Source organism: Numenius arquata, chromosome 16 (genome assembly GCF_964106895.1).
Source record: "Numenius arquata chromosome 16, bNumArq3.hap1.1, whole genome shotgun sequence".
Lineage (NCBI taxonomy): Eukaryota > Metazoa > Chordata > Aves > Charadriiformes > Scolopacidae > Numenius > Numenius arquata.
Window position 1 is genome coordinate 2,585,866 of NC_133591.1, and position 65,820 is coordinate 2,651,685.

Here is a 65,820-nt window from a genome sequence, read left to right on the forward strand (position 1 = left end):
AATCTGATTATTTCTGGGCTGCTCCTGGCTCCCCAGGGGAGGATATAGTCACACACACAAAAGGCGGTGAGACAATGAGGGAGAGAAAATGGCTCCCCAAAAGGAGCCCAGTAGCATCTGTCAGGTTAACTCTTTGCAGGGGGAAGGGCTGTGCTGAAGCGCCCTGGTGGGGGGGGAATGCTGGCCCCAGCCCCTTCTCTAACCCCCTACCTAAGATCACCAGGTTTAGGAGAAAATGGTGGTTCAAGACAAAGAAGTAAACCAGCATTTTTGGCTACATTTCCTTCCAGGAGCATTGAAAACCGGGCAAGAATCCATTTACCTGTCTCGAGCCCTATTCTTGATGAGGTTTCTGAAAAAAAGATACAAACAAGTGGTGCATCAGTTAAATCTTAATTTTGGTAGGGGGGCTGCAGACGGTGCCCGACGGTAGCCAGGCTGCCCGGGTGCCACCATCCGGACCGGGCATCGCCCCCCTGGGCCGGGTCTGTGGCCGGGAAGACGCTGCGGATGCGCTGCTGCTCCTGCCCCTAACAAAGGGAGCGGAGCCCAGGCTGCCCCCAGCCTGGTACCCCCTGGGAGAAGATGGTGACTCCTGCCATTGGGTTCGCGGGGGAATTACTGATAACCAGGGAATAAGAATATAAAGCGAGGGGGTGTCTTTTTTTTATGGAGACCAAGCAGACGGAGAAGCAGCCTCCCGGGAGCAATGCCCGCAGGACCAGCCGTATCCCGGGGGCAGCATCTCTCCCTGCTCCTGTCCCTGCATCACACCCCGAGGTGGAGGGCAACCCCCGGGGCTCCACCTGACACCCCTGCGCCCCCCGATTTCCCCCCAGCGCCTGGAGAGGAGCCACCTTTCCATCCGGAAAACAGCAGAGAGTAATGTAAGGGCGGTTTTACCTGATTTCCAGGGGTGGGCTGGGCTCGGGGACCGCCGGGCTCCGCACGCTCCTGGCCGCCGTGCAGCTTCTTTGTGCTGGAGCTTTCCAGAGAGCATCCCTGAGGAAGAGATTGCCATGCAAACTCCTCCTCCTCGCAGCCCCCGCCGGGCCCGCCCGGCCCTACCTACGGCGCAGGAGGATGCTGCAACTCCCATTAAATTTTAATGCTGGAAATGCGGCCGAATCACCTTCCCCCCCCCCCCCCCCCCTACCCCCCGGCCCACCCGCAGCCCCTCACCGCTCCCTGCTGCGGCAGACCCCGGGGACACCCATCCTCTGCAGTCGGGCCACCGGCCCTGCTGCCAAGGCCACTGTCACCCCTTCTGCCAGGACGCCAGCCCGCCATGGTGGCACGGGCTCCCCAAAGCCATTTGGGATGGTGTGGCCATTCCATACACGTGGGGGACATGGGGTGGGGGACACAGGGCAAGGCAAACCACTTGGGGACATGGTATGCAGGATCCATCTGTGCTCGGTGGGGAGGAAGGGATGGCAGAGAGGATAGCCCAGCCTGGGGACACATCCGTGGCTGCCGTGCCAGCACACATGGGGGGCCGGGAGTGCCACAGCCCTGCCCAGCCGTGTCCAGCCGAACAGACCCCCATCCCAGGGGCCAGAGGGCTGGGATGGTCCCTCGGCAGTGCTTTGCAGCTGCTGGGCTCTTGAATTGTGCTCCAGGTCCCTGCCAGCTCCCTGGGGACCCACAGGTCCCGCTGCCAGCTGCCCGCCGTGCCTGGCTGTGTGCTGGCCCCGTTCCCAGTCCCCTGCATCCCCCCAGGGTTCTGAGGCTGGGCAGGGGCAGGGTGGGCTGGCCAGGATGGGGCTTCCCACCAGATGTGGCCATGGAGGGGCCAGGAAACTCTGCTCCTTCAGGTCTCACTGACTGGTGGCCCCAGACTGGTTTGCCCTGGGGCAGCAGGAGGGTTTCACTCAGCCCATCCCCAAACCTTTTGTTTCTTCTTCTATTCTGAACTTTTAATTGTGATTTCCTGTGGAGAGAATCCCTTCCTGGGCAGCATTGTCTCCAGTGGTGGTCCTTCTGCTGCAAATGTCAGGAGCAGGGTATTTTCATCATGTCAAACCTTTTCTCCAGAGCTCTTCTGAAATGAGAAATTTTTCCAAACCAGCCTTTCCCTGCCACATTTTCAACTTCAGTTAACTGCTGCTTTCTCATGAGCTGAAGAAGGTGGTTTAGCAGCAGCCGACGATGTCTTTTTCCTTCCCCAGGTGTCCTGCAGTGACAGCCCAGGGCCATGCCGGGGGGGAGCAAGCGCTGCCTGTGCCCACTGCGCTGCCGGGGCACACATGGAGCCGCCAGCCTATGGTTGTCACCTGGTTGCTCCAGGGCCAGCAAACGGCTTGGCATGGTCCTCTGCACCGCTGAGAGCAGAGAGGCTCGCCTGCCTCTGCCCTGGGCTACCTGCTCTGCCCTGGGCTACCTGCTCTGCGCTGGGCATGGGAGGTGCCACAAGCTGGTGTGGGTGCAGGGGTGCGTGCGTGGGTACTGGGGTGTGCGTGGCTGCAGGGAAGGATGCAGGGGTGCAGGGATGGGTGCAGAGCGTGCAGCTGCAGCTTGCTGGATCCTGCAGCTCCTTCCAGCTCCCGAGCAAGGCTGAGGCTCAGCAGCGGCCGCACGGTGTCCTCCTCAGCCTTTCTGGAGCCGCAGCGCAGCCCCCAGCAGGTACCAGCAGAGCAGATGGGGTCTGCGGGTATGTGGGATCCTGTGGGGATGTGGGGGTCCTGCAGAGCCCCTGAGCCAACAGGACAAGACAGACACGGTCCTCACCAGTGGGAGGTGCAGTGCCCAGCTCCTCACCCCTGCCCTGGGTCTGACCACCGTGCCCTGGACCCTGGCCCCACAGCTCCTCGGGGGGCTGGCAGGGGGGTGAGGGCAGGCCATCGCACCGCATTGCAGCTCCATATGTGAGCCATCAGGGGTTTCACCTTCCTGTGACAGGGACATGTGGATGCCTGCGCTGGCTGCAGGGGCAGAAAAGGATGGGTGTTCCCCTCCACGCCATCCTTGCCCCTGCAGAGCCCCATCTTTGCCTTCGGGCATGGCACGCTCCCGGCCACGCACCCCCATAGCACCCCCTCCCCAACTGCCAGTGTGCCACCTTGGACAACTGAGCTTTTATTGAGCTTTGCCCCCACCACCCCGCAGGAGAGACGGTTCCCAGGGCAGGCAGCTGGTGGCACGGTGGCTCCGGTGCCCGTGGTCACTGCTGGACCCTGCGGATGGACTGGACCTGGCCCGTCTGGGCATGGGAGCCCCACTCCCGCACGTGCTTGTACTCGCCCGCATGGCTGTCACTCTCCAGGAGGTACTGGAAGCCCCGGTACCCCGGGTACTGGGAGCAGACCCACCTGTAACAGAGCAGAGAGCGGCGGTGGATGGGAGCTGGCAGCACCACCAAGCACCCTGCGCTGCGGGCGGTGGGCAGCGGGGTGCTGGCAGCTGCCAGAGCATCCTCGGCTCCGGTGCTGGGTCCTGGCAGGGTGCAAGCCCCTGGGGGTACTCACGCGCCGGAGTGGACGAGGAAGGAGCCCACAGCGTTGCTGCCCCAGCCCAGGGCAGGCAGCGAGGGGCAATCGTCGCTCAGTTCCGCCCGCTTGCCCTGGAAGTTCTCCTGCTCAAAGAGCATCAGCCTGCTGCGCCCGTGGTCCTGCCACCAAGAGGGGCATGGCATTGGCACGGCTGCCCTGCCCAGCCCCCGGCCAGTGGCTGGCGATGGGCTCCGGGGACTAGCCCAGTGGTGGGTTCTGGTGGCCAGCCCCATGGAGGGGAGCTGGGACAGGGGGGGGGCACTCACAGCGCAGGCGATGGGGCGGAAGGAGCACATCCTTTCCACGTGGTAGGCGTTGCTGCCGCTCCACGCCTCCCAGCACGGGTACTCGCCACGCTCCAGCACAAACTGCTGCCCCTGGAAGCCACAGTGCTCGAAGCCTGCCCACCTGCCGGGGGCGGGAGGGGGGTGAGACCCCCACGGCACCCACCACCCCGCTAACACCTGGGGCAGAGCCCGCTGTACCCCACGGGGACGAGGCTGTTCCCCGGAGGAGGCAGCCCCACGGCTCAGGTGGCAAAAGGTACTGGAGACCTCCATCCTCCAACCCCCCTCCATCCGTGGGGTCCCACAGCACCGTGGGGTGGCAGCCCCCTGTGACCCTCCACTCACGCCCCGCTCTCGATCTTGCAGGAGCGGACGGTGCTGAAGCCGTGCTCCGGGGTGCTGTAGCAGTCGGTGGTGAACTCGTGCTTCTTGCCCTGGAAGAAAGCCTCATCCCACACCACGATCTGGGGAGGATGGAGCAGGTCAGGGGGCTCCGAGGGTTCAGAAGCCCCAAGCAGACACTGCACCCCCATGCCCCGGCATTCACGGGGCTCAAGCTGTGTCACTGGTCCTTCCCAGGCTCCTGTACCTTCCAGAGACTGGAGGATCTCCTGCAGCGGTGGGTCATGGTGGCTCTGCCAGGGCACAGGGGAAAAGGACCGTTAAAACCTGCCCCAGGGCTGGTGAATCACCAGTCCCCACAAGCCTGGCCGCTGTACCCTGGCCAGACCCACCAAGCACTGCGCTGGGGACTTGGCTCCTTCCCTGGGGCTCCCACGTCCCGGGACTGGGCTTCAGGCCATGGGTTGCGTGGGCAGAGCAGGCAAATGGAGGCAGGAGCCCGCAGCCGCCTGCTCCACTCTGCGGGGCTCGCTCCAGCCTCTGCCCGGGTGACTCGGGAGCCTGTGCGTGTCCCTTCCCCGGCAGCGTGGGAGGCAGCGATGGGGTGGCTCCTCGTCGGAGCAGGCGCAGAGCACGGACCAGGGCTGTCCCAGCCCATCCAGGGCTGCCATCCAGGCCATGAGGAGGAGCAGCGGGTGCCTGGCAGGGCAGCCGTGGCCCTGGCAGCCATCCTGGCGTGCCCAGCTGGACTCTTCCTCCCACAGGCAGACCCCTGAGCCAAAGCGCCTCTGCAGGGATGCCCCTTGATCTCCCTGCCACCATTCCCCAGCGTGTGACAGCAGATCAGTGCCACAGCCCATCCTGGGAAGCTGCCCTTGGCTCATTCCTCGGCTGCAGAACCCCACAGCCATGCCATGCCACGCCACCCCACGCCAGCAGCCTCGGATTCTCCTCCACGTGTCCCCACGGCAGCTCCGCTCCCAGGACCCAGCCATGGTGGGGCAGGGGCAGCTGCCCCCAAGGCTCTCGTGCTTACCTGGGGTGAGGCGCTGGTGCCCGGGGAGGTGACATGTCCAGCAACCCTCTGGCTGGGTTTTTATAGCCTCCAGATAGAGACAGAGCCCAGGAGAGCATTACTGAAACCCCTAACTCAGCACATGGCAGGGAGGAGGGACCGGGCAGAACAAAGGCGACGCTGCAGAGAAGCTGATGAGCCGGGACGTCGCAGCTCCCGCTCCCCCGGACCCACCGGGCACGGGCTCTGACCCCCGGCACCGCAGCTCTGGAGCTGGGACATCATCCCTGGGGTCTGTCGGGGCACATCTTTTGCAGGTTGAGCACAAAGCAACCACGGAGCACCATCAAAGCGGGTACTGGGGGCACTGGACAGGAAGGGGCAGGTTTGCAAAGGCATTAGAGGGACTAAAGATGCAGATGAAGACGTAGGGGGGGGCTGCAGCCACCTCTGCACACAGGGGCCTGAATATTTAGATATCCACATTTTCGATATCTAAATACCTTCAGGCTTTGTTCACAGTGACCCCCCCCTTACCAAATCATCCCTGGGGTGGTGCTGGGAGGGTGCAGGGCTCCGAGGGCTGGGCACCTTGCGGAGGCACCCCACAGCCTGCCCGTCGGAGCGGGGAGTGGGGGGGGGCAGCAGCCAAAGGAAGCTGTTGGGCTGGGTGACAAAATCCAAATTCCCAGGTAGTGCTGCATTTTGGGACAGCATTTGCCCAGAAACCGCCGGGCGGCTGAGCTGGAGCATCCTCCTTGACGCAGCCCCGGGCACTGCAGGGGAGGCAGAGCAGGGAGGGGGTTCATATCCAAAGGGGCTGCTCCTGGCTGCAGTGGGGCTGACCCCGACATCTGCAGCCCCCGGCAAATATGTGTTTGGCACAAGTTGCCTCTCGCTGTGGCCTGAGCTAAACTCAACGTGCTACCGGCCACCAGCACGGTGACCACAGCTCGTGTCCCAGCACCAGGACATGCTCGCGTGGAGCCCGGGACGTGTCTGGGTGCACCCACGGTGCCACTCGGCGCCGGGCAGGAGACACGGCAGTGGGAGCTCCTTGTGCAGCAGGACTCATCAGGGCAGAACAAACCCCTTGCCCTGGGTTTGTGCCCTGCCTGTGCCTGCCAGGGCCGAGCTGGGTCGGCTCCAGCCATCTGCACCGGGGGTGAGGCTTGGGCAGCTCTTGGCTGTGTTTGAGCTCAGCATCACGTGTCCTTCCGTGCCAGGGTGAGATGGTGCCGTGAGGGGACAGTGCAGGACAGGACAGTACAGCGCGGGGCTTTCCAAAGCGCCTGTGCAGGGATGCTCAGTGGGGAGGGCAGAGATTTTGTGTCCGAGGGGGCTCAAGAACTACTGAGAACAGATCCCTGCTGTCAGCCTTTCCGCAGCATCATCTTAGGGAAAATCACTCAGCTGCTGAGTCCTCAGAGTAATGGCCAAAGCAACGGGGAAAAGCCGTCGGTCCCTCCGAGCCCAGTTTTCCAGTGCCCAAGTCCAAAGGTGCTGGGAGTTGGGAGGGAAAGCAGAGGCAGGAGCAGGGAGGGGTGAGACCTGCTGATTAACAGATGAGGCAGAGCAATTAAAAAACCCACCCTGGCTCCGAGAGGAAGAGAATGCAGCTTAAAATAGAAATCTGTCTAACAAACGTGAAAATGAATGCAAATTAAAAGCCATAAAAGCTGCCCAGTGTCAAGGTGAGAGACCAGTCTGGGGGGAGCACCCAGGGGAAACGGGGCAGCAGCACCCACACCCAGCCGTGCCTGTGGGCACCCCACAGCCTGCCATAAAACTGTGAGAAAAGAAGGAGGAATCAATAAATCCTTTTTGTTTGGGATTTTGGGCAACAGCCCAGAGGGTGCAGCCGGATCCCGCCGCTGCCAGTTCACATTGGAGGGGAAGGAAAGAAGACTAAAACTGAGGGGCTCTGAGCTTTCTGAAGGTGCAGCCTTGGGTGGTCTACTGCTGCCAGGGATGAAGAGCCAGCCCTGGTGCTGGATGCTGCAGGAGGCTGGGAGTACTGGAAAGACTGGGAGGAAACAAGTATGTAGGTATCTCCACAATGAACAGGATCACAGCAGGGAAACAGGGAGAGAAGTGGATCAAAGGCTCGGTGGGAGTCAGGGGAAGGTCCCCCCAGTGCTCCCTGGTGCGGAGAGTGGATGTGGGGTGTGGGAAATGCAGCTCCACATGGTGAGCCCAGCATGTCCACGGCCCCCTCTGCCTGCTGTCAGTCAGGGACAGCACTGATGCACTAAAAACCCCACGTGGGATTTGGTACCGTGATGGAAAAGCTAGGGATGGTAGAGAATGAGCACAGCAGAGGTTAAATGGGCTAAAAACCAGCTTAACGTCCGTGCCAGTGGACGCAGTGAGCAGGGACATCCTCAAAAGAGAGCACCATTTTCAGGGATTGAGCTCATAGAATCATAGAATGGTTTGGGTTGCAAGGGACATTAAAGACCATCCAGTTCCAACTCCCCCACCCTGGGCAGGGACACCTCCCACCAGACCAGGTTGCTCCAAGCCCCCTCCAACCTGGCCTTGAACCCCTCCAGGGATGGGGCAGCCACAGCTTCTCTGGGCAACCTGGGCCAGGCTCTCACCACCCTCACAGCAAAGAATTTCTTCCCGAGATCTCACCTAAATCTCCCCTCTTTCAGTTTAAAACCATTCCCCCTGGTCCTGTCACTGCACTCCCTCTCAAAGAGCCCCTCCCCGGCTTTCCTGGAGCCCCTTTAGGTACTGGAAGGATGTTTTGGAAAGTGTTGGGTTCAGTTACACATCATTTGGAAAAAACACCCCGACTCTTGAAGCATTTCAAAACACTTAAGTCTTGCATCCTGGAATCTTCAGGGCAGCGCACACAGGCGTTTTCAGGTATGGAGTGATGTTTAAAGCAAGAGATTTAGCGTTCAGAGGGGAGAAATGAGCAGAGCGGGATGCTGGGGCTGGGCACCAGGTAGCCATAGGGCTGGGCACGATGGAGCCATGGGGCATGGAGCTGGTGCACCCTCCCCGGCTGCGGTGGCACCGGAGCTGGGTGCTCATGCTGGTCCAGGCAGCGGGGGCGGTGGGTAAGGGTGTGCTGGCACCGGCCGGGTGGCACGAGGGCTATATATGCCCTGTCGGGGTGGCCACACGGGAGGCAGCGGGTGCCGCCGCACGCTGCAAAGTGGCACGGTCAGGTCTTTCTGTTGTGCCGCGGGCACAAAGGAAAGTGCTGGGTTCAGCGGCTGGGCACGGGGCTGGGGAGAGGCTTCCAGCTCGCCCAGCGCTTTGCAGGATGTGATGACTGGGCGGCCGCGCAGACACTGATGAGCTGGCAGTTCCTTTGTGCGCCCGCCCGGGGGTCTGCCCTTGCCAGGCTATAAAGCAGGGGCCTCGCTGCGCCCCGAAACACAAGCCCGCTCACTCCAACAAGAAGCAGCAGCTGCCCAGGTAAGAGGACAAAGTCCCCGGGCACCGGGCTGCAGCCAGACCCGATGGGGGGAGAGGGTAACGCAGGGTCTCAGCCGTGGCCACCGCTGTGGTCATTGCGTCTGGGAGCATCCCAGTGCTCAGCATCCCACCGCCCTCCGCTCCCCCGGCAGCCACTGGTGACACTCGTCTGTGGGGCCACCAGCAGGGTGCCCGCTGGAGGGCCTCGGCAAACCGGGGCTGTCCTCTTCCCACCCCCAACTGGTCCCCAGCTGGGATCCCAGGTACATCTCATGTGGGACATCCCCAGCACCCGGTGCAGTATCAGGTCCCAGCCTGGCTGGGAGAGCAGGGAGCAAGTGGGCACCGGGGCTCAGGGCTGCCCTGGGCACCCCTGCAGCAGTGGGACCATGTTCAGGGCTCTCCTGACCACAGAAGGAGAGTGTGGACACCTAGGACCTGCGTGGTGAAGGCAGGACCCCGCTGCCTGTGCCTGCCTGGAGAAACTCCCAGCAGCTCCTCTCCAGACGCCCACCCCGTTGATGAGCCACCCCTTCCCAATGTGACCATCCCCAGGGCAGGGTAAGGGCTGGGGAGGGTGGTGGGTGCCCACCTCCATGCCGCCCCTCTAATCTGCTGCTGGCATCTCTGCCTGGTGCCCTGTCCCAGACTTTAGCCCAACACCACGATGTCTGAGACCACGAAACTCGCTGCTCCCGGCCAGGCTATGGAGGAGAAGGAGAAGGCAGCCCCAGCACCAACTCCATCCCTCGACCCTGCTCCCGTCGCAAACAGCAAGGGCGAGGAGCCCTCCACAGAAGCCTTCAGGGTAAGCCCTGCTGCTCCCCACGCGCAGGGATGCGGTCCGGGGCTTAGGGACAGTGGCAGCATCTCTGGGGCAGCTGGCAGCAGGAGATGGCAGGGATCCCAGGGGGAAGGACCCTCCTCCAAGAGCAGGAGGGCCCAGACGATGCCATCCCTCCCTGTTCTGTCTCTCCTGCACAGCAGCTCTCTAGGGGCAGGATTTGGGCAGCCTCTTCCAGGGATGCTGGAGGAGGGATGCTCTGGGTACCCCTCGGCTGGGACAGCTTGTTGGGGGACCACGGGCTCTCTTCCCGGGTCATGGCATCAGGGCTGGCTCCCTCTGCAGGTGGGGGTCCTGTGGTGCTGCTGGGGGATGGAGGAGGAGGCTGGGGATGACAGGGCCATCACTGAAATGCCACGGTGACAGCAGGGCAGCATACCACTAAGGGGCTAGGGACAAGGGGTGAGAGATGTGAGGGCTCTGGTGACAGTTCCGCACATGCCAGGCAGCGAGGGCCATGGCGCGGGTGCAGCTCCTGGAAAAGCAGCTCCTTCCCAGCCCTGTTGGAGCCCGATGTGGGCACTGGCACAGGGAGACATGGCTTTGCGGCGGCAAAACTGGAGGCATGATGAAGCCATCTCAGAGCAGCGATGGCCATCAGGAGGGGACTGTCCCGTGCTCATCCCATGTTGGGATGGGGCTCATGCACAGAGCCCGGCTCAGCTTGCCCAGGAAGCAGATCTGAAAAGCTGCAGGAAGCCTTGGAGAGCCAAGGGGGACATGTGGGGCAGTGGGTTCATGAGTGCAGGGTCCATGCAGGGACATGCAGCAGCCCCCTGCCCTCCCTGAGCCTGCCTGTCCCCATCCGACCCTTTCCCTCTGCCCCCAGATCATTGTCTTCGACCAGGAGAACTTCCAGGGCAGGCAGATGGAGTTCACCACCGAGTGCCTGAACCTGGGGGACCGCGGCTTCGACCGGGTGCGCAGTGTCATCGTCACCTCTGGACCGTAAGTGACCCCAGCCATGGAGGGGATCGTGTCCCTGGGGATGCGGTGCACAGCGTGATGAGTGGGGACATTTCCCTGCAGCCCTGGCAGAGAGCAGAGCAGGGTCAGCACAGGAGCAGAGCTGGGGACCCTGGGTCTCCTTCGAGGAGGACAGGTTGGCCTGGGCAGGTGGGAAGGATGCCAGGGCCATTTTTAAAGCAAAGGGCACTAGAGGCAAAGTCAAAACCCAAGGTAAGGTGTCCATCAGACACCTGAAGCTGTCCACGAAACGCAAGAGACCTGTAGATTTTAGAAAAGCCAAGGTGAGATGAGGCAGGTGCCTTGGACCGGGCTGGTGGCCAGGGCCACCACAGAGACAAGGCTGGAGAGGGCAGGGGAGGGCAGGCAGGGAGCCCCCCACCCCTGCCTGCAGCCAGGCGCTGGGAAGGTCCGAAAGCCATGGGAACAGTTGACACAGGCAGGGACAAAAATGATTGCCAAACTAGATGATAACTGCACAGACAGATGATCCTCGTGTTGAAAGAGCGTCTCACTGCGGCTGTGACCAGCTGGTGACTGCCTGGTGGCAGTGGGACAGCCGGGGGGGTGGCAGTGCTGCAGGGAGGATACGCGGGACACTGCTTGCCCTGAGGGACTGGGCAAAGTGACCTGTGCCCACCTTGAAGGACACCACGTAGCAGCGATGACAACTTTTTTATTAGGAACCCAGAATATCCAACTCTTCTTGAAAGGAAACAGGGATGGAGCAGCCCCAAAGGAGCCCAGGTGTGACACCTGGGAAGCAGCACTGAATATAGAAAGGGTGAAACTTGGAGAACAGATTATTTAAGTGTCATCGGGGTCCTAAATCCTCAGGACCTTCTTCACTCTCTGGTGAGATTCTGTGCCTAAAAATTTACTCAGGGAAAGAGAAAAAGCAAAATCAACCAAGCGGAGCCTGAGAAGTCAGTGCAAGGTCATGCTGCCTGTGGTGCTCGAACCCCTCTCCTGTTTGAGGAGGAGGAGGAGGAAATAGGAAAATACCTGTTGGCATCTACAGAAATAGCCCTTTTTCGCAGCGAAATGGGAAGCCAGCAAATGCAGCGCTGTTTGGTGTCCAGGGCTTTGGGAGTCCCGAGCCTGTGACATTCACAGCGCAGCAGTGCCTTGTGGCATCACTAAAGAGGTGACATTGCGGCTGAAAAAGCCCCGAGCGCCCGTACCCCGGTAACGGGATGGAAGCTGAAGCGTGCAGCCGTGCCAGGATTAGGCAGCCTGGGCAGCCCCGGCCGGGGCTCGGTGGCGCAAGAGGGAAAATAGTCAAAGTCCTGAGATAACGCAAGGACGAGTCTTCGGAGTGCAGCCTGCAGGGCTCGCCAGCTGCCTGGGGGTCCCCCCCACTTTCCAGGCTGAGGAAGGGGAGCACTGGGTGTCTTCTGCTGGTCTTGGACCTGTCCACCGGTGAGCACTCAGCTGAGAAGCTGTGGGCTCGGCGCTTTGTGCCAGCTCTGTGCGTGCCCATGCTCTGAGAAAGGTCTGGGAGCAGGGTGGTGGGACCAGTCCTGATGCCTGCAGCCTTTTTGGGGTGCTGGGAGCCCACCTCTGTCACCCCACAGGCTGGTAGAGCAGGAGAGGAGGTGCTGGGTGGCATCTGACCCCTTGTCTTCTACTCCTCTCCCCAGCTGGGTGGCCTATGAGCAGGCCAACATGCGCGGGGAGATGTTCATCCTGGAGAAGGGGGAGTACCCTCGCTGGGACACCTGGTCTAGCAGCTACCGGAGCGACTGCTTCATGTCCATGCGTCCCATCAAAATGGTGAGTGATCCGGGAGCAGAAAGCACCCAGCCGGGTCTGGGCAGGGCCGGATCCGTGCTGCTCGATGCCTCATGGGCAGAGAGCTCCGGGATTTTGGCGGCAGGAGCCAGCGCCTTCCCTCTGTCTTCCCCAGGAGGCCGAGGACCACAAAATCTCCCTCTACGAGTCCGCTGACTTCAAGGGCAACAAGATGGAAATCCAGGAGGACGACGTGCCCAGCCTCTGGGCTTACGGCTTCTGCGACCGCGTGGGCAGCGTGCAGGTGCCCAGTGGAACGTAAGCCAGGCTGCGGCAGGGGGCTGCCTCCTGCCAGGCTCCCCGTCCTCCCCCCTGCCCCAGCTCAGGGGGCAACTCGTGCCCCAACTCCAGCTCGCTGCCCGCTGGTCCTGAGCACCCACACGGGGCTCTCGGGTGGCCAGAAAGTGCCACATGGCTGTTTTCGGTGGTGTAGCCCACCACCCAGGGGCACGGGAGGCAAGGGGGGGGGAGTTTCTCGAGAGCGTGCCAGCTGTGTCACTGCTGCCTGGAGCCACCAACGCCACTCAGGTCCCTTCTCTTTGCTTTCCCCGCAGCTGGGTCGGGTACCAGTACCCGGGCTACAGAGGCTACCAGTACCTCTTTGAGACCGGAGACTTCCGACACTGGAACGAGTGGTCTGCCTTCCAGCCCCAGATCCAGTCCATCCGTCGCATCCGGGACATGCAGTGGGACCAGAAGGGCACCTTCGTCACCCCCGACGCGCCCTCCGACTGAGCGTTGGCCCCCCCTCCACCCCACCGCTAGCTAAGGAGTCCCGGGCCCCGTGGGGCTACCCCGCCTCCCCTCGCGCTCGCCCGCTCAGCACTTTCCTTGTACATTGCACATTCCCTGGATGTACTCGACCTTGTGAGGCAAATTAAAAAAAAAAACAGAAGCCCAGAGCTGCTGGGGACTCGGTGGCGCTCGAGCGTGGCCGGGGCGGGGGGGGGGGACGGGGACGGGGACACGGCTCTGCTTTGCCATCCTGCTCAAGGCGGGTGGGAAGGTGGTGGAGGGTGATGGGGAAGGTGGCGGAGGGGGGTGATTTTCCCAGGGGAGGACCCCCCCCCCCGCCATGTTGCGGGGACAAGGGACACCCCGGTGAAAGCCGGAGCATCCATGGGAAGGAGGCGCCTCCAGCCTGCCCACCCCACCCCACCCCACCCCCCCCCGCCGGGGTCTTTCGTCGACGGGGGGGCTCGGGAGCGGTTGGACCATGGCGGGGGGGGGGGGCAGGGGGTGCGCTACTGGGTCCCTCCGTGGCTGCGGGGCTGGCGGGGGGGGCAGTGGGGGCTCACGGAGCCCTGCCCGCCGGTACACGCCGTGAGACGGGGCCGTGAGCAGCGTGCGGCGGGATTCACCCGAGCGGTAAATAATTAACAGCACTAATTGGAGTCAATCAAAGACTAATTCGCTTTTAAGGACGGCTTTTTACACCCATTCCCCCCCCCCCCACCGGGCGCTTCCCCCCTCCCCTTCTTCCCCCCTCCCCTCCCGCTGAGGGACCCTCGGTGGCATTTTCCTGCGCTCCCGCTTTGCTAATTAGCGACTGCAGTGATTGATTGCCGCGCCGCCGGGCACCGTGCGAGCAGCACCCCGGGGCTTGGGGACCGGGGAGGGGGGGGGAAACGGTTGGTGACGCCGGGCATCCCACCCCGGGGCACCCCCCCCAAGTGCCCACGGGGGCCGTATCCCGGCGGTACCGGGCTCCCCCCGTGCTGCCCGTGGAGGGCACGCGTGTCCCGGGCACACGCACACCCCCAGCCCCCCTCGGTGCGGGCACACGTGTGTCATGTGACACCGCCTTCCCCCCCCCCCCCCCCCTCCGTCCCCCCCCCGCATCATCGCCGCCGCCCGCCCGCCCGCGCGCGCGCGCGCGCGCCCCCGGTACCCGGTATCGCCCGCCTGGGGCCGGGCGCATGCGCAGTGGGGGCGGCGGGCGGCGCGGGGATCCCGGCCCCTCGTGCGCGTGACGTCGCCGCGTCTCGCGCCGCTCCGGGCCGGCGGCGGCGGCGGCGGCGGCGGCGGCCCCGGTGAGTGAAGGCGACGGGGAGGGTGCGGGGGTGGGAAACGGCGCGGCGGGGGCTGCCGGCCCCGCTCGGTACCGGCAGTGACACCGTGTCACTCTGCCGCGGCGCCGGGCGGCAGGTGACAGCGGCGGGGCTGGGCGGCGCTCGGTAGCGACGGGAGCGCGGCGGGCAGCGCTCGGCGCTGGGTGGGTGGGTGGCGTGCGGGGCGCTGGGTGCGGAGCGGCGGGGGATGCGCGCTGCTCCCTGCCTGGGGGAGGCGGAGGGTACGGAGCGGTGCGGGGTGCGGGGTGCTCGGTGCGGGGAGCGGTGCGGGGTGCTCGGTGCAGGGTACTCCGTGCATGGAGCAGTGTGGGGTGCGGGGTGCTCGGTGCGGGGAGCGGTGCGGGGTGCTCGGTGCAGGGTACTCCGTGCATGGAGCAGTGTGGGGTGCGGGGTGCTCGGTGCGGGGTGCGGGGAGCGGTGCGGGATGCTCGGCGCAGGGAACGGTGCGGGGTGCTCGATGCGGGATGCTCGGTGCGGGGTGCTCGGTGCAGGGTACTCCGTGCATGGAGCAGTATGGGGTGCGGGGTGCTCGGTGCGGGGTGCGGGGAGTGGTGCGGTATGCTCGATGCGGGGTGCTCGGTGCAGGGTACTCCGTGCATGGAGCAGTGTGGGGTTCAGGGAGCAGTGCGGGGTGCTCGGTGCAGGGAGCGGTGCGGGGTGCTCGGTGCATGGAGCAGTGTGGGGTGCGGGGTGCTCAGTGCGGGGTGCTTGGTACAGGGAGCGGTGTGGGGTGTTCCGTGCATGGAGCAGTGTGGGGCGCAGGGAGCGGTGCGGGGTGCTCGGTGCGGGGTGCTCGGTGCATGGAGCAGTGTGGGGCGCAGCGAGCGGTGCAGGGTGCTCGATGCGGGGTGCAGGGAAGCACTGCGGGGTGCTCCGTGCACGGAGCAGTGCAGGATGCTCAGTGCGGGGTGCAGGGAGCAGTATGGGGGTGCTCAATGCGGGGTGCTCGGTGCAGGGTGCTCCATATACCTCCCCCCCCCCCCTCCTTTCCTGCCTCCCAGCCCGTTCCCATCGTCCCTGGTCTCCCTGGCACCCCCTTGGGAGCCCAGCACCCTGCTGTGCCCTCCATTACCCGTGCGTCCCCGTGCAGGACCGTGGTGTGGAGAGCCGGCTCGGGCACGGCTGTCCGTCTGTCCAGGCACCCGGGGGGTGGGGGCCGCCCTCCTCTGCTGGGGCAAGCGTGGCTGCCTGTGTCACCGTGCCCTGGGCAAGTGGGTGCTTGGGGAGACACTGCTCCCATGGGGCTCGCTCAGCGTTAGCCTCGACTTTTGGGACGAAAGGTGTTGGCAGCAGCTGAGGTCTGGGTGGCCGTGGGGTGCGGGTCCCTTGGTAGGGGGGTTGCGGACAGGCTCCCGAGCGGCTGTGATGATGCCTCACAGCTCCCCCCCCCCCCCAACCACCGATGCTCTCCCTGCTCTCCCCGTCTGTCACCGGGCTGCTGCCCTGCGGTGCTGCACGGTAGGGATGTGAGCTCCACGCGATTTCCGTGGCCGGCTCGAGTTCCTTGGGATGCGTGGGCAGAGTCACAGTCCCTGGCGCTGCCGGCAGCGCGTTCCCACTGAGCAGGGCCGCGGTCTGCCCCGGGAAGGGTATGGTTTGCATCGCCCGGGCCTTTGTTCTGTCCCTCACTGTGTTTGTTTGCATGCATGCTCGGTCCCCGTCCAAAAAAAAAAAAACATCTCACAGCTTGAAACCCCTTCGCAAGGTCTTCCTCTGAGCGAGTCGGAGCCCGGCCCCGCCAGCTGCTTGTGCTTAATGTACGGGGGGGTGCGGGGGGGTGAGTCTCCCCTTCCCTTCGTACAGCTGCTCGGGCACCCAGCGAGGGTGAGCGGAGAGATTAAAATGATTTGTGCCTAACAGGTTTCCAAACTGGAGGTTGCTTTTCTGGGATCGCTGCAGTCGGCGCGCTCGTGGGGAGCTCGTCAAGCGCCAACGCGGGTCCAGGCGTTCCCTGCGAAGCCCGTGCTCGGTGGCTGCCTGCGTGTGGCACCCGGCAGGGACAGGCAGTCCCACCGAGAGAGCCAAGGGTCTGTGGGGTGCTCACGCAGGGCAGGGAGAAGCCCCTGGAATTTGGAGGGGGGGTGTGTGTGTGTGTGATTTCCAGCGCTGACCTTTGTAGCTGCCCTACAGTCTCTGCGTGAACCCTCAGGGGTAGAGTTGGAGGAATTGGAGACAGGGGCTGGTGGATCTTGCTGTGCACCCAGGAGCATCCAGGTGGTTTGATCCAGGGCCTTGAGCTTTATCCATTCCTGCGTGTTCTTTCTGTGCCTGTGTGCGCTCGGGGCGGGGGGACAATGCTGCTTTTTGGGGGTGCAGTGACTGGCTGATGCCTGCAGCTTCGTGTTTCCAAGAAGACTGGAGCATCACTGCTAGGACCCGGCCGTGAGAGCCAGTTTCCACGCCTTGATGTTTGGTGGCACGTCAGCTGAGATGGGACAGCCACCACCGTTCCCCAGGCCCCCTCTGCCGAGCTGAGAGCCCCTCACGTGGGGCGAGCAGCACCATATCCCACGGCAGTGACCGAGCCGGGCACGGTGCCACACGGGTCCTTCCCGGCATCACTCGGAGCCGGTGCTGCACCCGGAGTCAGGGGACATCGCTGCAGGGGGACACGGGCAGAATTCTGCCCTCCACACCGGTGCTGGTGAGATGTCCCAGGCTGGGAGCTGCCGTGGGTCTCCCCAGGACACAGTTCGCCGGTGGGCTCAGCAGAAGGATGGGCAGGCTCGTGCCGCTGCCGTTCTCTGCCTGTAGGTTTTTAAAAACCGTATTAGTAATTCCTGTCGCTATTTTAGGAAAATACTTCCAAAGGCGGTTTGCATTTCAGATACGCTGAGCCTTCAGGGGATGTGCGGGATGGCAGGAGTGCTGCGAAACGCAGTGACTGTCAGGAACATTTTTGGAGAGAGAGAAAACAAACACCCAGCAGGTGGTTTTATTTGGCACCGTACAGATGCGTCTTCTGACGAATTCGTGATGCGTTTGGGAAGCCTCAGCAGAGCGTGTTCCGCTTTGGATTTCGCAGCCCTCCAAGCGCAGGCAGCGAGCCGGCGGGAGAAGCTTGCCCTGTTGTCTGCCCACTTTGTTTCGTACCGTTTTGGAAGATTTACTCTGTGCCGTTCTCCTAAACCTCTGTCCATCTCCGGTATCGCAGGGATTCTCCTCAAAGGAATCCTGTGTAATGGCAAACGATGCTTTTTCCCCCCCCTTTTTCATCCTCGGTCCATCCATGTGCTGGTCTTGCAGTGTGGATGCAGGCAGGAGCGTGGGCTGGCAGCGCTGCCAGGGGCTGGCCATGCTTCTAGGAGCCATGTGGCATGTGACGGGCTCACCGAGGAGCCCTCCCGAGTCCCCTTGGGTCAGTAAACAAGCCCCAGTGACAGCAGCAGAGAGTTGCTCAATCCGCAGCGCTCGGAAGTTGAGCAAGAGGCTGGTTCCCATCGCGCGTTCCCAGGCGAGCGAGGCCAAACCGAGACCAGGGAATCCACAAGTGGCTGCAGCATCGAGGTGCTCCTCCATGGAGGAAGGGTCCGCCGGCTCCTCGAGCTGCTCCTCCATGGAGGAAGGGTCCACCGTCTCCTCGAGGTGCTCCTCCATGGAGGAAGGGTCCGCCGGCTCCTCGAGGTGCTCCTCCATGGAGGAAGGACCGCCGGCTCCTCGAGGTGCTCCTCCATGGAGGAAGGGTCCTCCAGCTCCTCGAGGTGCTCCTCCATGGAGGAAGGACCACCGGCTCCTCGAGGACCCACCCCTCCTGCTCCCCGGGGACAGCTGTGGGCCAGCGTGGCCAGGTCCTGGTGGCATGCAGAGGAAGGACGGCACGCAGAGACAACTTTCAGTAGCCCAGCATTTGCAGCTGTAAATGGCAGCAGAGGACCCTGGGCTCGTAGCCAGGTGTCTGAGGCCAGGAACCGAGCCGTGGAGCACTCGGATGTGCTGTTTGGGGTAATTTGTCTTAAGGGTTCAGCCACGTGCATCTCGGAAGGACCCAATTCCTTTTCTTCCGTCCGCAGTTTCCCGGGAAGAGCACATTGCCGAAGGTGGTGCTGGGCAATGCTCCGTGCCCTCCCCAAAATGACTGGCCTTGGGAAAACACCAAACGCTTGCCCTCGTGGCAACCGAAATGCTGAGCCCCGCTCTGTGCAGGGAGACGGGCCACGGCTACCAGAACGTGGCTGACCATAGCCTTTCTTCCTCGCCCGGCCACCCTTCTGTCCACCTTACCCTCTCCTCAGTCAGTGCCCTCAGCCCTGGGGCCAGCCTGCTGCTGCTGCTGCATGGGGAAATAAAATATTTTGATTTTGCTTCTTAAGCAAATTTGAGGTTTTGGGGTTTCTCTTGCAGAAACAGCCTTTTATTTGCAAATCCTGATCTTCGTGCGTGCAAGAGTGGAGCTTGTTGAGACTTAGGGTTTGGCGTGTGGATTTGGAAAAATATTTTTTTTTGAAGATATTTAGTATTTTTTTTACTAGCAGATCCTCTGACTTGTTTGGTTTGTGTTTGTTTGGTTTTTTTTTTGTTTTTTTTTTTTTTCTTGTTCCCTGTTGTGCAGCGGGCTCTGACCACCCACATCCGCGCGGGGAATCTTTGTTGAGCTTTGGAAGTGTCATGTTTGCGCTGAGCGCAGCGAATTAACACAGAGGCTTAGAATTCTGGCTCCCTCTGCCCCTCTGCGGTGGGGTGGGAGTTGGAGGGACCCTGGTGGGAGGCACTGGGAGGAATGGGAGAAGAGCTCCGTGCTTCCCGAGAGCCCCCTTGCCCAGCTCTAAGGGGAGCAGGACGACAGGACCACGGGTCAGGGTGCAAGGGGAGCGAGCGTGGGAGTGTGTATTTGTCTGTCTGTCACCGTTCGGGCAGTGCCACCCGCGCTGGCTTTGCCTTTGTCCCCCGAGGCAGCGACTGCAGAGTAATTAAGGAAAGGTAAAGCTGTGTGAATTGGAGCTGCGGCTTGATTAAAAGTCAGGAGACTCTCCCTCGCTCCGAAGCGCGGAGCTCCTGTTTCGGCACAAGAGCTTCCAAGGCGAAGACCGAGCCGATCTGCCAGGCGGCTCCATCTGTCACTGGGGTGAGGTGGGGGTGTCACAGACACCCCTCCTGCTGTGGCACCCGTCCCTTGCAGCCCGCAGGGTGGCGGGTGGGTGTCCCTTCCCGGTCTGTACTCCCTCACTCGGTGGCAACTGGACCTCCTAGCCCTGCTCCTCGAGCCAAGAGGGGGACGTGGCGAGCCCCTTCCCTCCTGGCTTTGCCGGGGTGCGGTGGCTACGGAGGCTCGTGCCAGGTCGCTGGGGTGGGTGCCTCCATCACCGCCTCCTGGCAGCAGCTTTCACTTCGGGCGTTTTCATAATTAATAAGCCAGTTTGAGACAAAGGCTGTTGCCCGACGGAGAGGTTGGCAGAAGTGGATGCTGTGGTTTCCATCGCCGGACGATAAAATGCCATCGCTGTGCTTGGAACGAGAGGCGGGGGGAGCGAAGATGCTGTGAACTGGTGGGGGTTTTATTATCTGGGGAACGTTGTAGCACCGAGCGGGATAATAAAATGTTTTTCTAATCATAACAGCCCCGGGGTGATAAACGAACAGTATGTTTGTGCTGCGAAATGTCTGTCTATTCTTTGTTGATGTGATTTAGAGCCTGTTGGAGCAGGCTAGGGCCAGGCTCCCTGGGGATGCTGTGCCGGGGGTGGGGGGGGCGGTTCGGCTGGGAACGTGCTGTGTGGCTCAGGGCTCCCACCTTTTCTGAGTGAGAAAACTGGTATTTGAAGCCGGTGTGCGCTGCCTTAATCCTCGGGGCATCAGATTCTTGCTAGTTTATTTTTCTAGGTGCTCAGCAGTGAGAATAAATCCCCCCGTGTCCCCCTCTGGAGGAGGAATTTGTGCTTTGGGAGAGGAATGGTCTTTCATGAGACCCCCTCGCCCCTGCAGGTCCAAGCCAGCGACCTCCGGGCTGCGGGAAAGTGGGAACTGTGGTGGTGCTGGGGAGCAGGAGCTGCACCGAGGCGGCGGGCTCTGCCCCCGGACCCTCGCACGCAGCCTTTTGGGGTGGCTTTAGTTGCCAGAGCCACGGCGAGCACTTTTTCGCAGCGGAGGGTGAAGAGGGGATGCTCAGGAGCCGGTGTCGTTGCAGGGATTCCGGCGGGTGCGTGGCGTTGAGGGCGTCAGCGTGTCCCGCGGCTGCTGCAGGGGGGGAGCTGAGCCGGCCGGGCGCTAAAATGCGCGCTTAAACATCCTCCCTGCGGTTTGGGCGCCAAGCTGTGGGCTCAACCACTCCTCCTTGCAGTCCTCTGACTATTTCTTCCAGTTTTACTTGGGACGATGTCGGCAGCGCAAATTGCAAACCCAGGGCGCTGTTTGTATCTGGGGGTTTTCAAAGGGACACGTTACCCTGCAGAGCTCTAAAAATCCAGGTATTTTTACTGGGATTGGCTTCCGGTTCCTGTAGATAGGCCCGGGTTTGTGACCTGCGGTGCACTTTTAGCTTTAATAAGCAAAAAATTGTTCTGCTGGTGACGTGTCTGCTCTCACCACTTGGTGGCCTGGAAGCAGCTTCTGGGTTTTTTTGGTTTTGGTTGGTTTTTTTTTTTTTTTTTTTTTTTGAGTGCTGCAGGTGCCGTTGTTCAACAGCTTCATTTCATGCAGATAAAAGTGGGGGCTCTTTTCTCACCTCCCGGAGCTCGGGGCCGTTTCTCGCCTCCAGCAGAGGTTTGTACCACGTCCCCGTTCCGCTGCGAGGGGCTGCGGCATCCATCGATCGGAGCGGGCAGCAAACGGCCGGGAAGGTTGGACCCTGCTCCCGTGGTCTGGCTGTCCCCGCGGGGATCGATCCTGGCCACGGACGGGCAACAACCCCGGGGTTGTGCAACGGGGCTGACGCCACGTTCGGGTGAGCCTCCGCTGCCCCCGCGGGCACGTAGCAGGGAGCAGAGATCCCTGCCTCCTCCCTGCTTTCCAGGGCTGCTCCTCCACCTCTCGGGGAATGTTTTAAACTTTATTCTTCAGCTTTCGCCCGGGCTGCTTTGAAATTGCCGCCCATCCCTTCCCGCTCCCCACCGTTCTTCCCAGCTTTCCTCTCCCAGGGCTTGTTGGATCCCTCTCTCCCTTTTGCTCAGGATGGGAGCGTCTCTGTCCCGCTGAAGGGAGATGCTTTGGAGTCACCGGGTGCTTTGGAAGGTGCGTTGGAAAATGCCACCGGGAGAATCCCGCCTGCCTTTGGCGGTGACAGCGCTTCTGGGCTCAGGTTGGGGTGGCGGCGGCCACCCCCAGGCAAAGCTGTGTTTATTTTTGTGTTGCGTGCCGCGTGTGAATCAACTGCAGACTATCAATTAAGTGATTACGTTTTGCTGATTTGTAAAGATGCGAGCTTAGATATACCAAGATGTTTCTTGCTGACCACAGCTTCTGCTGCCGTTCCACCACAAAGCCGCCTGCAGTTCCTCATCCTCCTATGAAGCCCCAACGATTTGAGCTAAAATTTTCCATGCCCCACCTAACGTCTTTTGGGGAAGCTGCAGTTAATAGCGATCATTTCTGGGAATGGTTTAAAGAGAAAATGCCTTTTTTTTTTTTTTTTTAATTTTTTTTTTTGGATGGTGTCGAGCTTCTCGTAGAAACTTGGGTTGGGTTGTTGGGTTGTAACGCTTCGCTGCTTTAAAAAAAAAAAAAAAAAAAAAAAAAAAGCATGGGAGTTGAGACGTTGCTTCGTCACCACAGATGGTGCAGGGCTGCTCCCCGGCAGCGATGGCGGTGGTTGGCCCCTTTCACAACCGCAGGTGGAGGAGGACGCGGAGGCTGCGGGTGGGTCGGTGCTCGCTCGGCCGCAGCGTCCACCCGTCCGGCACGGCCCCGCGCTGCGCTGGGAGGCGTCAGGAAGGAAGCGTGTGTGTGTGTATGTGTGTTTCTGTCTGTCTGTGTGTGCTGGGGTGACAGCTTGGAGCTGTTTCCGGAGCTGGGTGTCTCGGAGTTGCGGGGGGGGGAGGCTGTTAAACCGCCGCCGCTCTCCGTGCCGCATCCTTCGTGGCGTTCGCAGAAGCGCATCCGGGGATGCAGATGCTGCTCTGCAGACCTGCAGCCTCATCCGCACCCCGAGCCCCGTGGTGGACGGGGGGCAGCGGAAAACCTTGCAAGGAACGGAGGGGCGATGCGTGAGACGGCGGGTAAATTCTTGCAAAGTTCGTGCTGGGTGGAGTTTCCCTCTGTTTTTTAATTAGCGCTAAAGCGGAGGGGGCCGCGTGACGTTTTGATGGCAGCTGGGCAGGGGAGGAGGAGACTCTTGGGTGGCTGGAATAACAATTAGTGTCTGTACTTGAAATGTTCTCAAAAACATCCTCCCAAGGCCGGGACACCGTCGTGCATCGAGGAGGAAGGGCCTGGCTGCGGCGTCCCCATGACGAGCCCCTGGTCCCCTGCGGATGCTGTGAGCCTCGGAGCGGGGTGCCATCCTGCCTCCTCCTTGGGTCCTGGCCCCTCGGGTGGCTTTGCTGGGAAACCTGCAGCCCTGCTGGGACGAGTCCCCCCCTGCTGCTGCCCTCCCGTGCCTGGAGGAGGGTGTTCTGCAGGGACAGGGCTGCTGCACCACCAGGGCCCCTGCACCGGCGTGGTGTCACCAGGATGCTCTGCGCTTGCAGGACAGCTTCAGCCAAGGCAGGTGCTGAGCTCCCCAGGACGGGTGCAGTCCTCTTGGGCGCAGGCATCGTGTCCTTGTGGGAAATCTGGCGTTTGGGCCAATGTGCAGGTTTTGGTGTCCTCCCCGGTGGGGTTTGCTTGCCCCGAGGGGCCGGTGCTGGCACCTCGGTGGGCGGTGAGGCTGGAGAGAGATCTGTTCCTTGGGCTGGAGCCGGGGCGATGCCGGCAGCGTGGGCAGCTCGTGGTACTGAGGTTGGCACCCCTGAGACCGCTCCTGCAGGCACGAGCGTGACCTGCCAGACCTGGGGAGCCCTCTGGGACCCGTCTCCTTTTGCTCTTACTGGTTTGGGGACTGACCGTAGTCTGATTTGTGCCTGATTTCAGCATTTGTACCAAAGCCTGCGACGGGCGAGTCTGGAGCTGCTTCCTCTGGGACGGGCTGTTGCTCCGGTCGCTTGTGCGTGATGGAAGCGTGCCACATTTGGACTGTTGTCCCCCGGGTTTTAAACATCCCAGCTGTTCCTTGTTCCCCCTCCCTGAGGCTTCTCCCTTCCAGGAGGCTTCATTTCTTAAAAGAGCAGTCACCTTCCTGCTTCCCTCGGTTTCCCCTTCTGGCTCAGCCCTGTGAACGCCGCCGTGATGGAGCGGTGCCGGTGCCTCGGGATGGGTGGCCGAGTCACAGCCGTGTCACATCTGGCTACCAGCGCTGGCCGTGAGCTGGGACCACCTTTCCCCTGGGCTCGGAGGGAGGCTGTGGGCAGGAGGGGTGCATTTGGCAGGGGATGTTGCCAAGGAGGAGAGCATCGCTCGTCAACTCGTGTGCAAGATGCCTGTGATAAATAAATAAACAAATTGACATTGTGGCTTTTCTCTCCCATCAGGTATCTTCGCGGCCAGCTGTGTTTCAGCATGAAGCTGGGTTAGCAGCAAAATGAACTTACCAGGGGAAGGTGAGTACGTACGGATGGCAGCCCCAGAGGGCTTGATTCCCCCTGTGATGCTGGGCACGGGCTGGTGAATATTTCCTACGTCTGCGAGCACCGCCACTGGTGCCCTGATGGTTTTGAATTGCCTTCACGAGCTGATAAGAAACAGTTTAAGCCTTGTTTATACTAACGTCCGATCAGCATGCAAAATAAGGAAGTCTTTCTGCCCGTAGCACTTCTTGTGTCCTTGTCACTGCTCTGCTGTCACTTCCCCACCAGCTCCCATCCTCCCCCACGCTCTCTGCTCTCGGTGCCAGCCTTGCCCTGGTGGCAGCTGGGGACAGAGCCCCTGGCTGTGGGTCACAGCAGCGTCCGAGCTGCACTTGGGGGCTTCCGATCGGGATCGGCTGCTGGCACTTTGATTTCTGCTCCCCGTCACCAGCTGCAGTGGTTTTCAGCCCCTGCCGTGATGTGCCAGAGAAGCCCCCGAGAGCTTCCTAATTCCTGCTGGAATGAAAAGCTCTCGGAGCCATAGAAGGACTAGAAGGTCATTTGATCAGACAGCCATGCCGCCTAATTAAGCCGTGATATTTTCCACCGGTTATCTGCTGCGGAGGAAAGTACCCATCCCTGCTCTCTCGTAGACTAATAAGCCCCATAAATTTGGGGGAATTCTTAGCAGAGGGCAGCACAAAAGAGTTGAAAATAAGCCAGGACTGGTTGTGGTTGCTCAGCAGAAGCACACTCATGGATGCTTCTTCATCCCGCCGGGTTACACTGGGATAGTCCCGGAGGAGAAGTTCTTCTTCAGCCCTCCCAGTGCCTGGGGTGGTTCTGGAAGCAGTGGTGGCGCTGGAGCAGCAGGGAGAGTCCAGCGGGATGGGAGAAACCGTCGGAACCTGCCTCTCTGCCTTCCCCCTTGTCCCCACAGTGGAATGAGAGCTTCCCCGTGCTGCCGGCCTTGGATGGGCAGCGGTGGGGGCTGTGTGCCCTGGACAGGGTGGCAGGATGATCCCAGGGATACGGTGCTTTGTCCCATCGGAGCCAGGGCCGGTACCGTGGGCTCCCCGCCAGCCTCCCGCTCCCTGTGGCAAAATGAGTGAGTCCCTTTGTTCCTCTCCGGCAGCACTGGGACTGGAGCTGCTGGGAGCATCTCGGTGGGAAACGCTCCCTCTAAGCCGTTTTTGCAAAGAACAGAGCACTTCTGTGCTCCCAGCCTCCTTTTTAAACTGCGGATCTTTCCTGCTAATTAGCCCGTCTTGGTCTGCATAGCCGTAATTATTCCAGTTGGCCTTAAATCCTGACTGCTCCAGCTACCACGCATTGAAATGGGTCCTGTGGCATTTGCAATTATTTTCAGGGTGAACATTTGAATATATTTACATGACTGAAACGGATCAAGATAGCAGGAAGGAGCAGATGAGCGCTTGTCTTTTTAATGGCTCTGACTCTGCCTGGTGTTGCACAAACAGCCAGAGCTGTTTGTTGTCCCCTCTGATTTACATCTAAGCAAATGGGGCAGCATTTGACTTCTTGACTTTTATAGTATGCGGGGATGCATTTCAAACTCTTTGACCTTGGTATGTTAAGCGAGCAGTTGGCCAGGAAGTTAACCCCGGTGCTAAAGAGCCACAAAAAATAATGGTGGTGGCGATTTGACTTTGCTGCTGGGGCGGGAAAAAAACGCGTACCTGGGTGGGCAGAGAGGCGCTGCCTCTCCGTGCGGTGGTTTGAGGAGAATAAAAGATAAAAGCAGAGCGGGTGGATGGTGAGCAGCCCATCGCTTCCTCGGTCCGGGTAGGTGGAGAGAGATGTCAGAGGTTGGAAGGGGAATGGAGCGAGTCCTCGAGTGGCCGGCTGGTTCTGGAGCCGCCTCTGCTGGCTCCGGGGGGGGGCTCTCCTGCCTGCTCCCCGCTGCAAAGGGGCTCTGGAGGGGCTGCTGCTAAATGTGCTCTTTCACGAAGAGAGTCGAGAGGAGAAAAACCTTTTTCTGAAGCGGTTCCTTGGATTTTCAGCAAAACAAAACGCGTGGACGTCCCGTTCCTTCCACCCCATTCAGCGCCCGCCCCAGCCACATAATCACAAAGAACTTGAAATCCCTGGGTGAGCCCAGGGGAGGATTGCAAAACCTGCGCTCGCAAACGGAGCAGAAAAGGGGGGAGGAGGGTGTGGGGAACCGTGCCAGGGCTCGCAGGAGTCCTTCCCGGGTAGGCGGCAGAGCAGGGGACTTGCAGAAACTGCCAGGCTTCCTGCTGGAGATCCTCCCAACGCGCAGAAAAACCCCCAAAAGCCTTAATGCCAGATGAAGCCTTCAAGGATTTTTACGTAAGGTCAGTCCCCGGAGGAAGGGCATTTAACGCTGACTCTGTGTGTTGCTCTTAGCCTTATTAATTTGATTTCTCAAAGTGTTTCGTTCTAATGGGTAACTGCTTTTCCTGACTCAGACCCTTAAAAGTTGCATGAGATGCTTTTGGTGGTTTTTTTTTTTTTTTTCCTCTCTTATTTCAGCTTTCTCCCCTCCCTTGTGGCAGCACAAAAGAAAATGTAGGAAGGAGGCAGGTGGCTGAGGGAAATGAGAAGCTGGTGGTGCGCTGAGCTCAGTTTTGGGAGGAAGGAGAACTGCGGGGAGGGTCTGGGCTTCATCTGGGGTGGAACAGACTCTCTCTAAAGATTTTTTTTTTTTTTTTTTTTTAAGGGCTGACAGGCCCCTCCTCTCCAAAACACTCCTGGAGCTTTGCTTCAGCTGTAAGCTTGTGATTCTGGGTACGCAAACAGTCCAGAAGTAATCTCTTTGGGTGTGCTCTGAGGCAGATTTTAATCACCTTGCTGGGTAGAAGGCACCTAGCGTGGAAGTTGCTGATAAGTGAAAGAGATGACGAAAGCCTGGGATGGTGTCAGCATCCTGAAGGAGCCAGGCTGGATGCTGAGGTGCCGGTGGGGCTGGGCTGGATTGTGGATCCTGCTCCTCTCACCATGCTGTGTTTCTCTTGCAGATGCCCGTTGGGTTGAACACCTGTTAGCCGAAAGCTGAAGCGTGGTCACCAGCCTATGCGGAGGAGAACAGGATGCGGGTCACCATGAGGAGGGTGTTGCTGGTGGTGGGCTCGGTGGTGGCCCTGATGGTGACTCTGCACCTCGGCCAGCAGGTCCTGGAGTGCCAGCAGGTCCTGAGCGAGAGGAGGCACAGGCTGATGAGACCTGAGAACGAGGAGCTGGTCATGATGGACTCCAACCACGTCGAGTACCGTTACAGCAAGGAGATGCCCCTGATATTCATTGGCGGGGTCCCACGGAGCGGCACGACGCTGATGAGGGCCATGCTTGATGCCCACCCTGAGGTGCGCTGCGGAGAGGAGACCCGCATCATCCCCCGGGTGCTGGCGATGAGACAGGCCTGGTCCAAATCTGGGCGAGAGAAGATGCGCCTGGATGAAGCGGGGGTGACGGACCAAGTTTTGGACGCCGCCATGCAGGCCTTTATACTGGAAGTGATCGCCAAGCATGGTGAGCCAGCCAGGTATTTGTGCAACAAGGACCCCTTCACGCTGAAGTCCTCTGTCTACCTGTCCAGGCTGTTCCCCAACTCCAAATTCCTCCTGATGGTTCGAGACGGCCGGGCTTCCGTCCACTCCATGATTACACGGAAAGTGACGATCGCGGGCTTCGACCTCAACAGCTACCGAGACTGCCTGACCAAGTGGAACAAAGCCATCGAGGTGATGTACTCCCAGTGCCTGGAGATCGGGCGCTCCCGCTGCCTGCCCGTCTACTACGAGCAGCTGGTGCTGCACCCCGAGCAGTCCATGCACGCCATCATGAAGTTCCTGGACATCTCCTGGAGCGACACGGTGCTGCACCACGAGGAGCTGATAGGAAAGCCCGGCAGGGTGTCGCTTTCCAAGTGAGTGTCTCGGCTCCTGCCTTGGCTTTTTGAGGAGTATTTTCATTACCCAGAGCGGGTCAAGGCTGAAACTGGGGGCGAAGAGGCGTTGCTTGTGTTTTCCACCTGCTTTTTCAGGGGCAGAAGTGGCAGCACGTCTGATTTTTGCTGAATAGGTTTTGTGTTGCCGAGCAGAAGCCGGTATGAATACTAGCAATCTTGTCAGGCGAGGATTTTAGGGGCAGGTGACTGTTTTATTCATCTCTCTTGACAATGCAGAAAGGATTTCGGTCTCTAATTTGAAAAGAGCTGCTTGCTCTGAAACGTGAGTTCTTCAATGCCTCTTTTCTCCACCCATCCTCCAAATACCTCCTTGCCGCGATGAGTTTTGCTGCTAATGAATGGCTTTCAGTGGGGAGCAGCAGTTTCTGCCAAGTTTGGTGCTGGTATTGCAGAATAAAAGAAATACCTGCTCCGTGGGGACACACCCCAGCACTTCCTCCTCGCTGGCTGCCAGGGGCGTGCTTGCCTTCTCCCACCTCCTCTTCTTTTAATGCTCTTTTATTTCCTGGATGGAGGCTTAAGTCTAACTTCACAAAATTGAAGTTTTAAGCCCTCTCGCGAGGCTCAGGATCCGCAGCCTCTGTGCAGATTCATCCCTCTTAGGACGCCGTGTGGCCTGTGCCGCGTGGGATGTGGTTTCCCTTGGCTGGAGGAGTCGAGCGGACGGCTGCTCATCCCGGGCCAGCATCCCGCCAAGCACAGGGTGCAGAGTCGGGGGGCTGTACCTACGAGGGGCTCCCTCCTCGGGGGGCTTGGAGGGCAGGGACACAGCTGGCGGGGAGCATGTCCCAGCACCCTGTCCCCAGGAAGGCAGCTGTGTAGGATAGAGAGACACAGGCACCTTTGATGGCAGAAGCGATGATTTCTCCAGGGCTTTGAGCACTATTTGCCCAGAGTCAATTTTGCCGAGGTTGCCTGAACAGATAAGTTTTGGGATTTTAAGTGGTGTTATCTGCACTACAGGCCACACGTCTTTCATTATTTTCCTGCAATAAGCAGAGGTGTCCTGGTAACACCCCGACCCTGGTGCAGGATGGATCCCCCCCCCAACCAGGGGGACCCGACCTCTGGGGCTGTCGAAACCCCTGCCAGGATCTGCTCCCTCAGAGAGGGCTGTGGGTGGGATGGGGCTGCTCTGGGGCTGCCCCACTGTCCCTGGCACCGGCTCTGCCCTGGGTGGGCCCCGGTGGGTGCTGAGCGTTCGCCCTGCACCCGTGTCTCGGGCATTGGAAGCAAACTGTTGAGCTGGCATTGAACCTGGCTGAGGGCTGTTCTGTCTGCACCCAGTACCTGTGTGAAATCCAACTTTAGTCTCTTGTTTTGTTTTTGTTTTGTTGTTTGTTTTTTTTTTTCTTTATTATTATTTTTCCCCAGGATAGAAAGATCCACAGACCAGGTTATCAAGCCGGTGAACATGGAGGCGTTATCTAAATGGATCGGGCACATCCCGGGGGATGTGCTGCAGGACATGGCCCACATCGCACCGATGCTCGCCAGGCTGGGCTACGACCCCTACGCCAACCCCCCCAACTACGGCCACCCCGACCCCTTAGTTGTCAACAACACGCACAGAGTGAGTGGCACCGGAGGGAGGGCTGATGTGGGGCGGGTTGCGGGGGGGGCTGCACCCACAAAGCCCCCTGAAGCGGAGGCGGCGGCTGAACCGCATCAAGAAAAGAGCAGGGGAGAAAACAAAGGATTTCTCCTTTTTTTTTTTTTTTTTTTTTTTTTTTTTTTTTTTTTTTTTGGGGGGTGGGGGGAGGCTGGGAAGGCCAGACACCCGGATGATTTCAAAACAGATGCGTGTGGTAGATCTGAGCCTTGGCGTGGCTCGAGCTGGTGACGTTCCCTATGATTTTGTGGTGCTGTTCGTTTTCTTCTGTTGTGGCAGATAGTGACCTGTCCCTCCCCGACCCGGCCCCGCTCTCAGACTCGGGGGGGGGGGGGGGGTGATGGGAGTTACTGGTGTGCGCTGATGGGTATCGAGGTGGCAGGGCTACAGGCACCAGTCCCGCCGGTCTGGCCCCAGGAGGAGGCTCAGACTGGGCTGTGGCTGCCTGTTGCTCACCAGCCACTCCCGACGTCCCGCGGGGAATGCGAGTGGAGGCTCGTCATGCATTTGGGCAAAACCAGAAGATTATATATATATATATATATATTTTTTTTTTTTACCTAATTTTCTTTTTTAGAATATTGACTCATATCCCTGGAGCAGGACTGGAAGGAAGAAGCTGCAGAGCCACAGACAGCAGTTACTAAAGAGAGAGGGAGTTTCTCATGCTTTGGGGTGGACTGGTTCCTCCCTGGCCTGAGGCTGGGCTCTGCAGCCGCCCCAGCTTTGCACGTGCTCCCCGTAACGATGGCCTTGGACGAGGTGTCCTTTGCCACACTGGGGGGAACAGGGGAACGTCTGTGCGTGGGACCAGGTCCCTCTGGTACTATGTGTAGATCGTGGCCAGGCAGGGAAATAGCAGCACTGACCTGGAAGGTTGGAAGAGCTTCCCTGGAGCTGGTCTGTGCCTCTCTTCCAGCTCCTCCTTGCTCTCTCTGCTTATGAGTTGTTCTAGACACAGTGGTTTAGGTGAACATCTGCCCTGGGCAGGGCACTCTTTGGCACTCAGGGACTCTTTGGGTCTCTGACATGGACCTTTCAGTACTTCTCGGGATGAATTTGGAGAAGTGGCACGATGGTAAAGACCAAAATACTCTCCCTTCCCAGGCTAAGGGGGAGACCAGAGAAGTGCTTGTGTTGGTTCCCTGCTCCGGTGGGATGCTGTGTCCTGTCTTTGCTTAGAGTCAAAAAGGAGAAAACCTCCCACTTTTGCCCCAGTATAGCACCACGATGTAGAACAAACGCCCATCAGGGTATTTCAGCTGGTTCAGGTTTACTGGGATGTAGGATGCAATTAATGAGGTGGACTTACCGATGATCATAGAGCCGCTACCCCAGAAGGGTCACTCCAATTTTCTCTTTTCCGTAGGTTTTAAAGGGGGATTATAAAACGCCAGCCAATTTGAAAGGTCATCCACAGGTAAGAGTCTGATGTCCCTTTCAGGTCTTTGCCCTCTTTGGTGAATCCTGGGTCCCTTGCTCCCTCTTATGGGCATTTGCAGGCTGGGCAGTGGGAAATCTCCCTGCTCCCTTGCCTCCATCCATGGGGAGGATGTGCCTCTCCTTCCTGCTGTGCTCCGCTCCCACCCTCCACGTGTTCCTTGTGGATTCTGTGCTCCTCGGACCCTGCTCATTCATCTCTGCCCACCTCCTTCCCTGGTCTGCGTGTTTGGTTCCGTGCTGTGGGGTTCTGTGTTCACTCGTCAGAAACTTGTGCTCTTCATTCTCTTACTTTAAGACATTTCCTACCTCGCTCATTCCAGAATTCTTAAAGTTGCTGTTGCCGTGGGTCCTGCCTGCCTTAGGGAAGGGGGGATTGGCCAATTTACGGGTTATAGATAGGTCTTGTTCTTGGGTGACTGTGTCAAAAAACCACTATGGGGCTCCTTCCGTAAAGAACCGTGCTCGAAAACAATTAATAACCATCTCTTCTAATGCAAAGCAGTCCAACAACCATTGCATGTACAGAATTAAAATAGAAAAAAAAAAAAAAAAAAGACAACTTGAGACTGCAGAAAGCGCTCCCTACACAGTAGGGAGATGCAATAGATTGGTTTCGATCAAAGGTGCCAGGTTTTACCTGCTCAACATGTGGCAGGGGGATTGAGCAGCATCGCCAGCGTCAGGCCGGAGGACGCAGAGCCCAGTCCCGGCTGGAGGATGGATGCCAAGTCTCCTGGCTGCTGGTTCTCTGCCCTCGTGCTGCTTTCCCTGTCCCAAACATTTCCTTTCCTTGCTGCTGGGAACGCAGTGAGGATGTTGTGGGTTACAGATGGCGGCTTAAAGCTGACCCCTTCTGTTTCCGGGTTGTTCTAGGTGACTCAGAACACATCATCTTCTCACTAAGAAAATTAATGATTTCCAGGTAAGACCTTGTACTTCGTTTTGGGACTCGGGCAAATCTGCCTGCGTCGCTCCGGGGGTAGCATTTGCCTTGTGTCATTTCTTGTGCCTGTGGATTAGCCAGCCTGCTCCAGGCACCCTCGTTATGCAAATTATCTCCTTCACAGTTGTGTTAAGTTTCCAGAACAATACTGTTACGTGAGAGGATTTGTCAGAAATTCTTTTTTTCCCCCAGTGCTGGAAACAGGCTGACTTCAGCAAAATCCAAATCAGCCCCTTGGGAGAGTTTTTACTGACTGTCCCCACGGGGAGCATTGAAACGGGATGTGGGAATGTGTAGACGAGCTGAGCTGCCCCCCAGCTGTCTTCTAAGGGCCTACTGTGGACCCGTGGAAGGGAAGATAAAGGAAGATAAAGCAGTTAACATCTGGTGTCAGTTTGGAAAAACAAAGCTGCTCCCTTGGCTTTCTGCTCCAGATACAACTGTTGGTGTGTGGGGTGTTTTTCTGTCTCTCTTTTCGGCTAGCCTCTCCCCTAAAACATAAAGTATCATTTTTCTTACTAAAAATGCCCCAGAAGCACTGAGTGAGAATAGAAGTCGAGTGCCGGTCATCCTGGGGCTGGGACTTGGGTTTCTTTCTAACCGTTTAAAAGCATTAACGCTGCCGCCGCTGTGTCGGGATCCTGCTCCTGAGCCCCTTGTGTTTCTCTCTTCCAGAACGCTGCCAACGGCCTTTCGTTGCCCAACAAAGAAGAGTTTGCAATGGCACCAGTGGAAATCGGTTATCCAAGCATATTGCTTGCTAATACTATTGCCAAAATGACTGCCATACGAGGAATGTATTTGCATTTATTTGCAAAAGGCCAATAAAAAGCCTTTGGACAGGCCCCATCCTCCCTCCTCCGCCTTTTCCCGCTGCTCCTGGTGGAAGCATCCATGGAAATCCACGCTCGAGGGGGGAGCCGGCAGGCAGCGGGAAGGGGTTTCGTAGGCCGTGGCCGGAGGACTCGTTAAATTGCGTTTTAAGTGTCTCGTAACGCTGTTCTCTCATTGACGGGTCAGAAACAGCCCTCCTGACCTTGTAGAGCCTTTGTGGTGCGAGTGACCCCCCTCTCCCCCCACCCCTCCCTTCACTGTGACTTACAGAGGCTATTGCAGAGTTAATATATGAGCCCGCCCTCCCCCCTGCCTCCTCCCTTTGTTGCACACCATTAAAGTATTGTTTTAATAAAAAAAAACAACAAAACAAACCAACCCTCCCTCTCTGCTACCGTGCAGGCCGCGCCCGGGCCTCCAAACCATAGAGAAGCGGCTGCCCCCGCGGCCGCTCCCTCCAACTCTATGGTTGTGGGCGGGGCTCGAGCGGTGCGTCACCGGAAGGGGACTGTTTACTTCCGGGAAGAAGCGGTCGGCGGGCCGGGGGTCGGCGGGGTGTCGGTTTTGTGGGCCGGGCCGGGGGTGTCCCCGCTGTCGCCATGTCGATGTCGCACCTGTACGGCACGGACGGGGACGATGGGGTGGAGATGGAGAACTTCGAGGTGTCGGACTGGGACCTGCAGAACGAGTTCAACCCCCACCGGCAGCGCCACCGGCAGACCAAGGAGGAGGCCACCTACGGCGTGTGGGCCGAGCGGGACTCGGATGAGGAGCGGCCCAGCTTCGGTGGCAAGCGGTACGGGCGGGGGACGGGGGGAAATGGGACCCCCGGGCCGAGCCGTCCCCTCTCCCCCAGTGGCGGGCCGCTGGCGGACCCCGGTTGTGGGTCTGCGGAGCCGCGGGGGCAGGGTTCGGGCTGCTGCCCGCCTTCGTGGTGGTTTTCAGGCTGTAACGCGCTCCTGAACAGCCCGGCTTGGGACAGGGACTGCCCTCAGGGCGGCCGTGGGGTGTACAGAGCTGCCTGTGGGCACTTAGGGTCACGAAGATGCTCTGAGGGCTGGAGCCCCTCTGCTGTGAGGACAAGCTGAGAGATCTGGGGAGGTTCCACCTGGAGAAGAGAAGTCTCCAGGGAGACCTTAGAACCCCTTCCAGTCCCTAAAGTGGCTCCGGGAAAGCTGGGGAGGGACTCTTGATCAGGGAGTGGAGTGATAGGACGAGGGGTAACGGTTTTAAACTGAAAGAGAGGAGATTTAGATTAGATATTAGGAAGAAGTTTTTTCCTCTGAGGGTGGTGAAAGCCTGGCCCAGGTTGCCCAGAGAAGCTGTGGCTGCCCCATCCCTGGAGGGGTTCAAGGCCAGGTTGGATGGGGCTTTGAGCGACCTGGTCTGGTGGGAGGTGTCCCTGCCCAGGGCAGGAGGGTTGGAACTTGGAACTAGATGATCTTTAAGGTTCCTTCCAACCCAAACAATTTTGTGATTCCATGACTGTCTGTGCAAGCGTGTCCCAGCTGCATGGGTGGAAAGAACAGTTGTTTCCTGGCAAAAACAGTGCTAAACTGCTCATTAGTTTTTAATATTTCATTTTAAGGGGGGTGTGTGCCTAAAGCATAGTAGTCCCCATGCTTGTGTAGGAGTGCCCACTGATCCACTGGAACAGAATTCACTCACAGGTCTTGTTTTGCTGTAGCTCTAGGGATTACTCGGCCCCTGTGAACTTCATCAGCGCCGGGCTGAAAAAGTCAGCGGCTGAGGATATGTCAGAAGAAGACTCTGATGAAGATGAAAAGCCAGTGAAGCAGGAAGAAATCCCGAAAGAGTTTGTGCCAAAGAAGTTAAAAACAGTGAGTTATCTGGGAAGTTTTCAATTCTGCATAATGTATTTATGAAAAGTAGCGCACTAAAGAAAGGGGAGAAGTAATTGAAAGCAGAGAACCACGTGTGAGCGCAGGCCGTTAAGGGAGGTGTTTTCTTTGTCTTTTGGAGCTGTTCTGATGTATTGTTGTGTGTCCTTGGGAACATCAGTCCTTTTAGGCCCTTTTATCTTCTTTTCTATTCCCTTGGGTTAATTGAGGTTAAAATAAAAGAACACCTGTGGTTTACTGCCATTCAAAGACTTTTTTTATTTTATTTTTAATCTCGCAGAACAATGTGACAAGTCTAAGTATGGATTAAAAATCAGACTCTCTCATTTTGGTTACAAAACGCAGAAAGAATCGGGAATCAGCTTCAGCTAAAGTCAGTGGTAGAGCCCAATAACTTGTCAGTCTAAGCTTGTCAGGAGTGTCCTTTTCAGGAAACTTCTTCGGCGTCAGGCAGCTTATGGGGATGCAGAAGTCACGGCACAGTGAGCTGTGCAGTGTGGTGACAACCGTATCGCTTCTGGGATGAACCTTCCTTTTGAGTGCAGTTATACAGAGCTCGGTTAGTACGCTGCCTTAAGGTTGTGTGGGGTTTTTTTTTGTTGTTGTTTATTTGTTTTAACAGGGTGGTAATTTCAAGCCTAGTCAGAAGGGCTTCGTAGGAGGGACAAAATCTTTTGTGGATTTTGGCAGCTGGGAGAGACACACAAAGGGAATTGGGCAGAAGCTGCTCCAGAAGATGGGTTACGTCCCTGGAAGAGGTCTTGGGAAGAACGCTCAAGGTACTGTGATTGTGTGTTTGTCATTTATTGTTAACTAGTAATTTGGAGAAGGGCCTGGATTCCTTGAAGAACTGCTGTCTCTAGGTGGCTTATAACTTCATTCTTGTTTTCTTGCCTTTCTTGCAAGTTATCTGGGTCCTTGTGATAAGATCCAGTTGTGTTTAAATAAAAAAAAAAAAAAAACAACAATTTTATGCTCTTATTTTGCAAGAGAAAGAAGAAAGGGAGATGCATTCCAAAGGTAGTTAGCTCACAGAAAAAGAGATGTTATTTTACGTGATGGAATAAAAAAGCAGTGAAATGCAGATGTGAATAATACTTTGCTTTGGAGTTTTTTTGGTGTGTGCTGGAATTGAGTGATTTTATAGAGGCAGAATACCAGGGTGGATGCTTGTGGTGATTTGATAACTTAGGGTACTGTAGGAAAAGCACTGGCTCTTCTCTCTCAGCAAACGGCTCCTTCTGATCTACCTACTGTCCTCTTAGGTATTATCAACCCAATTGAGGCCAAACAAAGAAAAGGCAAAGGAGCTGTGGGGGCATATGGCTCTGAAAGAACCACCCAATCTTTGCAAGACTTCCCTGTTGTGGACTCAGAGGAAGAAGCTGAGGAGGTATTTGTATGATTCTTGGTATATTTATTTCCCTGTCATTTTGTATGTACAAAATTCAGTTCTAATATTAGGACTGTGAATAAGATGGTCGATTAAGCCGATTTGTCACTGAGCTCTACCATTTTCCCAATTATTTTGCTGTACAGCATTCTTCCTTTTCCTCTAGAAAATGAAGGCAAATTTTGGGTGTGACAAAGAGCAGCAACCGCAAGTCTTTTTTGGTTTTGTTTAGGAATTTCAAAAAGAGCTCAGTCAGTGGCGGAAGGATCCTAACGGAGGCAAGAAAAAGCCCAAATACAGCTATAAGACAGTAGAGGAACTGAAAGCCAAGGGTAGGATCAGCAAGCAGCTTGCAGCCCCTCAGAAGGAGCTGTCTCAAGTCAAGGTAAGGCTGATAACACGAGAGGTGGCATCTCTGGGAAACAGTTTGTTCAGTTTTGGTGCTGTGAGTGCTTTTTAGCCATCGGTAACCTTAATAGAAGCCAGTTCTAAGAACTGACCATCTGCAGCCTCAGGAAAATCAAGGCCTCAGACTCAGTCGTGCAATAGACCATTGTGTCTCCTGGGACATTGGATTTGTTTCTAAGCAAGTTCTCTGGTCTCAAAAAAAAATGCGAATGAGTTTAAATGTGTTTTGTTTTTTTTTAATGCAAGTTATGTTTAATTGTTTCACATTTGTCATAGATAAAACGCTCATCCGCTTCAGAAAGCACAGTTGTCCTTATTGGGACTGTGCAACTAAACACATAGTTTGAACCATCTTCTACCTAAAAGGGGGACAGTAAGGGATTTGTTTTGTATGCATTTAATAAAATTACTCATTTAAAACTAACATGTCTTTGAAAAAAGTATAAAAGTATTTAAGACCTATGTGCAATAATGAATAGCATACTACTTGCTTCATCACTGCTTGTAGAATTTTTCAGTGAAATGGTAAAACTGAGCTCAGAAGAAGTGACTCTTCCAGCTCTGATTCCAAATTGTTTCTTATTCATTCTAACTCTTCGCGTCTGGAGTGAGTGGGCCTTTTTGGAGGCAATCCCTGTTTGCCTCATTCAGAATACCAGTGTGTATTACTAGCCTGCTGGAGTAATTACGGTACTTGGAAATCCTCAGTTTTCAATTTGAAGTAAAGGATTTTCTCCTCTTTTAAACACGAGATACAGTTGTTTTGATATATGTTTGTTCTTCTTTGCTGGAAGGTTATAGACATGACGGGCCGGGAACAAAAAGTTTATTACAGCTACAGTCAAATTAGCCACAAGCACAATATCCCAGATGACAGCCCTCAGCAGCCGCTGGGCAAAGACTCCAAGCCCCAGGGATTTGCCTTGCCCGAGCTGGAGCACAACTTACAGCTTCTCATCGACATCACGGAGCAGGAGATCATCCAGAATGACCGGCAGCTGCAGTACGAGAGGGACATGGTCGTCAACTTGACCCATGAGATACAGAAGATGTCTGAAGTCCTCTCCCACGAGGAGACAGCAATTCGCAATCTCAGCAAGGTGCTGGAGATGGTGGAGGAGTGCGAGAGACGAATGCAGCCCAGTTGTGAAAATCCCTTAACCCTGGATGAGTGTGCAAAGATATTTGAGACGCTTCAAGACAAGTACTACGAAGAGTACAGGATGTCTGACAGGGTGGACCTGGCAGTAGCGATAGTCTATCCTCTCATGAAAGATTATTTCAAGAACTGGGATCCCCTCAAGGTGTGCATTAGTTTGATTTATTTGCAGTTTTTACTTGATGGCTTAAGTAGTCTTTATTATCTTGTCTCCTTCCTCATGCCTTGTCCCAAAATCCTGATCAGTCTGGAGAGAAAGAAAAAAAACAACCCAAAATCCCGCTCTGCACCTACTCTCAGACATTTGCTACTATTGAAGGCTACTGTTCTGCAAAGCAGCTAATAATTTAGGAGCTTGTAAGGTTAAAATCAATCCCTTTCATTGGTGTTAGGAAGAAAAAGTCTCTAGTTGTTATTTTTAGCAAAAAGCAGGAGAGATCTGTCTTTCAGGTAGTCATATATGGGCTGTCTGTTCTTAATGCCATTTAGGCTGGTAGGTCAGAGTTCGAATTCTCTCTGTGCACCTGAAAAAGTTCAGACTGTCCTCTTTCCCCCTCTGGATGTATGTTAAATCCCTAAAGTGGGATTTTCCTCTTGTGGGACTTTACTAACCGCAGCTACAAGCTTCCGGCTTCCCTTTTGAGCGGGTGAGAAAGCTGTCTGTAGCCGAGCACACCGTCAGCCTGCTCTTTGTAGACACCGGCTGAAACGAATGAAAAAAGGATAAAGGTTGCTCATGCCATATCTTTTCCAGGACTGCACATATGGCACAGAGATCATAGCCAAGTGGAAGAACCTTTTGGAAAACGACCAGCTGTTATCACACAGTGGGCAGGACCTGTCAACAGATGCTTTTCACAGGTAAAGAGCAAATGAGTTGTACTTTGTGCGGCATCTTCAAGCGCCGCTTCCTCGGGAACAGAAAGGAATGTGTTTTCCAGATGATTCTCTTGATGTGTCTGTTAAAATCCAGCTGTCAGCTATATAAAAAGAAATAGCTTTTAAGTAACAGTTACCATTTGGTTTATTTAGGCCTGGGGCTAGAGCTTTAAGCTTAACTTTGATTTATTTATATTATTTCTTTTCCAGACTGATGTGGGAAATCTGGATGCCATATGTCAGAAACATAGTGGCGCAGTGGCAGCCGAGGAACTGTGGGTCGATGGTGGATTTCTTGGATAGCTGGGTAAATGTTGTTCCTGTCTGGATACTGGATAACATTCTGGATCAGCTCATCTTCCCCAAGCTACAGAAGGAGGTAAGACGAGAGGGCTGCGTTGGAATTAAGCCATGCTCTGAACCAGTATTTGAATTTCAGTCAAGTAGAACTTCTAAAATACTGGTTTTCTGCCTCTGATGATGCGTTTTGGAGTTAGGGGGTTGCATTAGGAGTTGATCGTCCTCCTGTACCTCCTGTACGGAGGTGATCATCGCACTGGTGAGGCCCTACCTCGAGTACTGTGTCCAGTTTTGGGCCCCTCACCACAAAAAAAGACATTGAGGTGCTGGAGCAGGTCCAGAGAAGGGCAATGAAGCTGGTGAGGGGTCTGGAGCACAAGTCTTATGAGGAGAGGCTGAGGGAGCTGGGGGTGTTCAGCCTGGAGAAAAGGGGGCTGAGGGGAGACCTTCTCACTCTGTTCAACTCCCTGAAAGGAGGGTGTAGCCGGGGGGGTCGGTCTCTTCTCCCAAGTCACAGGTGATGGGACAAGAGGAAATGGCCTCAAGTTGCACCAGGGGAGGTTCAGATTGGATATTAGGAAAAATTTTTACAATGAAAGGGTTATTAAGCCTTGGAATGGGCTGCCCAGGGCAGTGGTGGAGTCACCATCCCTTGAGGCATTTAAAAGACGGGTTGACATAGTGCCTAGAGACATGGGTTAGTGATGGGTTTTATCAGTGTTGGGTTGATGGTTGGACTAGATGATCTTAAAGATCCCTTCCAACCTGGACAGTTCTATGATTCTGGCTCTTTTTTGCATCTAGCAGGACTTACTGGACTTATTTTAATCTTTTTCTGTTTTACCTCAAGGTGGAAAGCTGGAATCCTTTGACAGACACCGTCCCAATCCATTCATGGATCCATCCCTGGCTGCCCCTGATGCAGGCGCGATTGGAGCCGCTGTATTCTCCCATCCGAAACAAGCTGGCGAACGCGCTGCAGAAGTGGCATCCCAGTGACTCCTCTGCCAAACTTATCCTCCAGCCCTGGAAAGATGTCTTCACACCTGGATCGTGGGAGGCTTTCATGGTCAAAAACATCGTGCCTAAACTAGGTGAGAGAGTGCTGAATTTCTGGAATCTGCTGGTTGCCACCTTCCCTCTTACGCCTAGAAAAGATGGATGTTAACGTAATTCCCAGAGTTACTTTAAAGAATATTATTAGTAAGTTTAGACCAAGGTTTTATCTTCTTTTCTGCTATTAGTACTGTGCATTTTTTCCATATATTCCGGAAAATACAGGGAAGTGCTCTGATTATTCTCAATGTTTTCTACCTTATTTTTTTAAATCACTTGATTCTTTTGTTCTTTTGCTGACAGGAATATCTGATAGCTGTCAGATAGCACCAAGGTGTAAAATGTCTCTCTGTTACTCCTGCATTCTTTGGGCTGTGCTAATGAGATTTTGTAATTCTCCATTCAGCTATGCAAACTGGCTAAAAAGCTCTGTAGTCTAAAAAAAAAAAAAAGAGCCAAATTTTTTAAGTTTCTCAGTTTTAGCAGCAAATTGCAGTCACTGGAAATGGAAGCACATTGTTTTGGTGGCAGGGATCAGCCAAATGGTTTAAAGATCCTGAATGTCCCTTATGCAGGGTAATTTGCAATACAAGTGCTCCTCAAATCATGTGTTTTGCCAGCGAAATAGGTCAGGGCACTGATAAAATTGTGAGTCAGGTTCTTTTCTGACTCTTCTCCCCCTTTTTCCAGGGATGTGTTTGAACGAACTCATCATAAACCCTCACCAGCAGCACATGGATGCCTTCTACTGGGTGATTGACTGGGAAGGGATGATTTCTGTCTCCAGTCTCGTTGGGCTGCTGGAGAAACACTTCTTCCCAAAGTGGCTGCAGGTGAGAAACTACCAAGGCTGAGTAAAGAGCCTCGATTCACTGGGAAGTATTTAGTGACTCCTACCTAGAAATTGCTGCTCCACTGCTGAAATGGTTTAACTACCATTTAATGGGGTGATTTCCATTAGGGGAACTCATAGGTCCATACACATCAGAACAGACTGTTTCTTAAGACTGTCACAATCCTTTCTTTTACTGAAAGCTCCATAATAAACTAAGTGATAATAAGGATTCTCCTCCATAAATTTCTCTGTCCTACTGCATTGTGTTGTTTTGCAGGTGCTGTGCTCTTGGCTTAGTAACAGCCCCAATTACGAAGAGATTACAAAATGGTACTTGGGTTGGAAATCCATGTTCTCGGACCAAGTGTTAGCGCATCCATCCATCAAAGACAAATTTAACGAAGCTCTTGATATCATGAACCGGGCTGTCTCTTCCAGCGTTGGTAGGTGGCTTATGGTGATGGCAGTAAAGCAGTGCTTGGTTCTTGGGAGCCTGTATTTAGACATGGCCCTGCTAATCAGCGTTGTAGCATCTCCCACAAGCAGTGAAATTCAAAGTGTGCTTTGCCTTGCTGTGTCCATAAATAACACCTGTAAGGTCCTCCTTAATTTCTGTGCTCCACTGAAGCAGAAACAGATTTTTGGTGACTGCCTGTGCCGTTAAGCAACTGATTCTCTTTCAGCCTTGCCTGATGAGAGTGTATTTTCTGTCAATCAGTGAGTGCTGTGGTTTTACCCCAGGTAACAGCAAGGACCACGCAGTCACTCACTCAGTTCTCCCCCCATCCTACCCCCGCAAAGTGTAGGGAGAAAAGGAGGGGAAAAGAAACATAGAGGGTGCCAGCAATGTGCCCTTGTGGCCAAGAAGGCCAGTGGCATCCTGGGGTGCATTGGGAGGAGTGTGACTAGCAGGTCGAGGGAGGTCATCCTGCCCCTCTGCTCTGCCCTGGTGAAGGCTCATCTAGAGCACTGGGTCCAGTTCTGGGCTCACCAGTTCCAGAAGGACAGGGAACTGCTGGAGAGGGTACAGCAAAGGGCTACAAAGATGATGAGGGGCCTGGAGCATCTCTCCTGTGAGGAAAGGCTGAGGGACTTTGGTGTTTTTAGTCTGGAGAAGAGAAGACTGAGGGGGGATCTGATCAACGCCTATAAATACTTAAAGGGTGGGTGTCAGGAGGATGGGGCCAGTCTTTTTTCAGTGGTGCCCAGGGACAGGACAAGAGGAAATGGGCACAAACTTGAATATAAGAAGTTCCACCTAAACATGAGGAGGAACTTGTTCACTGTGAGGGTGGCAGAGCCCTGGAAGAGGCTGCCCAGAGAGGTGGTGGAGTCTCCTTCTCTGGAGACATTCAAAACCCACCTGGACATGTTCCTGTGCAACCTGCTTTGGCAGGGGGTTGGACTAGCTGATCTCCAGAGGTCCCTTCCAACCCCATATCATTCCAAGCCATAGCAGTGCACCATCTTCCTCTCTGTGCATGCACAGATATGATCTGGGAACATACCAAATCCTTTTGCTTCTGCTGCAGTTCTGCAGTTCACTTAGTTGATGCTGCGTTAGCAATAACAGTGTAAAACCTAATGGATTAGAATGTGTAAAGGAGGATTCAGAGAATTATTGGTTGATTGTGTCCTGGACTGCAGCTTACCCGTAGCCCTTGTGCTAGGAATGGGTTGGCATCTTGTTTTCACATGTTTTGTCTCCCCAAACAGGCGGGTACATGCAGCCGGGCGCTCGGGAGAACATCGCTTACCTTACTCACACCGAGCGGAGGAAAGATTTCCAGTACGAAGCCATGCAGGAGCGGCGGGAGGCTGAGAACATGGCCCAGCGCGGCATCGGCGTGGCCGCCAGCTCCGTGCCCATGAACTTTAAGGACCTGATTCAGACCAAAGCGGAGGAGCACAACATCGTGTTCATGCCTGTGATTGGAAAGCGGCACGAAGGGAAACAGTTGTATACGTTCGGACGGATTGTCATTTACATTGACCGAGGTGTTGTGTTCGTACAAGGAGAAAAGACTTGGGTGCCAACCTCGCTCCAGAGCCTCATTGACATGGCAAAGTGAGGCCCTGCCTCGGACTGTGAAGACCATCTTGCTAACATTTTTAGTGTAACTTAGAATAAAGAAGTTACAGGTTTATAAATAGGAGTGAAACTGTAGCTGTATGCCAGGATTTTTTTTCTTGGAAGAGCAGTTCAGGCAGTGTCAAGAGGGGAAACTACACGTGGAAAGTTGGTGCTAAGGGAGGAACAAGCAGTTGTGACACAGATTTCTCAGCATGTTACACGGGACCACAGGAGGTGATTCTCTACCCCAACAGGTGAGCGCAGACTGGTCTAGCTGAGCCCTGAAGGGCTCCGGTCGGTGATAGAGACATGTCACAGCTTCTCCTTGCCTGCTGCAGGTGAGGGTTACTGTCCTGACAACGTCCCTCATGCAGTGGGTTCCTCTCTGACACATGCAGATGGGACTCATCCCACCTTTCTCCAGGCCTGCTGGTGGCTCTTCAGCCTGGTGCTGGTCTAGGGGCCATCAGTCGCTCCCTGTGCTCTCTCTGCTCTGTCAATGCAGAGTTGGAAGGGGGGGGAATTTGTCCCAGCAAATTCACACAACGTGTTGTGTGACCGCAGCAGTTCAGGGCACAGAGCTGAGGGAGGGAAACCGAGGCTTTTTTTCCCCCCTAGAGGGAGACGAGCTGATTTTTCACAGAAGAACAGCTAAAGAGCTGATTTCAGTAGCACCGAGCAGCTGAGGTGAGAAAGCTTTTCTAAGCCTGCATTTGGAATGGGCCACCACTACCTTCAACTACAAACCCCTCTCAAAGAATTCCCCCTCCCTGATGCTTCAAAACATGCACAAGACTTCCAATTGTTCACGAAAGGGAAGGGGATCAGAAGAGCAATTGTCCAGTACAAGTGGCTTAAAAGGCAGGTTTTAGTTAAATTTGTTCGCTGTAGTTAAATAAGTCAAAGCACAGTTTTACCTTTTATTAAATAATTAAAATACAAAAATGTCCCATCCTGCTCAGTGGGTAGGTGCTGCCGCTTTTGGCAGAGCACGATGACACCGAGTTTGATCTTGGCTGAGCAGAAGCTGCCAGTGGAAGAAATGGGGAGGTCAGGACTCGGCGGCAGCGGGACCGTGCTGCTCAGCCCCATCCCCCTTCCTGATGATCTCGCATTCCTGGTAGGTGGGCTCCTCCACACAGTCCCAGACCTCAGGGGAGAGTTCCTTCAGTTTTTGCAGGGGAAACCAGTGGACGGAGGTGTCGTTAAAGGTGTCGAGGTACTGAGGGTGGGCCGGGAGCACCACTTCCTCTGTCCCTTTCAAGACCTAAAGAGCGTTTTGGGGGAAAAAGTTACATATGATGCAGAAGAACCTTTCCGTGAAGTTCAGTCAAGAGTTGGTGAAGATGAGGATGGTGTTACATGAACCTCAACCCCCATGTGCAGTGTTCTGGGGGACAAGAGGTAACGGGCACAAACTTGAACATGGGCAGTTCCATCTAAACATGAGGAGGAACTTCTTCACTTTGAGGGTGGCAGAGCCCTGGAAGAGGCTGCCCAGAGAGGTGGTGGAGTCTCTGTCTCTGAAGACATTCAAACCCACCTGAACATGTTCCTGTGCAACCTGCTCTGGGTGGACCTGCTCTGGCAGGGGGTTGGACTGGATGATCTCCAGAGGTCCCTTCCAACCCCACATCATTCTGTGATTCTGTGACCCTGAAGTGATTCACTTTTACATTGTAGCAAGCAAGAAAAAAGGTTTTAAAAATACCCACCCTCTTCTTTCCAACTGCAATTAATTTCCTTTCTCCTTAAAAGGTGCTTTGTCAACACAAAACCAATAACGTTAAAAAAACTAGTGGTTCATACCTTCGCTATGTAAGAATAATCTCTCTCCAATATTCTTGACAATAACCTAGAATAACAAGGAAACCAGCGTTACCACACGAGGCTCGCGCGAAACGAAGCAAACCCTTCCCAAGGCGGGGGGTGGGACAGATGGCTGATGACTACAGCTGTGACAGCGAGTTGAAAATAAGCAAAACATGGAAATCACTGTCAGAAGGAGTAAAGGAAGCAAGGAGAGGACAAGGCCGATGGAGGCACCAGAACCTTTCCCTGCGGGGGCTGCACCCACCTTTCCTCGATCCCTTTAAAGCTGTTCCCGACGATGACCATTTTGGACAATGCCCCTGGGGACCAGTTCCTCCACAGGAGGTTGTTGTACAGGGCTTTCCCGCAGTGCACCATGTAAAACAGCGTGGCCAATCCCTCAATCCCGTGTTTCCCCTCCTGCGGGGAAACCAACCCTTCCCGTTACCGTCCAGCCCCGGCACCGTTGGCCGCATGGTGTCTCCCCGCCTCGGATCCCGGGACAACCTGTCCCCGGGAGCCCCCTCAGCAGCGGGGCTGGGGGTCCAGCCCCACGGTCCCCGCTCACCTCGTTGTCCGGGAGCAGCCGCAGCCCCAGCTCCACCAGCGCGGCCGCCTCCTGGGCGGAGAACGCGGGGTCGAACACGGAGCACCGCTCGGGCGGCACCTACGGGGAGAGGGGCGGCAGTAGGGCGGGGGCCGCGTCCTTCCCGGTTCTTCCCCCCCCACACTCCGGTTCTCCCCCCGTCCTCACCCCCAGTTCCTCCAGCAGCAGCAGCAGGAAGGCCAACTGGTGCCGTGCGGCGGGGCAGCAGCTGAACCGCCCCAGGCCGTAGCAGACGCAGCGGGCTGGGGGCTCGGCGGTGCCGCCCAGCGGGGCCCGCACGGCTCCTGCGGGCAGGGAGAGAGGCGTCAGACCCGGGGGGGGAAGGGGAGCAGCCCGTTCTCCCTCCCGGTCCTCCCCTCCACCCTCCCCCGCCGCACGCACCGGCGCTCGCCGCCCAGAAACCGGAGCTCAGCAGATCGTTCCTGCGGGGAGAGCGCAGGGTCAGCGGGGGACGGGGAGGGACGGGGACGGACGGGCCGGGACCGGGCACTCACCGCGCTTCCCGCAACCTCCGCAGCACCGCACCGCCGCCTTCCTCCTCCTCCTCTTCCTCCCGGCCCCGCCGCCGTCGCCTCCTCCGCCCTCCCGCGGGGCGCCACCCGCCCTCCGCCGCCATGTGCGCCGGGTGGTCACGTGGCGCTGTCACGGGACCGGCCGGGCCACCGCCTACCCGGAAGCGGCGGCGGGAGACCGGGGCCCCTCAATCCCGGTGGCGGCGGGGTCCCGCCGGAGGGACGGACAGACGGCCCCTCTCTCTCGGCCGCGGTATCCCGGTGCCCATGGCCCCCCCCGCCGCGCCGGAGCCCGGCTCGACGCCATGGTGAGCCCCTTCTCCCCCTCTCACCCATCCCACCCCCCCCCCCCGCCGGCGGCCGCGGGGCTCTCCCGGTCCGTGCCCCCGCCGCCGGGTCGTCGGTGTGGAGGAGAGAGCGGGGCCGCGGGCTGGGTGTGCGGGGCTGCGGGCTCGTGTCACTCGTGGCCTGGACAAAGCTCGTGACGAGCTACGAGTGGGAAAAATTGTTATTAAATATGTATACCCTTGAAATTAGGAGGGGAATGACGTCACGGCGTAGGCCGCCTTCGGGAGGAAACCTCCGTCTGGAGCTCCCCGGGGCCTGTCGTGAATTAAAAGCAGGGAATTAAAAGCAGCGGGTTGTGGGATCCCTTTGGACTGCGCATGGTTAATGCTTCATGCTGATTTTTCCTTGTGGAAAAATCCTCTGGACTGGGCACTGGTGAGGCCTCACCTCGAGTCCTGTGTCCAGTTCTGGGCCCCTCACTCCAGGAAGGACGTTGAGCTGCTGGAGCATGTCCAGAGGAGAGCCACCAAGCTGGTGAGGGGTCTGGAGAACAAGTCATATGAGGAGAGGCTGAGGGAACCGGGCATGTTTGGTTTGGAGAAGAGGAGGCTGAGGGGAGACCTCATTGCCCTCTACAACTCCCTGAAAGGAGGGTGTAGAGAGGTGGGTGTTGGCCTCTTCTCCCAAGGGAAGAATGACAGGAGCAGAGGAAATGGTCTGAAGTTGGGGCAGGGGAGGTTTAGATTAGATATTAGGAAGAATTACTTTACTGAGAGAGTGGTCAGGCCCTGGAACAGCCTGCCCAGGGAGGTGGTGGAGTCGCCATCCCTGGAGGGATTTAAGAAACGTGTAGACGTGGCTCTTCAGGGCATGCTCTAGTGCCCGAGATTGTTGGGTTGTGTCTGTTTGTGGGTGGGGTGTGGTTGTGGGTGTTTGGTTTGGTTTTGGTGTTGGTGTTCTGGGATTTTTGGGATGTGGGTTTTTGTTTTTTTTTTGTTGGTTGGACTCGATGATCTCAAAGGTCCCATCCAACCAGAAATATTCTGTGATTCTGTGATAAGGTGTATGTGGACAGGAGGATATCTCACAATTCCAGATCTTCCTCACATCTTCGCTGCAGAGCTATAGAATCCGTCTTAAACCCAGAAAAGTGGTCAAATTTAATACCGTGAGACCCTTTTAGTGCTTCTTTCGTGCCTAAACTGGGTGTGATTGCGCAAGAACCACATCCCTCTTCATCTGTAACGGCCTTTTCGTTGCTCTGCCTGAAATAACAGAAAGGACTGGGAGAATCGTAGAATCATACGTGTAACAGTTTCCAAATACACAATCGTTTCTGCTAATGCTTGGCTTTTTTAGGTGGAATTACTTTTTCCTTTATGACGGTTCGAAGGTGAAGGAAGAAGGAGATCCTACAAGTGCCGGAATTTGTTATTTCTACCCATCTCAGGTAACGCCTGCTTTTATTTCGGTGCCCGTGTTGTGGCTCAGTGCTGATAATTCTAGTTCAGGAGTGGTCAAGCTTCCCGGTGGAGCTTTGGATTCCTTCTTATCGAGTATTCGCGGACGTTTTAAGGAAATTCACGCGACTGGAACCAGGTGGAGTTGGGGGGCTGCTCCACGGGAGTCTTTGGGCTTCTGAGGCTGGGCACAGGGGTGCTGGATCTGCCCCCTTGCTGTGGGTTCTGCTCAGTGGAGTCCTCCAGCAGAGGCCAGGTCTTTTCTGGCGATGTGAATAAATACCCAGGAGGGATGAAAGTGCCCCTAAATAAGCTCTAGGCTCTTGTGCTGCTTGAAAAAAAAAAAGTAGTCCAATTATTTTTTCCCCAGAAGTCTGCCTCTGCTACTGCATTTGATTTATAATTGAATTGAACTTATAATTAATTTTTATTTATACCTGAATACAGCAGTGATGGGTTTTTTTTTCCCTAAGTCCTTTTAAAAGGAAAAAAATAAATAAAAGGTCTTTCTTCCCTGCCTTCCTCGACAGACTCTCCCCGACCAGCAGGAGCTGCTGTGCGGACAGATCGCTGGGGTGGTGCACTGCGTGACGGAGATTTCTGGAGTTCCTCCAAGTCTCATTCGCCTGAGGAAGCTCAAGTTTGCCGTTGTAGTGGACGGAGACTATCTGTGGGTGAGTTCAAGAGATCTGGAGGCAGTCACGGGGCGAAACCAGCGAGAGTCTGAACTACTGTAACAAAGAGGGCTCTTTTTATTTCTTTTTTTTCAGGGCTGGGCTGCACACAGCTAGACGTGGGCAGAGCTAGGGTGGGAACTTGCAATGCACAGCTTTTCATTGCAAGGTAACTTAAATTTTTGTTTACTGCAGGCTGCAGCCTTCAGCTGTTCTGTGAAAGGCTTCACCTGCCGCCTCTGTGTCCAAACCCAACGGGTTTTCTTAAGATGTGCCTGGCAATGGCTGCAAGAGGCTGAGCTCTGCATCGTTGTGTGTATGCGGGGGTTACTGGATTGGAAACAGGGTTCCCTGTGCTGCAGTTTATAAAGGACTCAGCCTCCCTGTTTGGTAATCTGATTTTTCTTTCCTTCTAACCCCCGGTATTCCCTCCTGCAGAGCTTTGTCAGCGTCAACAGACATTTAGTGTATAAAGCGCAGTGTGCAGCAGAGTCGGGACGAAACCACCCCAAACCGTCCCCTGGAAACTGGGCTGAGACCAGTCAGGCCTATTTAATTGGCAGCTCTTCTGTTCTCTTGGCAACTCAAAACCTAAACGAAGCATCTTCATCTCCGTAAACAACAAGTTAATATGAATATTTCTAACTGCTTAGTTTCAGGAGAATGTTTGGAGCTATTAGAGCACTGAGCTAGGTCATCTGACATGGGAGGGGAGTGCGTTTAAAATGCTGGAATTCTGATATCTTTTATTTATCCTGTCAGTGCCAGGGCTCTTCTGTGGGTATTTTTGAATTTCCTTTTCATCTGACTTGTGAATCCGGGGGATGTTTGCCTGCCACAGAGCTCCCTGTGCGCCTTTGATACTCATTTTGAAAGCAGTAAGAGTTGTTCTCGTCTGCTGTGTCTGGATTTTGTCAGTAAACATTCTTCCTTCGTGGCTTTCTGTGTGTTAAAGGTTCTGGGCTGTGCTGTTGAGCTCCCTGATGTCAGCTGTAGGCGGTTCCTGGAGCAGCTCATCAGCCTCTTCACCTTCTACAATGGACCTGTGCACCGCGCCTACATGGTAATTAATGATCAGCAGCCGTGATGTTTCTGTCTAGGAGATTTTAAACACTTCCCGTATTGGCCGAGCTCTGCCCAGGCACATACATGCTGGCACGCTCCCTTGTGTTGTCTTTCTCCTCGCAAGGGTCAGAACAAGCTCATAGATCAAAGAATTGGGACCTGGAAAAGTGTGCAGGCCTGTCCTGCTGTTGCACCGAGGTGGAGTGAGTGTCTACTGAAAGTTTCCCCTCGGTATCATAGAATAGAATCATAGAATGGTTTGGGTTGGAAGGGACCTTAAAAATCATCCAGTGCCACCCCCTGCCCTGGGCAGGGACACCTCCCACCAGACCAGGTTGCTCCAAGCCCCGTCCAACCTGGCCTTGAACCCCTCCAGGGATGGGGCAGCCACAGCTTCTCTGGGCAACCTGGGCCAGGCTCTCACCACCCTCACAGCAAAGAATTTCTTCCTAATATCTAATCTAAATCTCTCTTTCAGTTTAAAATCATTACCCCTCATCCTATGGCTCCATTCCCTGATCAAGAGTCCCTTCCCATCTCTCCTGTAGCCCCCTTTAGGTACTGGAAGGCCGCTATAATGTCTCTCTGAAGCCTTCTCTTCTCCAGGCTGAACACCCCCAATTCTCTCAGCCTGTCCTCATAGGAGAGGTGCTCCAGCCCTCGGATCATTTTTGTGGCCCCCTGCCTCATCTTCCTCCTTATCCTCATGAGATTTGTCACCGTGTGAGCTGTCACAGGCAGGACACGGGATCGACCGCAAAACCACGGATGAAATGCAAAGAGTGAATTTAATCTCCCTAATGGGGGCATCTCTGAAGGCAGGCACCGTGGAGCTCGGTCCTCGTGACAGAGAGTTACCGAACCTGCTGTTCTCGCCTGTGTATCAGGGATTCACGCAGGCGGAGTTCACCGCTGGGCTTTGATCTTTCCCGCAGCAGGGCAGGAATCTCAAGCACGTTCGGTAAGGTGCCTCTGAGTCTATCGCAGGCCTGTGTTTTCTAAACGCAGGTGTTCTACTCGTCAAACACCCAACACGAAACAGTGATGAGTGTGATATATGTGGGTTTTTGATACCTCAGCTGCAGGTCACTTGAGCGTGTTTACAATCCTCCTCGTCAAATTTCTGTTATTTTCCCACAGTCACTTGTAGGTGCTGTCCCAAATTGATTGCATCTCACCATCCTGATGGCGTTAAGGCTTGTGCAGTGACAGCCGTGTGGATTTTTGTTGCCCGCAGGTGTTTTCCCAGGAGGAACTGAGCAGGCAGTGGGACAGATACATTAAACACATCCAAAAAAACACCAGCGACCTCCACAAGATTTTCAATTCTCTCTGGAATCTGGACAAAACCAAGGTAAAAGGCTGTCCTCTGCAGCGTCTGGCCCTAGGGTGGCCTTAGTACCTATGGCTTTGTGTTTATCTGCTGCTTTGAGCATTTCCCGGGATTCTCTGCCTTAAATTCTTGTGGTTCTCCCTGTCTAGGTGGACCCTCTGCTTTTACTGAAAGCAGCTCTCATCTTGCAGACTTGCCAGCGCTCTCCCCACGTCTTGGCAGGCTGCATTCTCTACAAAAGCTTGTAAGTAGCCAGGCATTAGCCAAAGGGTTAAGTCTGCCCCTTCCCGGGGCTGTGATCCCGGAGCACATCCAGGGAGCAGAGCAAGAGCGCTCTCTGGACACACTTTGTTGGCCCAAAGTAAGTGCCAGCAGGTGTTTTTTTTGAGTTTAGAGTGGAACTGACCCAAATTAAAGCAGAAAACGAGAGTCCTGATGGTCACTCAGCTTGTGTTTCTCCTGTGTGGCGATGTGTTAGCTCCAGCCCATGGCTGAGCTGGCCCTTCAACCCTTGCAGTGTGTCTGGCAGGACTGGGAGAGACCAGGGGAACCTTAGAGACGCCCCCAGCTGTGACAGGGGACCCTGCAGCACCGTTGCTTTTGCTCAGAGTAAAAGTCCAGTGCGATAACTACGGCTGGCTCTGCCTGTCCCGATGCTCTGAGTGATGGGAGGGCTGTGACCCAGCTTCAGGAAGTGACACTCTGCTCATGGCTGACTTTCCTGTGTCCTTTCAGGATTGTGAGCACCCAGCTGCCACCTCCTCTCACTGCCAAAGTTCTCCTCCAAGGCGATGAGTCTCCAGGCCAGGTATGTTGCTAAACATGTTCCCTGCACATGGATACCCCACTTGTAAGGATGCGCTGAGGGAGCTCTTGTCACATAAATCTCACATGTGACATTACTGGGAAGGACAAATATCGATGCTGATGCTAAAAGCTTTTATTCATTATTATTGAGTGAGGTTTCAAGTCTTCTGCACTGGAAATTTGCTTTTTTTTTTTTTTGATCTTTAAGTTATTGAATTAACGAGTTCTCATCTATGTGATGTTTCGATTAGCTTTTTACCCAAATTTAGGTATTTAGTGCTAAATGTATGAACAGTGAATGTCTGAAAGTGACAAATAGATCAATTTTTGTTTGCATTAAAACTTGGCAAAGGTAATTATTTACATGGTTCAAGATCTTCTACAAAAAAGCCATCAAGATCCAGATATGATGAAGGCCTCTGCTCTTCCTGTGGCTGAGGGAACCAAGCTTTTGTGCCCTAAATAGGCAATAATGACAAATTGGGGTGTTTGTCCTTGCTTTGAGGTGTGTTTTGGTTCTTGGGAAGTCCCTTTGACTTTGAGGGCTACCTAAGGAACAAACCACTGCCCAGCACGGTAAACCAGTTCCAGCACTGGCCGAAGGGGCTGCTCTGGGATCTGCTGAAGTCACAGGGAGGCAGAGGAGGCTGGAAGAGGTGTCCTGGTGGCACTGATGGCAAGTGTCGAGTCATGCCCCAGAGCTGATTCTTGGCTTTTCTTTCAGAGGGAGCCTGGAGGTGAGGAGCAGCAGGAGCCTGGTGAGCATCCAGCTGCAGAGTACTGGTTGCCCAGTGCCCAGCAGCCGCATATGGGCAACCTCCTGGGCTTGCGTTCTCTGCAGCGGGAGCAGGAGCTGGTTCTCTGGGATTCACGACAAAGCTCTTACTGGATGCAGGAGTATATCCCTGAGGGTGCTGCTGCCACTAGTCAGCATGTGCCAGTGGGTGTTGTGTAATGAGAACTAGTTCCTTCCTTTGGCTGAGCAAAGGAGTTTGCTCTTTTGGGTTTAATTGTCGGTTCTGCGGATTCCCAACACGCCTGCTTTAATTCCAGTTACCCATGTGCCTACTTGGCCACTGTCGGAGCCCTGAAAACAGATGGCTGATGCTTTCAGTCCAAACCTTCAGTCATCGCTTTTGAGCATCAGTTTATAGATATTCTGCCAGGACGGTTAGGGAAAAAAAAAAAACCACCCACAAACTAAGGGAAAATTTAACTCTATCAGGCATGAAGTGTATGAGGAGGATGGGAAAATGCTGCCTAGTCAGACGTGGTCAGTGTGTGGTGACCTGGGATACAGGATAATATCGTGCTTTCTCCTTCAGGCTGGTGGAATCTGGCTTCTGGGGGATGTTAATTTAATCCTTAAACTTCCATTGCTCTTGCAGATTCTCCCTTGCCGCAGGGTGTCTGTATCATCCCCGTATTCCTAACAGAAGATGAAGTCTCAATGCTCCGAGACTTTCCAGTGGAGTGGATGACTAGGTGGGTGGTGGTGTTATTATGTATGTAATAACTCCTAACAGATCCTACTCAGTAATTTAATCAACTTATCACCTCCTACTAGGTCATCCATGTCCCCAGTAAGCCCTGGAGGAGAGAAGAATGCTCTCCACTCCCAGGCAGTTTCAGAATCAACAGGAGCTCACGAAACCCAAGACCTGAGCAGTATCTCTGCACAGGAGTCCCCTGAGCAAGCTTCAGGCACGGCTGCACAAGAAGACGCTGCGCAATCAGGCGGCCTCGCAAACACGGGCCCTTTCAAGGGCTTCCCCGAAATGGAAATCAGTACAAAGAATTCTCCAGCTGCAAAACTGAGCACACCAGACAGCAAAAGCTCAGAGCTCGGTAGAAAAACATCCTTCCCATCAGAGAGAGACACGAAGCAGCTGCCAAACCCTTCCACGCTCCATACCATTGAATACGCTCAAACTGCCGGTCTGTATCTGGAAGGCTTTTCCTTCCCAAACCCTTATGCCCGGGAGCAGGAGAGTCAGAACGTGGAGAAATCCCTCGTGGACTCTGATGTTGAACATCGCAGCTTCCAAAGTTACTCTGCAGCCAGTGGCAGTCCAGCTGTTTGCTCTTCTGCCCAAGAGTTGAGCAGAAGGAAGTCGAATGAACAAGAGCAAGGGACTCTGAGCCAAAATAGTGTCTCTGGAGGAAGTGGTGGTGTGGATGGTGACAAAGTGCAGGGTTTGGATTGTCCAGCCGCTGCTGTACCATCAGAGCTCCAAAGCAGGAGGCAGCAACCAGCTGTAGAAGTTCAGAAGAGCCTGCCCAGTGACCCAGCAGAGAACACGCAGAGTCCCAGGAGCGGGGAGAGTGGCTGGGTGCCTCAAGTGGACACTCTGGGAGCCCAGACTGGTGTGGAGTCAGACAAACTGGTTAAAATGAGCTTGTACGTTCACTGCATTAAGGGGCTTGTGCTCTCCCTGTTGGCTGAAGATGACCTCCGAGAGGACCAGAGCTCCGTTGAAGATGTGGTAAGTGGGAAAGCTCTTCCACACCTGCAGAAACACTCGCTGCTGCTTGCCTGGTGGTGGGGACAGGGGCTACGACTGAAGAGCGAGCCTTGGATCACACTTCCCCTCTCTTTCCTCACCTGCTCTGCGTTGTGTAAGGCAAAGCCATTTGTCTTAGGGTTCCTCACCGCAACCGAAGCTACGTGGGAGGTTGTTGGCGAACGTCAGGCAGCCCGAGAGGTGAGAGCGTTGTCTCGCAGGCGACTCCTGTTGCCCGCTGTTGTCTGTCGGTGCCAGCGCCGGAGCAGAACGTGTAGGTGTGACCGTCAGACAGCCCCGCCGGCTGCCAAGGGGCTGTGCTGGATTTGGGATTTGTTGGGGGAAACCCCGTCAGTTTTGTAGTGCTTTTTGGAAAGCAGGGTTTGTTCTCTGTTTAACCTCCCCTTCGCATGTCACAGCTTCTCACTCTGGAAACACCGGAGAGACGTGTCTGGCAGCAAGTCCCCCGACTCGTTTCCTTTCTAGGTGAAAATCTGGCCGTCTGAGTCCCCAGCCTGCTCTCTCCGGTGCTGCTCTCCAGGGGTCGGAGGGAAGGGTGCCATGTGGGTGCTGCAAATGGGTGCTGGACCAGAGCAATCCCAAATTACTCTGCTGCAGGACTGGCTTTGGAGCGGAGGCTTCCCTGCCAGGCGGCGCGGTGCAGCTAATGGGGCTGCGGGGGAAGGACGTGCTGGCCCCCGGCGTCTCCTGGTGAAGCATTAGTCTGCAGAGCTGCCGTCCTGGCCCCTGCTTCCCTACCAGGGAGCTGAGTCAAAGCTGCAGAGGCCTGTTTGATATTCCAGTTGCCATAGGAACAACCTAATTTCTTTCCCCGTCAGGCTGGAAGGCGGAGGGAAGCTCAGACTGACGCTGGCTCCCAGCATTAGCAGAGCCTGAAGGTTACCCCTTTGATTCCTGAGCTCTGGGGCTCAGAGGCTGGGGCTGGGGCCAGCCCCAGTAAGCAGAGGGATGCCACCGCCGGCCAGCATGGGGCAGGTGGTGTGCCCAGGAGGGGACGGCTGCAAGATCAGCAGAAGGGCAGGAGGTGCGTCCTTGGCCCTTTGCAGCCATTGCTCTGTCCCCTTTCTGCTCCTTTCAAACAGGCAGCTCCGCAACGGCTCCCTCTCTACCGCGTTGCAGGGAGAGAAGGGGATGTGGGCAGGTTGGAACCGATGCTCTCGAGAGCTGAAGTTTGTCCTCATCGCACAGGGACCCTCAGCTTCTCCGGGTTTCCTCCGGTGGCAGCTCTGCTGCGCTTGGAGGTGCTCATGACTGGAAACCAGCCTCTGCTCTGCTTCATGTCCGACCTGCCACGAGAAGGAGCATCTGAAGGATGTGGCTGGTGTGTGAAATGTCTCGTTGGGGGAAGGTTTAGCTCTGTGAGTGACACATCGTACATCCTCCTCCCACCATAAGCCTGGGCAAGGCCGGCAGCGGACCCCTCCTTCTGGCTCAATTTGGCATTCGGTTCGTTAAGTCTCAAAATCAACTGAAAGGCGGTGCACCAGTGTCAGGGAGTTGATTTTCACAGAATCACAGAATGTGATTCTGTGAAAATCAACTCCCTGACACTGGTGCACCGCCTTTCAGTTGATTTTTTCTTTACATATTGCCCCAGGGTTGACAAAACCCTCTTCTGTTCGGGTTCTTCTTTTCCCAAACGCGCTGCTTCCATCTCACGTGCTCTTGCTTTGGATCTCATCCCGGCAAAACTGTGCTTTCACGCAGCTTGGGTTTTTGGCTGTGATTGGATTCTTCTGACTGCACCCTTCCGCTGGCTGCAGGTGTTTGTTATCTCTTGGAAGAGATGCTCTGCGTGTCCCGTCATCCCAGGAGGAGGAGGAGGGTTGTTGGAGGAGGTAGAGCCGGGCTCTGCCGCTGGCATCGTGGTGGATTTGAGGCGTAACCTCAGCTTGTCTGTTCCTTTGTTTATCTGCAGATTAAAAATGACCCTCGGCTCTCGGGGATGTCAAAGCTTAGTTATAATTAACGTTTGTCGAATGCTTTGAGGCCCCTGAATGACACCAAAGAAGGGTAAAATATGCTACTTGTGCAGCCCAGAACAGCAGGCAGCACCCATCATCCCTCTGGGAGGGCGGTTTCCAATACAGGCTTTCCCTGCAGAGCAGGAGGCTTTGGAGGCTTTCAGGCTCGCTTCCCGCCTGGCTCTAGGTATTATCCCTTCATTTCACCCCACAGAAAAAAAAAAAAAAAATCCGTTCCCTGACCAGCAGGGTCAAGGTTAGGCCAGGCGCTGCCGTCCTGCTGAGTGGAGGCTTGATCCTCTCCGTGGTGGAGGAAAGCACAGGGGCAGGCTGGAGGATTATGGAATTAATCTTCCCAGTGCTGCCGGAGGGCTCCTCAGCCCTACCTCGGCACGGCCAGGGCAACTGGGCTACTGAGAGTCCAGTGGGGAAAATAGCTTGGTTTTCGTGTTAGTACATTGTGCAAATCCATTGCTCTGGGCCAGGCTGTCATTACCCCACAGCTGAGGCTGTTTCCTTGGATTTTCCGTTTTTTCCTTCTGCTGACAGCCCAGTCTGCAGCTGGCCAGAAGCTCAGTGTGGAGGCTGGGTGCAGGAAACACTGCAGGCAAATAAATCCAGCCCAAGTGTTTAAAGTTTGCATCCTGTGTTGCGCGGGCCGTCTGGTGTCATAAAGGCTGGTAAGCAAAGGAATATTCCTTGCTGCAGCTGAAAGTCGTGGCCAGGATGTGAAAATGAGCCCTGGAGAGTAACGTTTGATGGTAAATTAATGGAGTCTTGCATTTTCCTGTAATTAATAGCGTCAGGTGGTTTAATGACTTATTTTCAGGTTAGAGTGCCCTTTTCTGAGTCTCCATCTCACTGATCTGTAAGCTGGGAGACTCCTCTGCTTTCCTCTGCGCCCAGGTTTCCCAGCCATTCCTGGGGTCCAGTCTCTTTGTCACCAACATCGGTCACCCCAGCTCTTCCTGGTACCTCCTTGGCTGGGCTTTTCCTCTAACATTTGCCTTTTTTTTTTCTGCCCTTCCTGCAGTACCACAGCAGCCTGGCTTCTCTAAACGGCCTCGAGGTCCATCTGAGAGAGACGCTGCCCAAAGATTCCTCGTCCTCAACCAAGATAACCTACAGCTTCACTCACTATGATTGCGTTCAGAACGTGCTCACGGGTAAGTTCTTCATCTTCTGGAACCGCGACCACTTCGGAGGTGGGAATAAGGAAGAGAATAGGGTTTATGGTAACCTTTTCTCACGCTTCAGACGACTTCTCAGGAACGTTGCTCGCTATAACTCATATAAAATAGCCTGGATATAAGGCCCTATTGAGGAAGCTTTGTCTTTTGTGAGTTTATAATCTGATGAAGGCTTGTTGATCGCTTGGTCTGGATGGGAGATGGAGCGGTTGCCACTGGCGCTTGGCTCGGGAAGGTGTTGCTTGGGGTTCTGATAAGGGCTGGGTCTGAGGACAGGGGCTCAACATCCTCTTCAGACCTGCCCTCCCTCTCTCCCTCCCTCCCTCCCTCCTCCCTCTCCCTAATGTCATTGATCCCTGGTGTGTTGCCTTTTGTCCTGCCGTACAACAGAGTATTTGTCAGTCATTTCTGGCCACAAGAAGCCGGAACTGGGAACAGGTAGTAGCCACCAGTTTGGAGACTGCTGCTCTGGATCGATGGGTAGACAGACCATAGACACAGAGAAAGCCCTGTGCACGTTATTGCTCCAGTTCATTCTGCTGTTTCCCTTTCTCTGGCAGCCTCGCAGGCAGTGTCCCACCTCCCTCCAGCTTAGAAGAAGTGCTTTAGGGAAAGAGAGAAACCCTGGTGATTCCCAGTAACCCAGATCTCAGGCCTTCTTGTAACCCCTCTGATGAGTGTCCGTGCAGGGAAAGGTGCACCAGGGTTGCTTGTGCGTGGCTGAACACGCTGCAAACTGCTGATTTATTTCATCGAGGTCACACTGGGGCTTAGGGTGTCATCCAGTCTCTGATCTGTAGATACCCAGGGTCTGTGAGAGAGCTCCACGTTTTTTTTCCTCTTCAGAGTGGCTTTTAACCCACACCTTTTACTCCTGTTCTGCAGCCAACCTGCCCCACACACCAGGCCCTCTGGATCGGCACTTCCTGAGAGCTGCCACGCTGATCCATTCCGACTTCAGCCAGCTTCCGACGGCTTCAGAGATGATAATCAGGTAAGGTGGGCTTGTAACACCCTCCTCTTCTAATTCCAGGTGTGCTGTGCGGCACACGGAATAGGCAGGAGAGAGGAACCCCTTTTCTAAGGCTTGCTGAGGTTTGTCGGTCACTGTAATCGGCACCGGTGCCTTTGCCAAGGGTCGGTCCTGTCGTCTCATTCCCAGAAGTTTGCTCTTTAGATGTGGGCTACTGAATATACTGCCTGTATTGGTGTTGAGAGGCCAGAATGCCACCAGGGCACGTGAACTGGAGGCACAGCTGAGTTGTGCCACGGGTTTGGATTAAGATACAGCGCTAGAATATTGCCAGTTCCTGGCACCATAAGGTTCTAAGACGCAGTTTTAAATATAGCTGTTCCTAATAAATTTGTGTCTCGGCTGGGAGCCAAAGGCGCCCAGAATTGGCAACCTAGATTTTGTTTTCTTGCACGGCTTGTTGGGTTGGAAACACGCTGTAATGTGCGTGGCAAAACTCGATTGTAATGCGCCAGGCAGAGATGGTCTTATCGCAGCCAGAGCCCTTCCACGCGGCGGCGGCCAAAGCTGGTCCCGTGCTGCTTGTTCCTGGGGCTGATCTTGAGGAGGATGGTTATGTTGTGAGCGTGCAGAGATTCGCCTCTCGCTTGTTTATCTGCAACGTCATGAAATAAAGATGCTTCTGGGAATTACTCCGTTTCGCTTCTCTGACACAGCTTGCCAAGGGAATGTGAATCATACACTTCGCTGCTGGAGAATTCCTCGCTTAGCATTAGTTTGACTGGCTCCTTAAATCCTACACCGGCTCTGCTGGCGTGTTCTCTGGTGCCCCCAAAAAAGCAGCTCCATGTGTGAATCAGGCTGAGTAACACGATGACTAAAACTGCTTTCTTTTATGGAGAGTTGTCACAGGAGGGTGTCAGCAAACATATCAGTTGCTGCTTCCCTCCGTCAAGGAGGAATGCAGAGTCCTTTGCGTTGCTCCCTGCCAGCCCTCTTGCAGGTAAATACCGAGTGGTGGCTTTTAATCGACGACTTGAGCTTCTGTGGTTACAGTATCTGACTATTTTCTGAGCTTCCTCACACGTGTGACTAAGGAACCTCGGGTGGTTCCTGCTGCGAGGGAGCTGTGCTGGGATTTTCTTGGGGACAACAGCGGTGAGATGGGTTCCTCCAGGAAAGAAGGGGTGCGAGACACGAGGAGTGTTCAGCTACTGGCTCTTGATGTACTGGTCTGGTCTGGTCTGCCAGCAAGGGAAATACTCAGAGGATGGCCACATGAAGGGGTGTTACTGCTGCTGAGTAGGTCCCTGAGGGTGAGACATACGATGCTTTCTCTTTTAGGGTGCCAGGACCCTTGAGAAGGAGGCTCAGGTTGCCTGTGGCCTTCTGGCAATGCGTTGTAGGGTTTTGGTGCCCATTTTAACTCTGTGCTCTATTGCTCTGCTGAGAGAGACCTAAAAGTCCCTCTGTTGAGCTGGGAGTCCAGTACCACAAGCATCCCAAAGCCCAGCCCGGTGAGTTGAAGGGAATCTTGCTCAAAGCTGTAAATCCTGACCGCTTCCTTCTCTCCTGCCCTGCTAGGAACGCTTCCACAGCCGTCTATGCCTGCCGGAATCCTGTCCAGGAAACCTACTTCCAGCAACTGGGTGCTCCGCTCCGCAACTCGGGTGTTCCCAACCCTCATGACAGCGCCTTCAGTTTGCCGAGCAAGGCCAAGCAGAAGCTGCTGAAGCACGGGGTGAACCTGCTTTGAACCGAGGCAACGTGTCTCAGCCATTTCACCTCCAATAAGTAAAATCTCAAAGCCGTTTATTCCCTAGAAGGCACGAGACTCCGTGCTACGTCCATGGAGTCTCCGGCCTGCCTTGCCCTGTGGAAGGGCCACTCTTATCGCCCTGTTCCTGCAGCATATTTTGTGGTCATGCAGGGTACTGTTGACGTTAGCACTTACCAAAGACTGAAGACAGAAAACAGCAGTGTTGGGGTTCTTGGTTTACCTTGACTCTAGGACTATTCATGGTGCTCTGCTGCCACAGAGACTCCTGGAGTGCCTTGTCCTAAAGTAAAACCTCTTCTTGCTCTAAGCTACACAGAGATGTCAGTCAGACACTGTGTCTGCCTGGAGTCCTGTGCCTTCACTTGCCCTGGTCAGACTCGGGCTTTATTTATACCTCTTAATCTATAGAAACAATCCCCTGCCGTGATGTAATGCATTGCTTTGATTAACAGAGCCTGCACCTTCTCAGACTAACTGGAACAGAACAAATGCTGCAAAACTCATAATCTTCCTCCCGGCACGGTCAGGAGGGTTTTATGTTGTTGCTGAATCTGGGAGATCCTTGTCCCTTCACAAGTGCCTGCTCCTCTGCCTCCTCTTCCTCCTCTCCCTCCTGTTGGAGGACCTTGTGTCACCTCCTTGCTCTCACTGCCCAATTTGTCTGTGCTCTGTTGACAGAGAAGGCAAGTGGGAGCCCCTGAAGCTAATGGGACCAAAGAGGCTTTGTAGCTCCTTGGCAGCTCTCTCTGCTTGGACAGATGGGGTGTCCCCTCTCCGGGGCTGGCTATGGGGAGTCGGTGGCGATGGCTGCTTGGACCTGAGCGATAGATCCCTGCATCTGACCGGGCTTTATGTTTCGGAGCCACTGCTGTTACACAAAACCCCATCACTGTGAAAATAAAAGAGTCTCCAAGGCTCGTCCAAGCGCCGTGTGTCAGCGGCCAGAGTCCAGCTTACTGCTTTTGTGCTTTGTGGTTCCTGGTGTGAGGGTTTGGGGTTGGTTTCGTGTTTGTGGTTGCTGGTGTGAGGGTTTGGGGTTGGGTGACCCGTTACCCCCAGTTAGCTCCGCGCCGAGGGCGAGTTCTCACACTGGTGGGGTTGAACAGGCAGCGCCTGTCGCTTCAATCGCTCCTGCAAAGTAGCTGCTTGTCAGGGTCTGAGGAGATGGCTAAAGGTAGATGTGTTATTTGCTTTACTGTGAAATGGTGAGCAGAATTGTGTCGGTGGACACGGTCAAGTCACCACCGTCACAGGTTCTTGTTCCGCTCTGATGACAGACGATTCCCAAGGTAGCTCTGCCGTTGCAGGGCTCCTCGGCTGGGAAATCCAGTGGCTTCCAGAGGAGGACCAGCTGCTCGCTCAGGGGGTGCCTGGCCACAGGTTGCCATCCGGCTTCCAGCTCTGGCAGCCGAGGAGGTGTTTCAGCAGCAAGAGAGCCCTGTGGTGCTGCTTTTTCCTCCTCCTGTCCTTGTGGGGACTACGGGAGGGGAACTAAAATGCTGTGAGTTGCCCGTGGGCTAACGGCAGCGTAGATGTGAAACCTCATTGGAAAGCCTGAGCTACAGCCATCCGGGAGACCTCCTGTCTCGGTGATGCCCGTGATGAAGGGGTCTGAGGGTAAGGCACTGCTTCCCTGAGTTATGGGAAGATTCTCTTTGGGGGGTGAGGAAGCCTGGGGCTGCCAGGAGGAGCAGGCAGACAGCAGGCAGGGCTGCCAGGCAGCTCCAGACTGCTCCGCTCCCCCCTCTTCCCAGGGAGATCCCGCTGTCTCCTGCCTGGGTGTTTTGGGGAAGCAGTTGTCTGAAACACGAAGAAGTTTGAAGGAAAAGCCTGAGAGGGACAGGAGGGAGTTTTGGCAGAGCAGCAAAGCACGGAATCGCTGCTTTTGCCTGCTGTCGTCAGGAATCTTCCGCTACAATCTGCTGTGCCGTCTGTCGGCGGTGGAACAGCTGGGGCGGCTTCTTTCCCTCTGGCTTCTTGAACTGCATCTGGCCACCAAGACCTATTTGTGTCCTTCGATAGGTACAGAGAAGGGTCGTCTCAGGGTAGTGCAGCGAAGAGCTCCAGGCCCTTGGCTTTAATGGTTGTACTGGAGAGAGGATGCTTAAAAGGTGGCTGTTTCAAGGATAAGAGGATGAGGAGCAGCTGCTGCCCTGGCTTTGTCCTGCGAGTGTGTGTGAGTGATGCTAACGAGGGCCAGGGGCATTGTGTGGAGCGATTCTTGCATTGCCAAACTGGTCCTGTGCTTGGGGTGGTGCCTGGTACTGGTTTTTTGGGCAGGAATTCAGTGAGAACCCAGCACCCCCCGCCCCATCCCCGAGAGCTGCTCCCCACGGAGCTGCCTTTGATGGGTCAGAGCAGGCAGCTGGAAGCCATGGTTTCCTTGAAGGCTCTGGGGCAGGCTGGTGACCCTGCTGTGGAGCCTGGCGAGCGTTCCTAGCTGGGGGGCAAGCAAGGATGTGGCTTTTTCTCTTGCTGGTGACAGTCAGTGACCTGCAGGCTCTGCAGTGCCTGGACCTCAGGGGTCTGGTAGATCCAAAGGTACTCCCTGCTTCTCCTTGGCTGTGGGTAAAATATGGAGCAGGGAGGCTGTAACTGGTCAGGTCACGAGTCCTGAGTATTTTAAAGCGATACCCTTGCTCACCGTATCACCATCCCACCCTGGAGCTGCTTTTCCAGCACTTTTCTCCCCAAATCAGCCATCTGGGGCGAGCAGCACCCGACCCCTCAGTGTTTTCCTTGGCCCTGGAGTAATTACACCAGCAGGCAGAGTCCTTTCTGTTTTCAGCACAACTGTTTATTGATAATCTTTGCTTATCCACTGTATGAATGTTACCAAACTGTAAGACAGTTACCAAAGCCAGCCTGCTCCCTCAGGCTCTGCCTCCAGGTAGGCAATGCTTGTAGAAATCATGCACTTTTCGGATAATTCTGTAACAAGACAGGTGTAAAAAATATCTCGGATGTATTTGAAATCTCTGCCTTATCTTGCAATCTGATAATTGAAAAAACAAAAACAAAACAAAACAAACCTGTAAAGAAATCGTAGGGGAGCGGGGGCTGCCTTCCCTCCCGGGCGGCGTGTGGAGGTGAGCGGTCCCCAGAGCCGTGCCGAGGCCACCGGGGCAACCGTGTCCCAACCGGAGGCACAAGGACAGTGGGGAGCATCCGGGGAGCATCCGTGACATGCCGTGCTTCACATCTAGCGTGGTATAAACCCTACGGCAGCTCTGGACCCCAAAACACCACCACTCCCACCCCCCCCCCCGAACAAACCCTGGATGCTGGGGTGACTTCAGGAAAAGCGTGTTGGTTGCTGGGGGGGGTGAAGAATTGGACTGTGGAATTAAATACCCCCTGCCTTTGGAAACCTTTCCTTGGCTGCCAGGAAGGCATGAGCTGTCTCTGGCTCCAGGAAAGGAGAAGATGGGGCAGCAGAAGGAAGCGTGACCTTTCATCCCTGGCTTTTGTCTACACGGGCAAATAAGAGGCCTGTGTTGCATTCCCAAACAGTGTCCCCACCCTTGGGGGGCGCTCCCCAGCTGGAGCTGTGAAAAACCCAAGGTTGCAGATAAAGCGAGAAGGGGATTTAGACAATTAATAACACCCTTGGCCAGATTAAAGAGCGGGACTTGATGTGTTCTGTCCCCTCGACAGGGTGTATGTCGGGGGCTCCTGGGTTTGCTGGGGCGACCCATGGCTACAAGGGCAGCTGGCATCGTGCCCGCGTGGCAAAAAGGTTTCTTGAGGCAGGAGCCACATTCTGGGGCCCTGCTGGCATGCGAGGGAGGAAGCAGGAGCCCCTGGGCTGGTGCTGCAAGAGCTCTCTGGGGGCAGAACACTGCCCTGCCCCATCTCCCCCAGCCTGAGCAGCCCCTGGATCTGTCCGTCCGTCCATCCAGGGACCTCAGCGGGGCCAGGGGCAGGCTGAGCACGGCTGGTTTGCTGTTTTGGTTGTGTGTGTGTGTGTGTGTGTGTGTGTGTGTGGTTTTTTTGATGACCATGAGAAGTTTTACATCATTACATTCAAACAAACACCCTTGGTTTCGTTACTCTACTTCTGAACACGGCAAAAAACACAGTAGCAACATAACACGTAGGAGGGTGGCGCTGCGGGTAACCACGGAGGGGAGGCGATGCGCTGCCATGGTGGAAAACGGATTCCCGTGGGGGGGAAAATAATTTCCGACGATGGAAGGAAAGAGATGGGCGTCGATACAGGTCGCAGTTTCCATTTACAAGAGCCCCCGGGAGGCCGAGCGCTGGGAGGAAGCTTCCAGTGCGGCGCTGGAGCCGCGGCAGAGCCCAGCCGGCACAGCCGCCCGCCCGCCTGCCGGCTGCCCTCCAACCCACCACGCCGGGCAGCGCCGTCATCGTCCCGGGGCAAAGATGAAGTCGAGGGCTTGGCGTTCGGCAGCGGCCACGTTGGGGTGCCACAGGTCCACCATGAAGACCACGCGGGGACCCTCCTCCGGGGGACCTGGGTGGGACGCGAGCAGTGGGGTGAGACTCACAGAATCACAGAATGATACAGGGTTGGAAGGGACCTCTGGAGATCATCTAGCCCAACCCAGAGCAGGTTGCACAGGAACGTGTCCAGATGGGGTTTGAATGTCTCCAGAGAAGGAGGCTCCACCACCTCTCTGGGCAGCCTGTTCCAGGGCTCTGCCACCCTCAAAGTGAAGAAGTTCCTCCTCATGTTTAGATGGAACTTCTTATGTTCAAGTTTTCTCCCCGTTACCTCTTGTCCTGTCACTGGGCACCACTATCCAGCAGGAGAGGCCAGTGCTCGCCCTGGCACGGGGTGATGGGCTCCATCCCGGGTGTCTGCCCAGTGCAACCCCAGGAAAAACCTAAACTGCCTCTTACTGGGAGCCCAGTGCCTCCAGCAACCAACGCAGGGCACGGTCCTCCCTGCCAGGGCTCTGGGGATGCTTTGGGCCATCAGACCCGGAGGTTTCCCGTCGCAGGGCAGCAGGGACAATGCTGAGCTCGCCCTCCTTGAGCTGTGTCTCGGAGCTGCCGCTGTGACATTCTGGCCCCACGGCTGCGCTTCCCAGCTCCACAGCAGGGTTGATGTGGGAGCAACAGCTTTTGTTCTCCCACTCTCTTCGCATGCTCCCCTGCATAAAACAGCTCTGCTAGACGCTTTTATGCCATCAGCGACTAATGCCAGTTAATCCAGGAGAGCTGAGGCGGAACAGCCTCCGTCAGTGATGGAGAAGGGCAGCAAAACAGGCTGGGGTGAAGCTTTTCTCCCTGCACGGGAGACGGAGGTGCTGCTGGCCTGTCATCGCCGAGCTGCTGCCCTGCAACAGGGCCACCGCAGCCAGCAGCCAGGGTGAGAGCACGCTGAGGATGTCAGCACCGGAGCCCGTGCCACCCTGCAAAGCTCTGGGGGACGAGGGAAGGCTGGGTGCCTCGGTGTCCTCATGCCGGTGGGACAGCCTGGGAGCCCCCACACCCTCTGAGTGTCTCTGCTTCCCTCTCCATCCCACCCCTGGGCTGAGCCTGGTCTCCACGGGCATCCTGCCATGGGGTGATGGGCATAGAATCACAGAATGGTTTGGGTTGGAAGGGACCTTAAAGATCATCGAGCTCCAACCCCCCTGTCATGGGCAGGGACACCTCCCTCAAAGCCCCATCCAGCCAGCCATGGGGCCACGGGGTGATGGGGGAAAACTGGTCCCCAAGGCAATGCCAGCATCACCTCTCCTTCCCTGACAAGGTTTGCAGGGCTCTCACATGCTTTAGGCTCCCTCTCCCAGCCCAAGCCCGGGATGGGTGGCCAGTGGCTGCTCTACCACTGCCGCTGGTCTGGCCGGGGGCTCAGCTCATCGGGTTTAGTGCTCTGCAGCGAAAAGGTTTCTCCGTTACTGGAGAAGATGGGGCTGTCGGACAAGGAGGAGGCTGCGAGGACACGCCGAGTGTTGCACTTACCTTCGTGAAACGCCGTGTGCAGGAAGGAGTCGTCGAAAAGCAGGCAGCGGCCCTCAGCCCAGCACTGGGGCTCGCCCCCCACCACCAGCTCGCAGTTGCTGGGCGTCTTCAGACCTTCAAGGCACAAAGAGAGAGGACAAGGGAGGGTGAAGGCGATGCCGTGCTCCCCGACACAAGGGAGCAGCCCTGAAAGGTGGCGGGCAAGCTCCACGCTGCTGTCGAGGGGCTGCTTCCCTCCAGGGAGCAGCAGCAGCAGAGGCTGCGCTGAACTCGGCGCATGGCAAAGTCCAGGGTTCAAACCACGCACAGAGCTGGCACCGCAAGGTCAGGGGGGGTCCCTGCCCAGGGCAGGGGGTTG

General features: G+C 55.8%; 7 protein-coding genes across 7 annotated transcripts in view; 4 read left to right on the plus strand and 3 right to left on the minus strand.

Annotated features, from left to right (window-relative positions):
* Nucleotides 1-3,163: 3,163 nt before the first annotated feature.
* Nucleotides 3,164-4,406, minus strand: CRYBA4 (crystallin beta A4). Its single transcript, XM_074159344.1, has 5 exons — nt 4,368-4,406; nt 4,124-4,242; nt 3,758-3,899; nt 3,468-3,610; nt 3,164-3,311 (listed from the first exon to the last, which is right to left on the minus strand). Exons 1-5 carry the CDS (start codon nt 4,404-4,406, stop codon nt 3,164-3,166), a joined length of 591 nt encoding a protein of 196 aa, XP_074015445.1.
* A 4,834-nt stretch (nt 4,407-9,240) lies between these two features.
* Nucleotides 9,241-12,912, plus strand: CRYBB1 (crystallin beta B1). The gene is made up of 5 exons (XM_074159342.1): nt 9,241-9,381; nt 10,247-10,365; nt 12,027-12,159; nt 12,293-12,435; nt 12,732-12,912. The coding sequence occupies exons 1-5, from the start codon at nt 9,241-9,243 to the stop codon at nt 12,910-12,912; spliced, it is 717 nt and encodes a 238-aa protein (XP_074015443.1).
* Nucleotides 12,913-23,503: 10,591 nt separating this feature from the next.
* On the plus strand, nt 23,504-32,916 carry TPST2 (tyrosylprotein sulfotransferase 2). Its single transcript, XM_074159619.1, has 6 exons — nt 23,504-23,815; nt 26,785-27,692; nt 29,109-29,307; nt 30,716-30,766; nt 31,663-31,711; nt 32,408-32,916. The coding sequence occupies exons 2-5, from the start codon at nt 26,857-26,859 to the stop codon at nt 31,690-31,692; spliced, it is 1,116 nt and encodes a 371-aa protein (XP_074015720.1). The 5' UTR covers nt 23,504-23,815; nt 26,785-26,856; the 3' UTR covers nt 31,693-31,711; nt 32,408-32,916.
* Nucleotides 32,917-33,092: 176 nt separating this feature from the next.
* TFIP11 (tuftelin interacting protein 11) lies at nt 33,093-42,624 on the plus strand. Its single transcript, XM_074159615.1, has 12 exons — nt 33,093-33,362; nt 34,254-34,407; nt 35,051-35,207; nt 35,694-35,821; nt 36,054-36,206; nt 37,024-37,533; nt 38,143-38,249; nt 38,478-38,646; nt 39,418-39,661; nt 40,314-40,456; nt 40,736-40,901; nt 42,175-42,624. The coding sequence occupies exons 1-12, from the start codon at nt 33,166-33,168 to the stop codon at nt 42,528-42,530; spliced, it is 2,484 nt and encodes an 827-aa protein (XP_074015716.1). The 5' UTR covers nt 33,093-33,165; the 3' UTR covers nt 42,531-42,624.
* Nucleotides 42,625-43,426: 802 nt separating this feature from the next.
* On the minus strand, nt 43,427-45,567 carry SRRD (SRR1 domain containing). The gene is made up of 7 exons (XM_074159485.1): nt 45,446-45,567; nt 45,333-45,373; nt 45,099-45,235; nt 44,913-45,011; nt 44,610-44,764; nt 44,342-44,387; nt 43,427-43,799 (listed from the first exon to the last, which is right to left on the minus strand). The coding sequence occupies exons 1-7, from the start codon at nt 45,565-45,567 to the stop codon at nt 43,584-43,586; spliced, it is 816 nt and encodes a 271-aa protein (XP_074015586.1). The 3' UTR covers nt 43,427-43,583.
* Nucleotides 45,568-45,730: 163 nt separating this feature from the next.
* HPS4 (HPS4 biogenesis of lysosomal organelles complex 3 subunit 2) lies at nt 45,731-60,438 on the plus strand. The gene is made up of 13 exons (XM_074159484.1): nt 45,731-45,771; nt 47,111-47,201; nt 47,742-47,885; nt 48,841-48,948; nt 50,188-50,304; nt 50,433-50,527; nt 51,019-51,091; nt 51,815-51,902; nt 52,479-52,575; nt 52,658-53,576; nt 56,613-56,745; nt 57,655-57,763; nt 59,327-60,438. Exons 1-13 carry the CDS (start codon nt 45,731-45,733, stop codon nt 59,496-59,498), a joined length of 2,187 nt encoding a protein of 728 aa, XP_074015585.1. The 3' UTR covers nt 59,499-60,438.
* A 3,454-nt stretch (nt 60,439-63,892) lies between these two features.
* The window catches only part of ASPHD2 (aspartate beta-hydroxylase domain containing 2), a 5,158-nt gene continuing 3,230 nt past the window's right edge, over nt 63,893-65,820 (minus strand). The window contains exons 2-3 of the mRNA XM_074159748.1: nt 65,463-65,576; nt 63,893-64,002 (exon numbers count right to left, since the gene is read on the minus strand). Of these exons, the coding sequence (XP_074015849.1) occupies nt 63,893-64,002; nt 65,463-65,576 (224 nt within the window). The remainder of the gene's footprint in view (nt 64,003-65,462; nt 65,577-65,820) is intronic.

Coding starts and splice junctions, on each gene's coding strand:
- TFIP11 (XM_074159615.1), top strand. CDS start 33,166: ATGTCGATGTCGCACCTGTACGGCACGGACGGGGACGATGGGGTGGAG. Junction 38,647..39,417: donor TCCCCAAGCTACAGAAGGAG/GTAAGACGAGAG, acceptor TTTTACCTCAAG/GTGGAAAGCTGGAATCCTTT. Junction 40,457..40,735: donor TCTTCCCAAAGTGGCTGCAG/GTGAGAAACTAC, acceptor GTTGTTTTGCAG/GTGCTGTGCTCTTGGCTTAG.
- SRRD (XM_074159485.1), bottom strand. CDS start 45,567: ATGGCGGCGGAGGGCGGGTGGCGCCCCGCGGGAGGGCGGAGGAGGCGA. Junction 44,765..44,912: donor GGCTGCTCCCGGACAACGAG/GTGAGCGGGGAC, acceptor GTTTCCCCGCAG/GAGGGGAAACACGGGATTGA. Junction 43,800..44,341: donor ATTATTCTTACATAGCGAAG/GTATGAACCACT, acceptor AACGCTCTTTAG/GTCTTGAAAGGGACAGAGGA.
- CRYBA4 (XM_074159344.1), bottom strand. CDS start 4,406: ATGACCCACCGCTGCAGGAGATCCTCCAGTCTCTGGAAG. Junction 3,900..4,123: donor TGCAAGATCGAGAGCGGGGC/GTGAGTGGAGGG, acceptor CGCCCCCGGCAG/GTGGGCAGGCTTCGAGCACT. Junction 3,312..3,467: donor TTCCTCGTCCACTCCGGCGC/GTGAGTACCCCC, acceptor GCTCTGTTACAG/GTGGGTCTGCTCCCAGTACC.
- TPST2 (XM_074159619.1), top strand. CDS start 26,857: ATGCGGGTCACCATGAGGAGGGTGTTGCTGGTGGTGGGCTCGGTGGTG. Junction 27,693..29,108: donor GGCAGGGTGTCGCTTTCCAA/GTGAGTGTCTCG, acceptor ATTTTTCCCCAG/GATAGAAAGATCCACAGACC. Junction 29,308..30,715: donor TTGTCAACAACACGCACAGA/GTGAGTGGCACC, acceptor TCTTTTCCGTAG/GTTTTAAAGGGGGATTATAA.
- CRYBB1 (XM_074159342.1), top strand. CDS start 9,241: ATGTCTGAGACCACGAAACTCGCTGCTCCCGGCCAGGCTATGGAGGAG. Junction 10,366..12,026: donor GTCATCGTCACCTCTGGACC/GTAAGTGACCCC, acceptor TCCTCTCCCCAG/CTGGGTGGCCTATGAGCAGG. Junction 12,160..12,292: donor CCATGCGTCCCATCAAAATG/GTGAGTGATCCG, acceptor TGTCTTCCCCAG/GAGGCCGAGGACCACAAAAT.
- HPS4 (XM_074159484.1), top strand. CDS start 45,731: ATGGCCCCCCCCGCCGCGCCGGAGCCCGGCTCGACGCCATG. Junction 45,772..47,110: donor GAGCCCGGCTCGACGCCATG/GTGAGCCCCTTC, acceptor TGGCTTTTTTAG/GTGGAATTACTTTTTCCTTT. Junction 51,092..51,814: donor GCGATGAGTCTCCAGGCCAG/GTATGTTGCTAA, acceptor CTTTTCTTTCAG/AGGGAGCCTGGAGGTGAGGA.